Below are 72,089 nucleotides of genomic sequence, written 5' to 3' on the forward strand. Positions count from 1 at the left end.
CAAATTATCCTTATACCCGAAGTCAAATATTCCAACTAATTGGGGACTTAAACTGTAACAAGATTTTAATACTTTGTTTAATAATTACACCAGGATGTCGACTGAGTGTAACCCAAGGTTTTAATATTTTGTTATCAATTATACCAAGTGTCCTTGTACATAATTTCACCCCTGTTTTAATTATTCAAGTGGCTATTAATCCATTCCCGTGTCCGGTTAAATGAATGATTATTCGTACATATAAATACCCCGCCCATCGTGTCCGATCGAGTGTATATGGTAATTTATAGGGACGCCCAATTATAAATCTTTATATTAACATTAACAAAACTATCATTTAGTTAAACAAATATAAAGCCCATTAATAGCCCATAGTCTAATTTCCACAAGTGTCGTTCCTTTGTCCAAACCCCAATTATGGTACAAAGCCCAATTACCCAATTTTAGTAATTAGCCCAACATCATGATTACTTCATTTTAAATAAGCATAATAATAACTTAGCTACGAGACATTAAATTAAAAAGGTTGAACATAACTTACAATGATTAAAAATAGCGTAGCGTTACACGGACAGAATTTCGACTTACACCCTTACAACATTTGCTAACATACCCTTATTATTAGGATTTAAAATTAAAATTAAAATTAAAATATAAATTATATATATATTTTTACGTATATATTGAGAGAGAGATAGATATTGGATGATTTTTGCGATCAGAATTCGTTTGCTTTTATAGGGAGTTTCAGAAATTGGGGCTCCGCGACTCGCGGCCCTTTTTGCCTTCAAACTCCGCGATTCGCGGAGTTTGAAAATACAGCTCACTCCAAATTGGATCTTAGTCTGCCGACGGTTTTAAATATTAATATAATATATATATAATTTTTAAGAATTATTTATATATTATATTATATTCATGTGCATAGTTGACTTGTAATTTTTAGTCCGTTGCGTCGAGCGTTGAGAGTTGACTCTGGTCCCGGTTCCGGATTTTCGAACGTCCTTACGTACAATTTAATATCTTGTACTTTGCGTTTTGAATCTTGTACTCTTGTAATTTCGAGACGTTTCTTATCAATAATTGGAACCTCTTTGATTGTCTTTTGTACTTTTGAGCTTTTTGGTCGTTTGCGTCTTCAATTCGTCGAATCTGTCTTTTGTCTTCACCTTTTATTATTTAAACGAATATCACTTGTAAATAGAACAATTGCAACTAAAAGCTTGTCTTTCTTGAGGAATAATGCTATGAAATATATGTTCGTTTTTAGCATTATCACTCAGCATGACTTACTGTAATATAATCACGTTGGCCAAGCGCCATTATATTATACTAACCCATGCTTCAATTCCCAACACTTCTCCACAATTCATAATTTATACTTAGATTTTACAGAAGTTTCCAATATAACGAAATACAGAAAACACGAAGAGGTAGATAATTTCGGAAAAGAATATTTATGAAAATATCCTCAGAAATATCGAAGATATTTATGATGATATTTTGGAATTTCAAAGTTCGGAAGTTGATGAAGAAAAATTTTTGCAAGATTTTAACATGAGTTCGAAACAAGATATTCTCTAAAGATTTCATCGGATTCAGAATTATTTGGGTTCTTTGAATACAGAATTTGATCCTTGTATTTGTCCATAATCTCCTTCATGGTTTGCTCAATCCGTTTTTCTATACCAAATTTTCTATCGAGCGTTCCTAACAATCCATTCTTTATTATCAACTCCTGGCCATTAAGACCATCTACAACATGCTGCTTCGTCAGCATTTTCAAAGTTAACGGATCTGGGTCATCGATTATCAAACCGAGGTGGTTTCAGGAGAATGGTGTTTTTAGATGATTAAACGCTGATGGTAATATGGTGGAATATAAAAGGTTCCCCGGTAGCAATAAAAAGCACGCATATATATCAAAGTTATAATAAGGTTGTTTCGGATGAAAAGTCGGAATTGACATGCTGGAGCTGTGTGACGACCCGGAAATTTCCGACTAAATTTAAACTTTATCTTTATATTATTCTGACACGATAAGCAATGTTTGTTAAGTTAAATCTCAAGGATTTTAAACTATGTTTATACATTCATTTAAACCTCGACCAAATTCCAATGATTCACGAACCATTAAATGAAAATATATGAATATGTATGTATATGTGTATATGTTATAAATTGAAAATGTCAACAAAGTATTTAAACGTATAATGCTTTATATGAACGTATTTGTTTCAATATGATTATCGACGAAATTAAAAAAAATATATTAAATGATTGAATTATCAGAAACATTGAATTATGATTACAAGTCTCTGTTAAGAGGTCCACTATGATTTGAGAAAATCTATTCCTCTTAACGATATTCGGAATAATTTGTAAAGCTATTTATAAATAAAAATAAAAAGTGTCATTTACGAAAGTTAGACAAAAGCTAGTGGAGAATTGGTTTCCATAATGTTCTATTAATCTATTTTCAAACGTACAAAAACGTTTTCAGTTTAAAAAGAACTTTATTATTAAAACGTATACAACTTTTATAAATATCTAGAATCACTTTTGACAACTCATTACTTAACCAGTATAATAAATATAACGATATTTATATTTTATTTCATTAAATATATATAACGATTTAAATTAATATTATATATATTTATACGCTTATTATACATACATAGTTTTTATACTTTTACTATACTTTAACTTTACCTTTACTTTACTTTTACTTTACTTTAACTTTAATAATTCACTTTAATAATTCACTTTAATAATTCATACTTTAATAATTCACTTTAATAATTCATACTTTAATAATTCACTTTAATAATTCATACTTTAATAATTCACTTTAATAATTCATACTTTAATAATTCACTTTAATAATTTAAAAATCTATTATAAATAGAATTCAATAGGTTTCATTATTTCATAGAAACTTGAAAATATATTTCTCTAAACTCTCTAAATCGATTATATATATATATATATATATATATATATATATATATATTTGCTCTGTATTATTTCAAGATATTATTAGTATACATAAAATATTACGACGGAGCGATGTCCGAGTGATTTCAAAATAGTTTTTTTGAATGAGTCGAAGCTAAGGAAATTATGGGTTATAGCTATGGAGGTGATGGGTATGGTTCATGGGTATGCTCGTGAGGTCAATCTAGTGTTTATCATCTCCGTTGCGTCTACGTACTTTCCTGCAATATTGAATCTCAATATTGATACATGAGCACTCATAACTTAACTTTTATATATCAATAGTGTATCCCTGACTAGTGCTCGAGTATATAGGATTATGCATGCTTGTACATTCGATATTATCCTTAGATAGGTTTGTTGAATCCTGAATTAGATACATATGCTACTGAGATAGGGTATATGATATGCATGTCATTGGAAAGCTAGCGAAAAATTAAGAACTTTTTATTTAGATATTGAATGGTTTCGATGAACGGATTAGAAGTTATAGTCAACTGAATTTTAGTATTATTGTTAAAATGATTATTATTACTATCGTCGTTATTATTTTAATAGAAATATCATTGTTATTATAAAATATTATTATTACTATTATGTTAGTATTATCATTTTATCATAATTCCATTTTTAGTAAATATAAATATTGTTATTTTTTTATAGAATAATAATAATTATTATTACAAAATAATACAACTTTTACTTATTATTATTATGATTAATATTATTTTATCAAATAAATAGGGGATACAAAGATATTATTCACCACGCGTAATATAATTACATTAATAATACTTACCACTATAGTTTTACGATATTAAGTGAACTTTATAAATTTTACTACTTAAGATATATAAAAGTATATTTTATCATATATAAACGTTAATATAAATTTTTATTAATAAATGACTTTTATTATTATAAAATCTAATAAATATATTTAAATATATAAAACGACTATAGTTAAGTTATATAATAAACACGTATAAATTTTAGAAGTCATTTTGGGTCAAGTTGACTTTTGTTGACTTTTGCATATTAGTCTCGAGCATTAGGATTGTGGTACACTATGACTTGACCAAAAATTGTTAGACAAATATTGACCAACATATAAATATATATAATTAATATAGGTTCGTGAATCCGAGGCCAACCTTGCACTTGTTAAATGACGTTATATGTATTTTTACTACGAAATACAGTATGGTGAGTTTCATTACTCCCCTTTTATATATATTTTTGGGCTGAGAATACATGCGCTGTTTTATAAATGTTTTACGAAATAGGCACAATTACTAAAACTAATTCTATGTGGGTTTAAACTAGAAATATACCCTTAGCTTGGTAACATTAAACTACTTGTCTATGTAAAGTAGGCGCGAATCCTAAAGACAGATCTATTGGGCCTGACAAACCCCATCCTGACTATGGGATGCTTTAGTACTTCGAGGCTATTTTAAACACACCTGATCTGGTGTACTTCAGAGGGTAAAACATGAACGTTAAGGCTTGTTACTGGGTGCCTACAACTTATAGAATACTTTTGTACACTTGCGAGTGTACATATATTTATAAACGAAAATCTTGTGGTCTATTAATATATTGAAATGATTGTTATGATAAACCTATGAACTCACCAACCTTTTGGTTGACACTTTAAAGCATGTTTATTCTCAGGTATTAAAGAAATCTTCCGCTGTGCATTAGCTCATTTTAAGGATATTAATTGGAGTCATTCATGGCATATTTTGAAAGACGTTGCATTCGAGTCATTGAGTTCATCAAGATTATTATTATGTCAATTATAGTTGAATGTATTATGAAATGGTGTGCATGCTGTCAACTTTCGTTGTAAAGAAAGTTTGTCTTTTAAAAACGAATGCAATGTTTGTAAAATGTATCATATAGAGGTCAAATACCTCGCGATGTAATCAACTATTGTGAATCGTTTATAATGTATATGAACGGGTCCTTTCAGTTGGTATCAGAGCGATGGTCTTAGCGAACCAGGTCTTGCATTAGTGTGTCTAACTGATAGTTGTTAAGATGCATTAGTGAGTCTGGACTTCGACCGTGTCTGCATGTCAAAAGTTTTGTTTATCATTTTTAGTCGGAAATCATCTACTTACCATCCTTAGGAAATTACCTGCTTATCATTCTTAGTCTAGACACGTCTTGCTGCATTGATTGCATGAATAGTGTATAGAAAAAAATTCATATCTTAGCGTATATGCTAAATCATATCTTATCGTATCTATTACCGTAAAATTTGCCTGACATATTCCGTAAATTCCTCCGTAATCTATGAAATCTTTTGATCTATATATATAGATATTCTATGTAGTTAGAATACCACCCGATAGCCGGAAAATCATTTCGTATCAAAAAATCATTTATCAAATCGTACGAAATGGAATTCGTCATCAGTTCAAGTTCCTCAGATTCCGAAATGGAATCCCACTCAAGCTCCGAAAGCAGTGTGACTGGAATGGATCAACCAATCAGCCATCATCTATTTTGGATGAATTGGGGATGGGTTCGTAGCCTCCTTAATCATTGGAGACAAGAAGAAGGCAATCCTTTCCATCCACCACATTGCCCTCTTGGCAATGAATCTGAAGCACTTACCGGCGAACCTGTTCGAAACACCATTTTCTCTCTTATTTCCAGAGTATCTCGTCATGATTATATACTACACCAAATTCTAGATCTTATTTATCCGCTCGTCCGAACCGACAATCACCCCGGTGTAATAGAAGAAGTCAACGAGCTTCGCGCTCGGGTAGTGGCTTTGGAGAATATGGTGCAAAGGTTACAAACACCAGCAGCAGCACCAGTAGTATAAACAGTACAACCATCAGCAAAACCAACAGTGCCATCACCACCACCAACAACAACATCCACATCCCACACCGCAACATCACAATATGTATCTCAAACATCAACGTCATACGCCCTGTAAATATCCAGGAATATCAACAACAACAACAAACGATGAAGTATTAATTCATAAACTTCATTGAAGAGATATCTCTGCGGAAGTTATGTAATCTCCAAAATCTTAGAGATTATTTAATTCTGACCGTAAATCGGATGAGTGAACGGAGATGGTAGAGTAGAAACTTTGATCAAAAATGGTGTACGATTTACAAGCTAGAATTGTTTTACCAACAGCATCAACAGGACCGTAGCACCATCAACACAGTCAGTGCCGTCAGTATCGTCAGAATCAACAGCACCTGTAACATCACAAACTCTGTCAGTTCAAGAATCATTGTGGACATCATTAAGAATCAACAACAAATATATTGTATCAACGAGTTATGAAGTATTAACTCATTTCCAATCGAAAGATTTATATGTATATTTTATATGTATAAATTTTTAAACCATAATAAATCTTCCCGTACTAAGCTATTATGTGTGAATCTTAACTACTCAGTTAATTCATATTACAAATATGCAATGATGTACGTCTTTCGTCTGCAACTTAACCATCGTTAATTACAATCTCTGTCTCAATTCAATAAAAAACCAATTCATAATAAATCAAGTGTATTATTCCAATATATGTTTGATTTTACACTTTCATCATCGATGTACTCGAAACTTTTCAAATAACATCATTCGTACCTTGCGAAGTTCACAAGAATTTCACGAAAACCAACAAATAACAAAGTAATGATTCATAATTTCAATATTATTGAAGAAATGCTTATGCAATTTATAAAGTTTTAGGGATTACTCAATTCTAGTTCCAACCATTAAACAAATGGGTTTAATTTAATATTAACTCATTAAATCTATATTACATCTAAAGAAAATATACACATATATTTTCATAAAGACTGTATAAACTTCTTTTGTACAAAATATTAATTGTGAAAATTTTTTTAACGGGTAGGTAATACCCGAGAGATATATAAATTCACAATTAATATATTACATTTTTCGAAACTGATTCAGCAATCATCAACTATACTCCCTACTTTCACAACAATATCCATTCTTTCATATAAATCAAAACAATCATACTCATTCAAATTCAATTACATATTCTGATTTTGAAATCGCATAATTCAATTCAAAATATAACCAGTATCATCACTCTTAGATTCCTATATCTTTCAAAGCTATACTTTGACTTCAAAACTGTGTTAGAACATCATATGTATTAACGATTACAATATGTGCTCAAACCTTTCGAAATTCCTGAAGACACTTCAACTAAGGAACAATCGAGATGATGATCCAACCACATGTTACCCATAGTTATACACCTGAAAAACTCTCAAAACCCAAGTCATAGTTCGACACGTATCCGTGTTAGACCCTTTGGCATTTACTAGCTAAAATAACTTTTCAATTCCGTTTCAAAATAGACAGTTTTGTCACAGCTCCAGCAAGTCAACTTCGACTTCTCAATCAAAACAGTCTTATTATAACCTCGATAGATACGTTACCCTTTTGCCAATGTTACCGAGGAATCGTTTATATTTACCACATTAGCAATAAACTTACCAACAACTTCACTGATCTTTGACTTTAAAAAAAAAATCATTATAATTATCGAAACCCTATCATATACTTATTCGTACCTTATAACAAGAATTGCCATACCAATTATTGAGAATCAACAATCAGTATTTTGAAACCTCGCAGCATGTCTACATCAACAATTACATATACGCACAATGTCTACCTCCAAGACTTACATTCTTTGAATGAGAAATTTCTGAAAAACACCCTAAACTGCGAACCAGTTCTCGAAATTTTGAAAAATGCTGATGAAGCAGCAAAAACTGTAAACGACCTTAACAGTAAAAAGTTGGATGATAAAGGATAGTATATTGGCAAAGCTCAGAAAAAGAGAAGCTTTGGAACTGGAAAACGGATTGAGAAAAGTATGAAGGAGGCTGTGGACAAATCACAAAGGCTGAACCTGCCTTCAAAGAATCCAGATGATTCAGTGCCTGCTAAAGTCATTAACGAATACCTTACTCTTTATTCTAAACCTTTACAGACAAATCTTCATCATCATCCATCAATATTAGAAATTCTAAGATATTATCATATCTTTCATTATAAATATCCGCGATATTTCTGAAGATATTTTCACAACTAATCTTATCTGAAGTCATTTATCTCTTTGAGCTATCAGTGTTACATCATATAAGAAACTATTAATTTCTATATTCTATAAACTTCCGAGTTTAAATTATGAATGTTTTGAAGTAGTGTTGGGAACTGAAGCATGAGTTAGTATAATATAATGACACTTGATCAACGAGATTATATTACAGTAAGTCATGTTGAGTTTCTAATGGGACATGACGATTCACAGACCAGGCCGTCATCATGTTCCTTGTTACACGACTCTTGTATTCTATTTAATCTCTAAAAATATCAAGAATATATTTTCTTGATTATTCGGTCTTTTCAGGGTATTCTGATAAATTAACAAATCAAGATCGTGCCATTACCATTTCTTTCTTAGAACATTAACTATGTTCATTCTGAAATTCATATCTGCGAATACTGGACCATTACAAACGTTGCTTAATCACAAGAAGATGAAACGAAAGGACAAAACTCCAAAATAGAAATTGGAGTATAAATCGCAGCAAATAGAAGGGAGCATTAACTATGGATGTCAATGATTATAGAAGACAAAAGCAGGGGCTTTGAAATATAAGGGAAGATATAAAACCCAACAACCACCCAAAAATTATAAACCGTATATATCGATGCATATAGCAATATAAAGACACGGAAGAACTAAAAACACTATAAAACCGAGAGTATAGTAGAAGTAAATAGATTCTTCCGGAGGCAGATGAAAAAGAAGAATGACAGATAAGAAAGTGAGGAGTATATCGAGAATCAGTACTGGATGAAGTATATTGACAAATACTTTAAAATATGAGTTGAGGGAGAAAGAATAGAAGGTGTGAGTTGTAAGGAAACGAAGGAGGTGGATTTATAGTGAAATACCCGACAGAGAAATCAAGATGGATTATCGTATTAATTCGAAGAGAATCATAATCTCCTTAATCACCGAAGCATCAAATCCAACATAGATTACAAATATTTTCTTTAAATTCGGAGATCAATTGTGATGACGTCAAAAGATATGACGAATCACTATAATCTTATTTCCTTCATTTACGATAACTTCCCTCATACACTTCGAGTAATCGAATTATTTTATCCATACTTCTTAGACATGATAAAACTTCATAATCGTTACGTCATAATAACATTCTCATTGTTAGCCATAACGACCTCAATCAAATTTCGAGGACGAAATTTCTTTAACGGGTAGGTACTGTGACGACCCGGAAATTTCTGACTAAATTTAAACTTTATCTTTATATTATTCTGACACGATAAGCAATGTTTGTTAAGTTAAATCTCAAGGATTTTAAACTATGTTTATACATTCATTTAAACCTCGACCAAATTCCAATGATTCACGAACCATTAAATGAACATATATGAATATGTATGTATATGTGTATATGTTATAAATTGAAAATGTCAACAAAGTATTTAATCGTATAATGCTTTATATGCACGTATTTGTTTCAATATGATTATCGACGAAATTAAAAAAAATATATTAAATGATTGAATTATCAGAAACATTGAATTATGATTACAAGTCTCTGTTGAGAGGTCCACTATGATTTGAGAAAATCTATTCCTCTTAACGATATTCGGAATAATTTGTAAAGCTATTTATAAATAAAAATAAAAAGTGTCATTTACGAAAGTTAGACAAAAGCTAGTGGAGAATTGATTTACATAATATTCTATTAATCTATTTTCAAACGTACAAAAACGTTTTCAGTTTAAAAAGAACTTTATTATTAAAACGTATACAACTTTTATAAATATCTAGAATCACTTTTGACAACTCATTAATTAACCAGTATAATAAATATAACGATATTTATATTTTATTTCATTAAATATATATAACGATTTAAATTAATATTATATATATTTATACGCGTATTATACATACATAGTTTTTATACTTTTACTATACTTTAACTTTACCTTTACTTTACTTTTACTTTACTTTAACTTTAATAATTCACTTTAATAATTCATACTTTAATAATTCACTTTAATAATTCATACTTTAATAATTCACTTTAATAATTCATACTTTAATAATTCACTTTAATAATTCATACTTTAATAATTCACTTTAATAATTCATACTTTAATAATTCACTTTAATAATTCATACTTTAATAATTCACTTTAATAATTCAAAAATCTATTATAAATAGAATTCAATAGGTTTCATTATTTCATAGAAACTTGAAAATATATATATATATATATATATATATATATATATATATATATATATATATATATATATATATATATATATATTTGCTCTGTATTATTTCAAGATATTATTAGTATACATAAAATATTACGACGGAGCGATGTCCGAGTGATTTCAAAATAGTTTTTTTGAATGAGTCGAAGCTAAGAAAATTATGGGTTATAGCTATGGAGGTGATGGGTATGGTTCATGGGTATGCTCGTGAGGTCAATCTAGTGTTTATCATCTCCGTTGCGTCTACGTACTTTCCTGCAATATTGAATCTCAATATTGATACGTGAGCACTCATAACTTAACTTTTATTTATCAATAGTGTATCCCTGACTATTGCTCAAGTATATAGGATTATGCATGCTTGTACATTCGATATTGTCCTTAGATAGGTTTGTTGAATCCTGAATTAGATACATATGCTACTGAGATAGGGTATATGATATGCATGTCATTGGAAAGCTAGCGAAAAATTAAGAACTTTTTATTTAGATATTGAATGGTTTCGATGAACAGATTCGAAGTTATAGTCAACTGAATTTTAGTATTATTGTTAAAATGATTATTATTACTATCGTCGTTATTATTTTTATAGAAATATCATTGTTATTATAAAATATCATTATTACTATTATGTTAGTATTATCATTTTATCATAATACCATTCATAGTAAATATAAATATTGTTATTTTTTATAGAATAATAATAATTATTATTACAAAATAATACAACTTTTACTTATTATTATTATGATCAATATTATTTTATCAAATAAATAGGGGATACAAAGATATTATTCACCACGCGTAATATAATTACATTAATAATACTTACCACTATAGTTTTACGATATTAAGTGAACTTTATAAATTTTACTACTTAAGATATATAAAAGTATATTTTATCATATATAAACGTTAATATAAATTTTTATTAATAAATGACTTTTATTATTATAAAATCTAATAAATATATTTAAATATATAAAACGACTATAGTTAAGTTATATAATAAACACGTATAAATTTTAGAAGTCATTTTGGGTCAAGTTGACTTTTGTTGACTTTTGCATATTAGTCTCGAGCATTAGGATTGTGGTACACTATGACTTGACCAAAAATTGTTAGACAAATATTGACCAACATATAAATATATATAATTAATATAGGTTCGTGAATCCGAGGCCAACCTTGCACTTGTTAAATGACGTTATATGTATTTTTACTACGAAATACAGTATGCTGAGTTTCATTACTCCCCTTTTATATATATTTTTGGGCTGAGAATACATGCGCTGTTTTATAAATGTTTTACGAAATAGGCACAAGTACTAAAACTAATTCTATGTGGGTTTAAACTAGAAATATACCCTTAGCTTGGTAACATTAAACTACTTGTCTATGTACAGTAGGCGTGAATCCTAAAGATAGATCTATTGGGCCTGACAAACCCCATCCTGACTATGGGATGCTTTAGTACTTCGAGGCTATTTTAAACACACCTGATCTGGTGTACTTCAGAGGGTAAAACATGAACGTTAAGGCTTGTTACCGGGTACTTACAACTTATAGAATACTTTTGTACACTTGCGAGTGTACATATATTTATAAACGAAAATCTTGTGGTCTATTAATATATTGAAATGATTGTTATGATAAACCTATGAACTCACCAACCTTTTGGTTGACACTTTAAAGCATGTTTATTCTCAGGTATTAAAGAAATCTTCCGCTGTGCATTAGCTCATTTTAAGGATATTACTTGGAGTCATTCATGGCATATTTTGAAAGACGTTGCATTCGAGTCATTGAGTTCATCAAGATTATTATTATGTCAATTATAGTTGAATGTATTATGAAATGGTGTGCATGCTGTCAACTTTCGTTGTAAAGAAAGTTTGTCTTTTAAAAACGAATGCAATGTTTGTAAAATGTATCATATAGAGGTCAAATACCTCGCGATGTAATCAACTATTGTGAATCGTTTATAATGTATATGAACGGGTCCTTTCAAGCTGTGGCAAAATTTGCTACTTTGAAAGGGATTACCAAATTATTTTGGGTAATAATAAGACTAAAGGAATTAGCACAACTACGTGTCAAACGTTTACTCAGTTTTCGACAATTTTTCAGATGCATAACTATATGCATCAATCTTTTCTTCCGTAGATGAAGTGCGGCTGGTTCATCCTCTCGATCGAGGTGTTTTCAAGAATCATGAAAGATTTGAACATGGATTGGAATCGTCAAGATTCAAATGAGGTTTAAGATGAAATCAAGTGGCAAACTTGAAAATTGTTTAGTTTCATATGTTATAATCAATATTTTAAATTCATTTTTAATTGTCCAATGTTGATAGTCCAATAATTGGTTTATATATATATAATCTTAGAATTATCCCACGACGTATTGTATACGTATTGTCTTTGCATCAACCCAGAGACGTATTGTAGACGTATTGTCTTAGAATTAACTAAGACGTATTGTGTACGTATTGTCTTAGGATTTATCAAAACGTATTGTACTTATTGTGTTAGGATGTACCAAATATTTGAATTAATAAATATGTATCATGACCCATTGTACAACTTATTGTCTCAGAATTAATCCGACGTATTGTGTACATGTGTCCTGATTTATCCGACGATATGTGAAGTGCGTAAAATAAATAACATAAATAAAATTACGATAAATAAATTGCGAGAATGTAAATTGCGATAATTAAATTGCGATAAATAAAATGTAATCAGTTAGCTAGGAACAGTTAGCGTGGATTCTTAACAAAATTTCAATTAGTTAATTTGTTTGTTTCTAACAAATTTTATTTTGTCCAATATTTTCTTCATTATGCCACTTGTTGGATTCTGATAGGTCAAAATCCAAAAATAAGAAATTGAATGAAAATGATTATTCTGTGGTGAACGGATTCGTATATCTGTAGATGTAAGTAAGATAGTAAATGACCGTTGAATCAGATTTGAAGAATGTACAGTGTAACTTATTAATGTGAAATCAAAATATTCCTCGGGTATTACCTACCCGTTAAAATATTTTCACCATTAACAGTTTGTACGAAAGAATTTTTAATTACAATCTTTATAAAAATATACTTACATATATATTTTCTTCAGATGTAATCATGGATTTAATGAGTTAATAAGATATTAAACTCATTTGATTTATCGTTAGTACTAGATTACATAATCTCTAAAACTTTAGAAATTACATAATCGCCATGTCGAGCGAAGATAATCGATGTAGAACGATATTTAGAACAAAGATAAAGTAGATAGAACGATACGTAGAACGATGATTATGCTCGAGGTACAGAATGAGATGTTGAGGCTTGTGATGTTGAAACTTGGGTTGTTGGTGGTACTGTTGGTGTCGGTGATGTTGCTGAAGCTGGTAGGTTCTGCACCATATTTTCCAAAGCTACAACTCGAGCGCGAAATTCGTTGACTTCTTCTATTATTCCGGGATGATTGGGGGTTTGAACAAGAGGATGGATAAGGTTTAGAATTTGAGATATTATATAATCGTTGCGAGATATTCTAGAAATGAGAGTGAAGATGGTGTTTCGAACTGGTTCGTCGATAAGTGCTACAGGTTTTTTTTTTTTTTTTTTTTTTTTTTTTTTTGCCAAGAGGTGAATTCGGTTGATAGAAGGAAAGGATCGTCTTCTTCTCGTCTCCATTGATTAAGTCAACTACGAACACATCAGATGAATTGGGGATGGATGACTGGGTGATTCATTCTGGTGACGCTGCTTTCGGAGCTTAGGTGAAACTCCATATTGGAATCCGAGGGACTTGAACTAGTGGTAAGTTCCATTTCGTACGATTAGATAAAGGGTTTTCGATATGAAATGATTTTCGGATATCGGATGATATTCTAATTACAGAGAATACCTATACATAGTACAGGAGATCCCGTAGATTACGGAGGGAATTAAGGAAACGTGTCAGACAAGACTTAATGTGATGGGATGTGAATTTGTCTGTACACCGTCTATGCAATAATTGCAATAAGACGCGTCGAGACTGAAAATGACAAGTAGATATTTTTCGACAAATGGTGGTAAGCAAACACTTTTAACATGCAGACCAGGTTCAAGTCTAGACTCATTAACATAACCTAAAAACTACTAGGTCAAAGTCCAGACTCATTAATGCATCCTAACATCTACTAGTTCGATACACTAATTCAAGACCTGGTTCGCTACGACCACCGCTCTGATACCACCTGTGACAACCCGTCCTTATCCATCTGGACAAAGTCATCAACATTTGGTCCCATTGCGATGATCGACTCCAAATAATGTCCTTAAAATGAGCAAATGCACAGCGGAAGACTTAATTCGTACCTGAGAATAAACATGCTTAAAGTGTCAACCAAAAGGTTGGTGAGTTCATAGGTTTATCATAACAATCATTTCAATATCTTAATAGACCACAAGATTTCATAATCATAAACATAATACACTCGCAAGTGTATGTAAAGCATTCTACGTGGTTGAGCACTTGGTAACCATACTTAACATTTAATCAACGTCGCATATTCCCTTTATTATGAAATCTCCCTACACTGTACCAAGTGTAGTAACCAAACGAAGTACTGTGCAACCGTTGAATGCTGGTCGTCCAGTCCGGTTAGGGTTGTCAGGCCCGATAGATCTATCTTTAGGATTCGCGCCTACCGTACATAGACAAGTAGTTTAATGTTACCAAGCTAAGGGTATATTTCTGGTTTAAACCCACATAGAATTAGTTTTAGTACTTGTGCCTATTTCGTAAAACATTTATAAAACAGCGCTTGCATTCTCAGCCCAAAAATATATATATAAAGGGAGTAATGAAACTCACCTAATGTATTTTGTAGTAAAAATACATATGACGACATTGAACAAGTATAGGGTTGGCTTCGAATTAATGAACCTATATCATTTATATATATATTAACACATAATATGGTAATCGGACAAATTTATATATTATTAGAGATTTAATTGTTATTTTAATTAAGTTTTTCATTAATAATCTTATCAATTATAAAAGTATTAATATAATTATGTTATGTGTAGTAAATATAGTTTTATATAACTAATAGTTATTTGATAAAATAATATTAATAATGATAATAAATAAAAGTTTTTTTATTTTACAATAATAATAATAATAATGGTTATTATGATAATGATATTGATAATGTAAAAATAATAATATTAATGTAAAAAAATAATAATAAGGATAGTAATAATAATAACTTTGATAAAAATGATAATTTCTCTAATAATGATAATATTAATAGTAAAAATGATACTTTTAATACATAGTTTTTAATAAAAATGATACTAATAATAATATTAATGTTATTATTAATAATAATTTTAAAAATACTAATAATAATAATAATAATAATAACAATAAAAATAATAATAATAAATAGATAAATAACTACCTTAAGGAAGTAGCCCTAAAAATAATGCCCAAGTCCGGGTTTAAACCCGCGACATCCCGCTAACCCGATACATCCTTAACCACTCCTTTGACCTTGTTTTTTTTATGATTAAAACTAGGATTTTAATTTAATTAACCCGATCCTGTATGTTTCCCTTCTTTTTCTTTTTCTTCTTCTTCTAAACTGGATCGACTAGGGACATTTAACAACCATCATCATCTAAACTATATCATCATCATCTCATTGCTTCGTGATCATAATCATACATCATATCATAATCATGATCATTCATATTATTATTTCCATGATATATTTTCATCATCATCAATTTATTTCATCACCAATCGTCACGACTTGATCATAACATCACCGTAATCATCAACGTTCGTTATTTTATGTATAAATTTCGTTTTCATATTGTTACTGTCAACAACATAAACGAATCTCAACATGATCAACTCTTCATCTAATTGAAATTGGGCTTCGGCCCACATGAAAATTGAAACCTATCGGCTAAGATAAAATGAAAAAGCTTTCGGCCCAAATCACATGGGTCTCGGCCCAACAACAAACCCAACTAGAAATCCAATATAAAAAAATATACAGCCTACTAGAAGGATACAATTCAGCTCGATCTAACTTTGTTTAGGATAGGAAAGAAAACGTCAGTGGTTGAAACCGTGGGGTCTTCCTCATCAACTTGCATCCACTATCTTATTTAATCTAATTGTCCACTATCATTACAAAATCATCGTTATATTTATCGATTAAAAATAGAAAAATGAAGTAGCAGTGACGTTGTTTACTTGGGTATGATTGAACTGACAAAAAAAATAAGCTGCAACGGTACAGCAGTCTGGGTTACACGATGTTTAATGAAGGTGGTGAATAATGCATGGTTTGAAGGTGGGTTGTTAATGGAGGATGTGGCGGTTGAAGGTGATTGAAGAAGAAGGAGGAGAGCAATAATGGTGGTTTTCAGTGGTGGTGGTTTAGGGATGAAGGTGGTGACGGTTGTGATTGAACTCGATTGAAACAGAAGGAAAGTACACGCTGCAATTGTTGTAGTGACCCGAACTTTTCCATGTTTATATATATTAATTTGGATTGATATTTACATGATTAAATGTTTCCAACATGTTAAGCAATCAAACTTGTTAAGACTTGATTAATTGAAATATGTTTCATATAGACAATTGACCACCCAAGTTGACCGGTGATTCACGAACGTTAAAACTTGTAAAAACTATATGATGACATATATATGGATATATATATAGTTAACATGATACTATGATAAGTAAACATATCATTAAGTATATTAACAATGAACTACATATGTAAAAATAAGACTACTAACTTAATGATTTTTAAACGAGACATATATGTAACGATTATCGTTGTAAAGACATTTAATGTATATATATCATATTAAGAGATATTCATACATGATAATATCATGATAATATAATAATTTAAAATCTCATTTGATATTATAAACATTGGGTTAACAACATTTAACAAGATCGTTAACCTAAAGGTTTCAAAACAACACTTACATGTAACGACTAACGATGACTTAACGACTCAGTTAAAATGTATATACATGTAGTGTTTTAATATGTATTTATACACTTTTGAAAGACTTCAATACACTTATCAAAATACTTCTACTTAACAAAAATGCTTACAATTACATCCTCGTTCAGTTTCATCAACAATTCTACTCGTATGCACCCGTATTCGTACTCGTACAATACACAACTTTTAGATGTATGTACTATTGGTATATACACTCCAATGATCAGATCTTAGCAGCTCATGTGAGTCACCTAACACATGTGGGAACCATCATTTGGCAACTAGCATGAAATATCTCATAAAATTACAAAAATATGAATAATCATTCATGACTTATTTACATGAAAACAAAATTACATATCCTTTATATCTAATCCATACACCAACGACCAAAAACACCTACAAACACTTTCATTCTTCAATTTTCTTCATCTAATTGATCTCTCTCAAGTTCTATCTTCAAGTTCTAAGTGTTCTTCATAAATTCCAAAAGTTCTAGTTTCATAAAATCAAGAATACTTTCAAGTTTGCTAGCTCACTTCCAATCTTGTAAGGTGATCATCCAACCTCAAGAAATCTTTGTTTCTTACAGTAGGTTATCATTCTAATACAAGGTAATAATCATATTCAAACTTTGGTTCAATTTCTATAACTATAACAATCTTATTTCAAGTGATGATCTTACTTGAACTTGTTTTCGTGTCATGATTCTGCTTCAAGAACTTCGAGCCATCCAAGGATCCGTTGAAGCTAGATCCACTTTTCTCTTTTCCAGTAGGTTTATCCAAGGAACTTAAGGTAGTAATGATGTTCATAACATCATTCGATTCATACATATAAAGCTATCTTATTCGAAGGTTTAAACTTGTAATCACTAGAACATAGTTTAGTTAATTCTAAACTTGTTCACAAACAAAAGTTAATCCTTCTAACTTGACTTTTAAAATCAACTAAACACATGTTCTATATCTATATGATATGCTAACTTAATGATTTAAAACCTGGAAACACGAAAAACACCGTAAAACCGGATTTACGCCGTCGTAGTAATACCGCGGGCTGTTTTGGGTTAGTTAATTAAAAACTATGAAAAACTTTGATTTAAAAGTTGTTATTCTGAGAAAATGATTTTTATTATGAACATGAAACTATATCCAAAAATTATGGTTAAACTCAAAGTGGAAGTATGTTTTCTAAAATGGTCATCTAGACGTCGTTCTTTCGACTGAAATGACTACCTTTACAAAAACGACTTGTAACTTATTTTTCCGACTATAAACCTATACTTTTCTGTTTAGATTCATAAAATAGAGTTCAATATGAAACCATAGCAATTTGATTCACTCAAAACGGATTTAAAATGAAGAAGTTATGGGTAAAACAAGATTGGATAATTTTTCTCATTTTAGCTACGTGAAAATTGGTAACAAATCTATTCCAACCATAACTTAATCAACTTGTATTGTATATTATGTAATCTTGAGATACCATAGACACGTATACAATGTTTCGACCTATCATGTCGACACATCTATATATATTTCGGAACAACCATAGACACTCTATATGTGAATGTTGGAGTTAGCTATACAGGGTTGAGGTTGATTCCAAAAAATATATAGTTTGAGTTGTGATCAATACTGAGATACGTATACACTGGGTCGTGGATTGATTCAAGATAATATTTATCGATTTATTTCTGTACATCTAACTGTGGACAACTAGTTGTAGGTTACTAACGAGGACAGCTGACTTAATAAACTTAAAACATCAAAATATATTAAAAGTGTTGTAAATATATTTTGAACATACTTTGATATATATATGTATATATTGTTATAGGTTCGTGAATCAACCAGTGGCCAAGTCTTACTTCCCGACGAAGTAAAAATCTGTGAAAGTGAGTTATAGTCCCACTTTTAAAATCTAATATTTTTGGGATGAGAATACATGCAGGTTTTATAAATGATTTACAAAATAGACACAAGTACGTGAAACTACATTCTATGGTTGAATTATCGAAATCGAATATGCCCCTTTTTATTAAGTCTGGTAATCTAAGAATTAGGGAACAGACACCCTAATTGACGCGAATCCTAAAGATAGATCTATTGGGCCTAACAAACCCCATCCAAAGTACCGGATGCTTTAGTACTTCGAAATTTATATCATATCTGAAGGGTGTCCCGGAATGATGGGGATATTCTTATATATATGCATCTTGTTAATGTCGGTTACCAGGTGTTCACCATATGAATGATTTTTATCTCTATGTATGGGATGTGTATTGAAATATGAAATCTTGTGGTCTATTATTATGATTTGATATATATAGGTTAAACCTATAACTCACCAACATTTTTGTTGACGTTTTAAGCATGTTTATTCTCAGGTGATTATTAAGAGCTTCCGCTGTCGCATACTTAAATAAGGACGAGATTTGGAGTCCATGTTTGTATGATATTGTGTAAAAACTGCATTCAAGAAACTTATTTTGTTGTAACATATTTGTATTGTAAACCATTATGTAATGGTCGTGTGTAAACAGGATATTTTAGATTATCATTATTTGATAATCTACGTAAAGCTTTTTAAACCTTTATTGATGAAATAAAGGTTATGGTTTGTTTTAAAATGAATGCAGTCTTTGAAAAACGTCTCATATAGAGGTCAAAACCTCGCAACGAAATCAATTAATATGGAACGTTTTTAATCAATAAGAACGGGACATTTCAGTTGGTATCCGAGCGTTGGTCTTAGAGAACCAGAAAATTTGCATTAGTGTGTCTTATCGAGTTTGTTAGGATGCATTAGTGAGTCTGGACTTCGACCGTGTTTTCTTTAAAAATGATTGCTTAACATTTTTGTTGGAAACTATATATTTTTAACATATGAATATTATGTGATATATTAATCTCTTATCGTGTTTGATATTATGTGATAGATGTCTACCTCTAGAACAAGTCCCATTGACTCACCTAATAATAATGAAGAGTCAAATGTAAATTGGAATGATTCGTGGACTGATTCACAAGTTCCCGAAGAGGAACCGGAAGAAGAGTCGGAACCGGAAGAAGAATCGGAACCGGAAGAAGAATCGGAACCGGAAGAAGAAATAGAACCGGTGGGGGAAATAATAAAACGGTTAAGTAAAAGAAAATCCTCAACCAACCGACCAAGGTTAATTATGGTCAATGGTGTTTCCGCTAAGGAAGCAAAATATTGGGAGGATTACCAATTCTCCGATGAATCGGATTCCGACGAGAATTCCGATGATGTTATAGAAATTACCCCAACTGAATTTAAAAAGGCAAAAGAAAATAATAAGGGAAAGGGCATAAAAATAGAGAAATCTAATTCCAACCCCGATGAACTTTATATGTATCGTCAACCCCCGAAGTCCTTAAGTTGTAACAATGACCCGGGAACCTCTAAACCACCAGGTTTTTCTAAACCAATGTGGAAAATAACGGTTCGTATTAGGGGAACATCATATATCCCTAGAAACTTGGGAAAACGAACCAAAACCAAAGAAGAAGAAACAAGCGAGTCGGAATAAGATAGTTGTATTCGTGTGGTGTAATATATGTAATATAGTGTGCTTATGCTTTATGATATATGTAAAAATTGCTTGTATTAATAAGTATTTTTTTATGAATCTAACTCTTGTCTATTTTACAGTATAAAAACACAAAATGGATAGACAACCCAATATTTTAAGAGACCTACCCGGAGACATGATTGATGAAATCTTGTCTAGAGTTGGTCAGAATTCTTCGGCACAACTATTTAAGGCGAGATCAGTTTGTAAGACATTCGAAGAACGTTCCAAGAATACCTTGGTTTATAAAAGGCTTTCGTTCGAAAGATGGGGGATATCACATTGGGAAATCCATAAGTTACGATGTGTTTACTTTGACGCATATATTGCGGGGAACCCAAATGCTATTTTACGCAATGGGTTAAGAAATTATTTTGACTCAATATATCCGAATATTGGACTTCGTGATTTAGAAAAAACGGCTAACATGCAACATAAAGAAGCATGTTATGCTTACGGATTAGTAATGTTCGCTTCTCACCAAAGTGAGAACAAGAACATCGGGCTACAACTATTAAACAAAACGTTTCCACAAGTGACGGAGTCGGTAATTGGGGTAAGAAATGAGGTTTTTAGATTGTTACGGGACTGTTGGACATTACGTAACCCTCATCCCTTTGACGATGTTACAACACGCTGTCTTATCAACGGCCATAACGGTTATGTTCCACAAGACCAAGGATGGGAAGTAATCCTAGTAAAACCAGAATGCATGACTTGTTTCTGGACGTATGAATTACGTGTCTTTATTGCCTTTGCCGAACGACTTGTGTACTAGCTAGAATTATCTTCACAACCATCTTGTATCAAATTTATTGTGTGCTATATTTCATGCTATATGTAAAATAAGCGGTATTGTAAGTTTGTAAAATATTGTGTAAAAGTTTGAACGCGAAATATTATTATAATCAGTTTTTCATATAGAATTGTAGTAGTTGAATTGTATAATAGCTACTAAGTATGAACTTAACGGGTAGGTACTACCCGAATTTAAACTTATAAAATGCTAATATGAAGAAAAAGCTTTTATAAATGAGTTCATATTATGCTACGAAATACTATTAACTACTCTTAATATTCTGTATGATTAACTTGTTCCATTTGACTATTTTGAAGGAAATGGCACCGACTACTCGACACACCGTGAATATGAATGAAGAGGAATTCCGTACTTTTCTAGCTTCAAACATAGCCGCAGTACAGGCTGCGCTACATACCAACAATAACCTTGGATCTAGCAGTACAGGAAATCGTGTAGGATGCACCTACAAAGAATTCACTGCCTGCAAACCTTTGGAATTTGATGGAACCGAAGGACCGATCGGATTGAAACGGTGGACCGAGAAGGTCGAATCGGTGTTTGCCATAAGTAAGTGTACTGAAGAGGACAAAGTGAAGTACGCTACGCATACCTTCACAGGTTCTGCGTTAACATGGTGGAATACCTATCTAGAGCAAGTGGGACAAGACGATGCGTACGCACTACCGTGGTCAGCATTCAAGCACTTGATGAACGAGAAGTACCGTCCCAGAACCGAGGTCAATAAGCTCAAGACAGAACTTAGAGGGTTACGAACCCAAGGATTTGATATTACCACGTACGAAAGACGATTCACAGAATTGTGCCTATTGTGTCCGGGAGCGTTCGAAGATGAGGAAGAGAAGATCGACGCGTTTGTGAAAGGATTACCGGAAAGAATCCAAGAAGATATAAGTTCACACGAGCCCGCCTCCATACAACAGGCATGTAGAATGGCTCACAAACTAGTGAACCAGATTGAAGAAAGAATTAAAGAACAGACTGCTGAAGAGGCCAATGTGAAGCAAGTCAAAAGAAAGTGGGAGGAAAACGGTGATAAGAATCACCAATACAACAACAACAGCAATTACAACAATAATCGCAACAATTATCCCAACAATCGCAGCATCAATCGCAACTACAACAAACGGCCCAACAACAACAACAACAACAGCAACTACAACAATCATCCCAACAACAATAATAACCGCAACAACAACAACAACAATCAGAAGCAGCTATGCCAAAGGTGTGAAAAGTATCACTCGGGGTTCTGCACCAAATTTTGCAATAAGTGTAAAAGAAATGGTCATAGCGCGGCGAAGTGTGAGGTCTACGGACCAGGGGTTAATAGAACGAATGGAACAAATGGTGTCGGAACGAGTAATGGTGGAGCAAGTAGTGTCGGAGCAAGTTATGCCAATGTAGTTTGTTATAAATGTGGAAAACCGGGCCACATTATTAGAAACTGCCCGAACCAGGAGAACACGAATGGACAAGGCCGCGGAAGAGTTTTCAATATTAATGCGGCAAAGGCACAGGAAGACCCGGAGCTTGTTACGGGTACGTTTCTTATTGACAATAAATCTGCTTACGTTTTATTTGATTCGGGTGCGGATAGAAGCTATATGAGTAGAGATTTTTGTGCTAAATTAAGTTGTCCATTGACGCCTTTGGATAGTAAATTTTTACTCGAATTAGCAAATGGTAAATTAATTTCAGCAGATAATATATGTCGGAATCGAGAAATTAAACTGGTTAGCGAAACATTTAAGATTGACTTGATACCAGTAGAGTTAGGGAGTTTTGATGTGATAATCGGTATGGACTGGTTGAAAGAAGTGAAAGCAGAGATCGTTTGTTACAAAAATGCAATTCGCATTATACGAGAAAAAGGAAAACCCTTAATGGTGTACGGAGAAAAGGGCAACACGAAGCTACATCTTATTAGTAATTTGAAGGCACAAAAACTAATAAGAAAAGGTTGCTATGCTGTTCTAGCACACGTCGAGAAAGTACAAACTGAAGAAAAGAGCATCAATGATGTTCCCGTCGCAAAAGAATTTCCCGATGTATTTCCGAAAGAATTACCGGGATTACCCCCACATCGATCCGTTGAATTTCAAATAGATCTTGTACCAGGAGCTGCACCAATAGCTCGTGCTCCTTACAGACTCGCACCCAGCGAGATGAAAGAACTGCAAAGCCAATTACAAGAACTTTTAGAGCGTGGTTTCATTCGACCAAGCACATCACCGTGGGGAGCTCCTGTTTTGTTTGTCAAGAAGAAAGATGGTACATTCAGGTTGTGTATCGACTACCGAGAGTTGAACAAACTTACCATCAAGAACCACTACCCACTACCGAGAATCGACGACTTATTTGATCAACTACAAGGCTCGTCTGTTTATTCAAAGATTGACTTACGTTCCGGGTATCATCAAATGCGGGTGAAAGAAGATGATATTCCAAAGACTGCTTTCAGAACACGTTACGGTCATTACGAGTTTATGGTCATGCCATTTGGTTTAACTAATGCACCAGCTGTGTTCATGGACCTTATGAACCGAGTGTGTGGACCATACCTTGACAAGTTTGTCATTGTTTTCATTGATGACATACTTATTTACTCAAAGAATGACCAAGAACACGGTGAACATTTGAGAAAGGTGTTAGAAGTATTGAGGAAGGAAGAATTGTACGCTAAATTTTCAAAGTGTGCGTTTTGGTTGGAAGAAGTTCAATTCCTCGGTCACATAGTGAACAAAGAAGGTATTAAGGTGGATCCGGCAAAGATAGAAACTGTTGAAAAGTGGGAAACACCGAAAACTCCGAAACACATACGCCAATTTTTAGGACTAGCTGGTTACTACAGAAGGTTCATCCAAGACTTTTCCAGAATAGCAAAACCCTTGACTGCATTAACGCATAAAGGGAAGAAATTTGAATGGAATGATGAACAAGAGAAAGCGTTTCAGTTATTGAAGAAAAAGCTAACTACGGCACCTATATTGTCATTGCCTGAAGGGAATGATGATTTTGTGATTTATTGTGACGCATCAAAGCAAGGTCTCGGTTGTGTATTAATGCAACGAACGAAGGTGATTGCTTATGCGTCTAGACAATTGAAGATTCACGAACAAAACTATACGACGCATGATTTGGAATTAGGTGCGGTTGTTTTTTCATTAAAGACTTGGAGGCACTACTTATATGGGGTCAAAAGTATTATATATACCGACCACAAAAGTCTTCAACACATATTTAATCAGAAACAACTGAATATGAGGCAGCGTAGGTGGATTGAATTATTGAATGATTACGACTTTGAGATTCGTTACCACCCGGGGAAGGCAAATGTGGTAGCCGATGCCTTGAGCAGGAAGGACAGAGAACCCATTCGAGTAAAATCTATGAATATAATGATTCATAATAACCTTACAACTCAAATAAAGGAGGCGCAACAAGGAGTTTTAAAAGAGGGAAATTTAAAGGATGAAATACCCAAGGGATCGGAGAAGCATCTTAATATTCGGGAAGACGGAACTCGGTATAGGGCTGAAAGGATTTGGGTACCAAAATTTGGAGATATGAGAGAAATGGTACTTAGAGAAGCTCATAAAACCAGATACTCAATACATCCTGGAACGGGGAAGATGTACAAGGATCTCAAGAAACATTTTTGGTGGCCGGGTATGAAAGCCGATGTTGCTAAATACATAGGAGAATGTTTGACTTGTTCTAAGGTCAAAGCAGAGCATCAGAAACCATCAGGTCTACTTCAACAACCCGAAATCCCGGAATGGAAATGGGAAAACATTACCATGGATTTCATCACTAAATTGCCAAGGACTGCAAGTGGTTTTGATACTATTTGGGTAATAGTTGATCGTCTCACCAAATCAGCACACTTCCTGCCAATAAGAGAAGATGAAAAGATGGAGAAGTTAGCACGATTGTATTTGAAGGAAGTCGTCTCCAGACATGGAATACCAATCTCTATTATCTCTGATAGGGATGGCAGATTTATTTTAAGATTCTGGCAGACATTACAGCAAGCATTAGAAACTCGTCTAGACATGAGTACTGCCTATCATCCACAAACTGATGGGCAGAGCAAAAGGATGATACAAACGCTTGAAGACATGCTACGAGCATGTGTTATTGATTTCGGAAACAGTTGGGATCGACATCTACCGTTAGCAGAATTTTCCTACAATAACAGCTACCATTCAAGCATTGAGATGGCGCCGTTTGAAGCACTTTATGGTAGAAAGTGCAGGTCTCCGATTTGTTGGAGTGAAGTGGGGGATAGACAGATTACGGGTCCGGAGATTATACAAGAAACTACCGAGAAGATCATCCAAATTCAACAACGGTTGAAAACCGCCCAAAGTCGACAAAAGAGCTACGCTGACATTAAAAGAAAAGATATAGAATTTGAAATTGGAGAGATGGTCATGCTTAAAGTTGCACCTTGGAAAGGCGTTGTTCGATTTGGTAAACGAGGGAAATTAAATCCAAGGTACATTGGACCATTCAAGATTATTGATCGTGTCGGACCAGTAGCTTACCGACTTGAGTTACCTCAACAACTCGCGGCTGTACATAACACTTTCCACGTCTCGAATTTGAAGAAATGTTTTGCTAAAGAAGATCTCACTATTCCGTTAGATGAAATCCAAATCAACGAAAAACTTCAATTCATCGAAGAACCCGTCGAAATAATGGATCGTGAGGTTAAAAGACTTAAGCAAAACAAGATACCAATTGTTAAGGTTCGATGGAATGCTCGTAGAGGACCCGAGTTCACCTGGGAGCGTGAAGATCAGATGAAGAAGAAATAGCCGCATCTATTTCCAGAAGATTCGTCAACACCTTCAACAGCTTAAAATTTCGGGATGAAATTTATTTAACGGGTAGGTACTGTAGTGACCCGAACTTTTCCATGTTTATATATATTAATTTGGATTGATATTTACATGATTAAATGTTTCCAACATGTTAAGCAATCAAACTTGTTAAGACTTGATTAATTGAAATATGTTTCATATAGACAATTGACCACCCAAGTTGACCGGTGATTCACGAACGTTAAAACTTGTAAAAACTATATGATGACATATATATGGATATATATATAGTTAACATGATACTATGATAAGTAAACATATCATTAAGTATATTAACAATGAACTACATATGTAAAAATAAGACTACTAACTTAATGATTTTTAAACGAGACATATATGTAACGATTATCGTTGTAAAGACATTTAATGTATATATATCATATTAAGAGATATTCATACATGATAATATCATGATAATATAATAATTTAAAATCTCATTTGATATTATAAACATTGGATTAACAACATTTAACAAGATCGTTAACCTAAAGGTTTCAAAACAACACTTACATGTAACGACTAACGATGACTTAACGACTCAGTTAAAATGTATATACATGTAGTGTTTTAATATGTATTTATACACTTTTGAAAGACTTCAATACACTTATAAAAATACTTCTACTTAACAAAAATGCTTACAATTACATCCTCGTTCAGTTTCATCAACAATTCTACTCGTATGCACCCGTATTCGTACTCGTACAATACACAACTTTTAGATGTATGTACTATTGGTATATACACTCCAATGATCAGCTCTTAGCAGCCCATGTGAGTCACCTAACACATGTGGGAACCATCATTTGGCAACTAGCATGAAATATCTCATAAAATTACAAAAATATGAATAATCATTCATGACTTATTTACATGAAAACAAAATTACATATCCTTTATATCTAATCCATACACCAACGACCAAAAACACCTACAAACACTTTCATTCTTCAATTTTATTCATCTAATTGATCTCTCTCAAGTTCTATCTTCAAGTTCTAAGTGTTCTTCATAAATTCCAAAAGTTCTAGTTTCATAAAATCAAGAATACTTTCAAGTTTGCTAGCTCACTTCCAATCTTGTAAGGTGATCATCCAACCTCAAGAAATATTTGTTTCTTACAGTAGGTTATCATTCTAATACAAGGTAATAATCATATTCAAACTTTGGTTCAATTTCTATAACTATAACAATCTTATTTCAAGTGATGATCTTACTTGAACTTGTTTTCGTGTCATGATTCTGCTTCAAGAACTTCGAGCCATCCAAGGATCCGTTGAAGCTAGATCCACTTTTCTCTTTTCCAGTAGGTTTATCCAAGGAACTTAAGGTAGTAATGATGTTCATAACATCATTCGATTCATACATATAAAGCTATCTTATTCGAAGGTTTAAACTTGTAATCACTAGAACATAGTTTAGTTAATTCTAAACTTGTTCACAAACAAAAGTTAATCCTTCTAACTTGACTTTTAAAATCAACTAAACACATGTTCTATATCTATATGATATGCTAACTTAATGATTTAAAACCTGGAAACACGAAAAACACCGTAAAACCGGATTTACGCCGTCGTAGTAACACCGCGGGCTGTTTTGGGTTAGTTAATTAAAAACTATGATAAACTTTGATTTAAAAGTTGTTATTCTGAGAAAATGATTTTTATTATGAACATGAAACTATATCCAAAAATTATGGTTAAACTCAAAGTGGAAGTATGTTTTCTAAAATGGTCATCTAGACGTCGTTCTTTCGACTGAAATGACTACCTTTACAAAAACGACTTGTAACTTATTTTTCCGACTATAAACCTATACTTTTCTGTTTAGATTCATAAAATAGAGTTCAATATGAAACCATAGCAATTTGATTCACTCAAAACGGATTTAAAATGAAGAAGTTATGGGTAAAACAAGATTGGATAATTTTTCTCATTTTAGCTACGTGAAAATTGGTAACAAATCTATTCCAACCATAACTTAATCAACTTGTATTGTATATTATGTAATCTTGAGATACCATAGACACGTATACAATGTTTCGACCTATCATGTCGACACATCTATATATATTTCGGAACAACCATAGACACTCTATATGTGAATGTTGGAGTTAGCTATACAGGGTTGAGGTTGATTCCAAAATATATATAGTTTGAGTTGTGATCAATACTGAGATACGTATACACTGGGTCGTGGATTGATTCAAGATAATATTTATCGATTTATTTCTGTACATCTAACTGTGGACAACTAGTTGTAGGTTACTAACGAGGACAGCTGACTTAATAAACTTAAAACATCAAAATATATTAAAAGTGTTGTAAATATATTTTGAACATACTTTGATATATATATGTATATATTGTTATAGGTTCGTGAATCAACCAGTGGCCAAGTCTTACTTCCCGACGAAGTAAAAATCTGTGAAAGTGAGTCACTTTTAAAATCTAATATTTTTGGGATGAGAATACATGCAGGTTTTATAAATGATTTACAAAATAGACACAAGTACGTGAAACTACATTCTATGGTTGAATTATCGAAATCGAATATGCCCCTTTTTATTAAGTCTGGTAATCTAAGAATTAGGGAACAGACACCCTAATTGACGCGAATCCTAAAGATAGATCTATTGGGCCTAACAAACCCCATCCAAAGTACCGGATGCTTTAGTACTTCGAAATTTATATCATATCCGAAGGGTGTCCCGGAATGATGGGGATATTCTTATATATATGCATCTTGTTAATGTTGGTTACCAGGTGTTCACCATATGAATGATTTTTATCTCTATGTATGGGATGTGTATTGAAATATGAAATCTTGTGGTCTATTATTATGATTTGATATATATAGGTTAAACCTATAACTCACCAACATTTTTGTTGACGTTTTAAGCATGTTTATTCTCAGGTGATTATTAAGAGCTTCCGCTGTCGCATACTTAAATAAGGACGAGATTTGGAGTCCATGTTTGTATGATATTGTGTAAAAACTGCATTCAAGAAACTTATTTTGTTGTAACATATTTGTATTGTAAACCATTATGTAATGGTCGTGTGTAAACAGGATATTTTAGATTATCATTATTTGATAATCTACGTAAAGCTTTTTAAACCTTTATTGATGAAATAAAGGTTATGGTTTGTTTTAAAATGAATGCAGTCTTTGAAAAACGTCTCATATAGAGGTCAAAACCTCGCAACGAAATCAATTAATATGGAACGTTTTTAATCAATAAGAACGGGACATTTCAATTGTAGGGTGGTTATGGTGTTTTTCTCGGTTAGAACTAGGAGAGAGAGAAAAAGGGAGAGAGAGGTGGTAGGGTGGCGATGGTGGCCGACGGTGGTTATGGCTTCGGTGGTGTTTCATAGAAAGTGATGAAGTGATAGTGGTTCGATGGTAGTTGTCTTGGTGATTATGGTGGTTACGAACCGTAAAAGAAAAGTGATCGGTTTAGTGGTAGTGTATGTCGTCTTCGAACACATTAAGCAACAAAGGTTTCGAGTTGGTGATCAAGTTATGGAAATAACTGTTCCCATTCGGTTGAGTTATGTGAAGATGGCTATACCCGATTAAGTATGGAGATGGTGATGGTTATCGGCCATAATAGCAGAGAAGAAGTGGATAATTGCAGTAGTAGTAGTTAACTAATGGTGTTTGTGGTGATGATAATTAGATGATTAAGTGTTTCACATGATGATGATGAATTAAAAAGGAATGTGTAAAGATAATATAAGTGGTGAGGGTGTCGGTACATTAAATAGAAAAGGAGAGTCAATTTTACACAAGTGGGTTTTATTTTTATCCAACATGTACTGCATATGATGTATACATATATAGAAAATAGATAGATGATTTTTCATATTAATCACAAGGGAAACAGTAACGCACAGTAAACTTATAAATGATTAAATCACGGGATTCAATAATGTGTTTTCTGCTGACACTCTTAATTCAGAGTATTATATTGCGTCCATTGCTAAACAGTTTATGTATAAAAGCGTTCCGAAAAATCTCAAATTTTTAGATTAAATATATTTATTTATTTCACTCATTAACTGTTTAAAACCTGATAAAAAAGGTTCGTCTATAATTTATTTTTTTAATTCCAAGTAATATATACGGAGTACTAAAACTCAACACTTCAAAGTAAAAATATTTTTAATGATCCCAAATTTTATATATCTTAATTATGGGTCATCGTTTATCTTTTTAAAATCACATAAGTTGGAATTAAGTTTATCTAAATAATAATCGAATGATCAACGAGGGTTACAATCATTTAATAATTTCATTTAATATACATTATATATATAGACCCATTTTATTAAAAATTTTATTATTTCATATAATATTTTACATCTTTAATTCTAATAATTAAATCGTATTTTATTTCAAATTATCATACACACACACACACACACACACACACACACACATATATATATATATATATATATATATATATATATATATATATATATATATATATATATATATATATATATATACATATATTTATTTACAAGTAATTGTTCGTGAATTGTTGGGAATGGTCGAAAGTCAAATGTATATATAAAACATTTAAAAAATTTTGAGACTCAGCATAACAGACTTTGCTTATTGTGTCATAAACATTAAATCGTATCGAGAGTTTGGTTTAAAATTAGTCAAAATTTTCCGGGTCGTGATAATAACGAATACAAAGATGATGATTACAATATGCTCGAAGGTATGGTGATGATAATGAAACGAAGAAGAAATGATGATGACATGATTTTACGTACAAGGATGATGATGATACTGATTTAAGGATGATCATGACGATATGTATGTTATGATGATGAGAACGAGATGAATGATGGGGATGAATTGATTTTTGATATATGGTGATTAGTCCTGGGTTGTGGGTAAAGAAGATAGAATAAAAAGAAAACAGAAACGAATTATATAGATTTAAGATAGAGATTATAACAGAAAAACATGGATGGTAGAATGGTTTAGGAGTCTTGTTGGCGAGCGAGAGGTCGCGGGTTCGAGTCCCGGCTTGGACAGTTTCTTATTCTTTTTGAGTCTTGAAGGTAGCTATTAGTATTAATATTATTATTATTATTATTATTATTATTATTATTATTATTATTATTATTATTATTATTATTATTATTACTTATTGATATTATTATTGTTATATTAATTATTACTAGTATCTTAATTGTTAATAATATAAAAATTAACACTAGAACAAGTATTATTATTATTATTATTATTATTGTTATTATTATTATTATTATTATTATTATTATTATTATTATTATTATAATTATTATTAAAAGTATCATTATTTTTAAATTTATCAATTTGTTAAAATTAGTATTTTTATTGATATTAACATTTTTATTAGAAATTATCATTTTTATTATTAAAAATTATCATTATTATTATTAGTAGAATTAACATCATTTTTATCATTATTAGTATTATTAATGTATCAAATAAAGATTTTCTATATAAAAATATATTTATGATATAAAACATAACTACATTAATATCAATATTTCATATTATATTAAATAATATTTTAATGAGTAATTACTATATTAAAATTTAATATGATAAATATTAGTTATATAAATTAAATATAAACCTATCTATATAAATATAACAAGTATATTATTAATAATAATAATAATAATAAATAACTTTATTCGATTACAATGTGTTAATATATATAATTGATATAGGTTCGTGAATCCGAGGCCAACCCTGCACTTGTTCTAATAACGTTATATGTATTTTTACTACAAAATACAGTATGGTGAGTTTCATTTGCTCCCCTTTTACTCTTTACATTTTTGGGGCTGAGAATACATGCGCAACTTTTATAACTGTTTTACGAAATAGACACAAGTACCTTAACTGCATTCTATGATAGAATTACCTGGTATTGGGGTTGATTATTATGACACGCATTAGTCCCCGATTTCCGTTAGAGCATATGAGCTCCCGATCCGGGTGGATGGTTTATTATTTATGACATTTTGGCACCGGTTGTCCTATATTTTATATACATGTGTTCAGCCGTGGGGTGTAAAGACCGGCACAGAGGTTCTATATTTTGAAGGCACATGTATTCAGCCGTGGGGTGAAAGACCGGCACAGAGGTTCTATATTTTGAAGGCACATTTATTCAGCCGTGGGGTGAAAGACCGGCACAGATGGTTACTATTATATTTTGAATCCTCACCAGGTGTTCTTCATATGAAAGATATTTTTCGTGCAGTTGAAATGGGACTTCTGCACATTTTATAATAAATGAAATCTTGTGGTCTATTAAAATGATGAAAATGAAATAATTACTATAAACTAATGAACTCACCAACCTTTTGGTTGGCACTTTAAAGCATGTTTATTCTCAGGTTTGAAAGAAATCTTCCGCTATGCATTAGCTCATTTTAAGGATAATGCTTGGAGTCATTCATGACATATTTTAAAAGACGTTGCATTCGAGTCGTTGAAGTTCATTAGAGATTATTATTAAGTAAATGGCAGATTAGGTCATTTATAGTTTGGATATTATGAAATGGTATGCATACCTGTCAACTTTCAATGAAATGAAAGATTGCCTTTTAAAAACGAATGCAATGTTTGTAAAAATGTATCATATAGAGGTCAATACCTCGCGATGTAATCAAATGTAATGTTCTCGTCCATTTGGATTTGGTCGGGGCATCACAGGTGGTATCAGAGCGGTGGTCTTAGCGAACCAGGTCGACATTAGTGTGTCTAACTAGGAGTTGTTAGGATGCATTAGTGAAGTCTGGACTTCGATCTAGTAGTTGTTAGGTTATATTAATGAGTCTGGACTTCAACCTGGTCCGCATGTCAAAAGTTTTGCTTATCATTCTTGTCAAAAATTATCTGATTACCATCTTTAGTCTAGACACATCTTACTGCATTGATTGCATGAATAGTGTATAGACAAATTCATATCTTAGCGTATCTGCTAATCCATATCTTAACGTATCTGTTACTGTAGCCTTTATCTGACACGTTTCCTAAATTCCTTCCGTAATTTACGGGATCTTCTGTACTATGTATAGGTATTCTATGTAATTAGAATATCATCCGATATCCGAAAATCATTTTATATCGAAAAATCCTATATTCAATCGTACGCAATGGAACTCACCACTAGTTCAAGTCCCTCGGATTTCGATATGGAGTCCCACTCCAGCTCCGAAAGTAGCGTCACCAGAATGGATCAACCAATCAGCCATCCCCAATTCATCTGATGGGTTCGTAGTCTACTCAATCATTGGAGACAAGAAGAAGGCGATCATTTCCACCAACCAAATTCACCTTTTGGGGAAGAACCTGAAGCACTCACCGGCAAACCAATCCGAAACACCATTTTCACCCTCATTTCCCGAATACCTCGCCATGATCATATACTATCTCAAATTCTAAACCTTATTCATCCGCTCGTTCCGACTGACAATCATCCTGGAGTAATAAGTCAACGAGCTTCGCACCCTAGTTGTAGCCTTGAGAAATATGGTGCAAAACTTACCAGCTTCAGCAATATCAACAGTACCACCAGCACCAACAGCAACATCCGCAATCCCACACCTCAACATTACAATCTGTTCCATGAACATCAACATTATACGCACCATGGATATCAAGGAGTACCAACAGGAATTAACAATGAAGTATTGAACCATAACTTCATTAATATTCTGCGAAGAATATGTGCATCTAAAAAACTACTAGTTAGACACACTAATGCAAGACCTGGTTCGCTAAGACCACCGCTCTGATACCACATGTCATACCCCGTCCTAATCCATCTGGACGAAGTCACCAACATCTGGTCCCATTGCGATGATCGACTCCAAATAATGTCTTTAAAATGAGCAAATGCACACCGGAAGGTTTCTTTCATACCTGAGAATAAACATGCTTTCAAGTGTCAACCAAAAGGTTGGTGAGTTCATAAGTTTATCATAAAACAATAAAATTCATCATTTTGATAGACCACAAGATTTAAATCCTGCATGGTACAAATGGGCCCGAATCCTATACCCACCTTTAATGTACATGCGATATCTTTTAAATAGAGTACACCTTTCTCGTGTACAAAATCATTTTTCATGAATCTTACTAACCGTATACATATCTTGTGCACAGAAATAACATACACATAACCTGTGTATAAAATCATTCTCTCGATACATAACATTCACTTTTCATTACTTTCAATACTTGGCTTGGTAACCGACCTTAACATATAATGCGCATAAATAATATCCCCAAAAAAATAGAACATCTCGTCTGTATAATATATTAACCTCGAAGTACTAAACACCACGCCCACTAGCTCTTTCGTCTAGTGAACATTCTGGGTGGGGGTGTTAAACCCGGTAGCTACCTTTAGGATTCGCGTCAATTAGGCGTGCACTAATTCTCAAAATTAGTGATGTTCCCTAATTCTTAGGTTACCAAGTAATAATAATCAGGGAAAAAATATTCATATCAATTGTGGCAATTATCACGTCTACATAATTCAATGGTGGCAATTATCACGTCCACATAATTCATTCGAGGAATGTTTTGCTTGTGTCTGTCTCGTCAAACATTTATAAAAACATTTCATGTATTTGCAGTTCAAAATGTATTTCAAAAGCATTTAATAAAGCATTGTAAAAGTAGCGCATGTATTCTCAGTCCCAAAAATGTAAAGAGTAAAAGGGAATCAAATGAACTCACTATATTGTATTTTATAGTAAAAATACATATGACGATATTGAACAATATAGGGTTGGCCTCGGATTCACAAATCTATATCAGTTATATATATATATATATATATATATATATATATATATATATATATATATATATATATATATATATATATATATATATATATATATATATATATATATATATATATATATATATATATATATATATATATATATATATATACATATATATATATATATATATACATATATATATATATATATATATATATATATATATATATATATATATATATATTAAAACATATAATTAATATGTAATAATAACCCAACCAGTCTATATATATATTAATTATATAATCTATTACATATTTTAAAATAGTAATTTATTTGTTAATTCAATTGTTATATATATATATATATATATATATATATATATATATATATTAATTATATAATCTATTACATATTTTAAAATAGTAATTTATTTGTTAATTCAATTGTTATATATATATATATATATATATATATATATATATATATATATATATATATATATATATATATATATATATATATATATATATATATATATCTGTTAGGTTAATATAGTAAATTAAATATATTTAAATTATATGTTTTAGACAAATTATTAGTATTTATTATAGACCTTATTAATGTAGTTATATTATATGTATTAGATATATTTCTATATAATTAATATCTATTTAGTAAATTAATAATAATAATATTAATAGATAAGGAGTTGTATTATTTTGTAATAATAATTATAATATTTCTAATAATATCAATAATATTAATAATAATGATAAGGTTTATACCCTCATGTATTATTATTGTATCTCGTCATCGTTATCAATTTATCATCATCATTAACCCATCCATCCTTCATCATCATCATCATATCCGTTACCATCATCTCATGATCATTATTTATATATCATAATCCTAACCATTTCCAACCTCATTTGTATATTATCATGTTATCATAGTCATAATCTAATCTCGCTTAATACCATCAATTTGTTGTCATCATGGTCATGTATCTATCAACTTCATCTAATTCATAATTATGATATTAATAATCAAATCATAATAATAATCATATTCTTAATAATTATAATATACAAAATTTTATACCGCTGGCCTGTTATGGCTGGGAAGAGAGTTGAGCCCATTTGCTACAGTACGGTCCAGCAGAAAACAGACATATAGCGGCCCAACTTTGCAAGTCCACTAAAAATATTGATTTGTTGGGCTTTATAAAATCAAAAGCCCAAATAAAATAGCTAGCTTATATCATTCGGTTCCATGGTATCTGTCGACTGTCGGTTCATTCTCACCATAACGAACACCCAAATCCTCTTTTCTCCAAGATCAACTTCCATGAATTCATGTCACAAGATCACTAAATTCGTTTCCTAGACATACGCATTAGAGTCCGGTGAAGGAAATCAAAACCAAGAACAGCAACTACTCCAGATTTGTTAAGAATATAGGCGATGATGAAGATGAAATTGAAAATCAGAAATCGAGGATCAAAGCGTATCAGGTAAGAATTACTTCATGAAAGTTACAGTAATTTATCTCCTAAATACTAGACAATCATTAGTCATACCAGAAACATACAAAAATTTGTGAATCAAGATGTTGACCTCGATGAACCCTAGTTTGACTTTGAAATTTGTAATCGTTCATTGATTATTAACTTGAATTGAAGCATCACGAAACATCAAGGAATAATCAGAACCCTGAATATGTAATTAATTCGATATTAAGCAGCTCGATTAGCTCCGGAGGTTAAAATGGTTTGTGGTGGTTTTTTTTAGCGACAACAGAAGCAGATAATATAAAGTTACAGTAGCAATTTTGTTCCTGGGTTTCTCGATGAACTCAGAAGTAAAAGCAGTGTTAGAACAGTAGCAGAGGAGATGATCAATAATAACAATGGTTTGATTTGTTTGAAGGTAATGGTATTTGGTTTGAGGATTTTATCGTGTAATTTGTTGTAGGGCTTCGATTTATAGCAGGAACATAAATATAACTTGTGATTTTATGATGGTTTCTTGAATAGTGGTTCAGCAAAAATAAATAACTTAATTGTAGCAAGAGTGAACTTGTTGGTCGATAATTGTAGTAGTAATTTACAGTGGTTTATGTGGTTTGCAGGGTGTTGATTGAAACAGAATATATAAAGTGGAGCAGCAATAGCAGTTATCTTGCAGTCGTGGTTCACGATGAGGAATTTTAGAGAGAGAGATGATGGTTGGTACTCGGACAGAAAAAAAGAACAACAGCAGTTGTTTCATCATGGTAGCGATTGTGGTAGCTTTTAGTTGGTGATAGATGGTGTGGGTGGCGGTGATTATCAAATGAGTGTGGTAAGGATGTATGTGTATATCCTTTTACATCTATATCTCTATATATATATATGTAAGAGAGTGATGATAGAACAGTTTTTTTTTTTTTAAGAGTGTGATGGTTAGTTTTTACAACAACCATAAAAATAAAAGTAATATATAGAATATGAGGAGAAAGTTGGCTCTTTATCTTTATTGTAGTATCTCGTGAATTATTGTCTACTACCTAATATTCTTTTTCAAATATGGGCGTCACCACAATAATTGTTAGATTTAAAGGAATGATATGTAAAGCACTACTAGTTATAAGTTAACAACTGTCCCATTCGGCATTATTGAATTGATAGAATATTTAAACATTGGCAGTGATGATGATGTAGAACAGAAAACAAGAAAAAAAATAGAAGTAAGAGAGAAACCCAAGTGGGTTTGGTTTCTTGTATTTATTCGAACATCAAAAGTAGAAAAAAAAATAATCAAGTATGATTAAGTATGTGCGGTGGCCATAGTATTTAAATTGAGAAAGTAATAGTGATGTATGAGTTTAAAATTTCAAGTAGGAAAGAAAGTGGAGAATGTTATGAATGAAATTTTGTGGTGTACAGTGTTAAGGTATTGTCCTTTACGTTGCTTGTTTAACATGCATATATATGTATCATTATGAAAATATAAATCTAATGAGCTTATCACTCTTATACTATTGACAAAATTATGTGCTGTCATGCAAATTCTATTTTTCCTTTAAGATTTAGGTATATATAATAATAACTCAACAAATTGAAAATATATCATTAGAACACAAATGCTACATGTCTCTTTCATGCCTTATCACATTTCAAAGCTACATATATTTTTCTATTAGTTATTATCTCAGTGAATACTAACATATAAGCTACGGATTATATTAAGTTATTAATTAATATTCATTTAATATTCATTTTAATATACTTTATTTATATATAGTTATGTTTTGAATAATAATTATTATAATATCATACTTTTATTTTATTTTACATAATTTGTTTTTAATAACAACAACATATAATATTTTAAATTATATTTCCAATATATATATATATATATATATATATATATATATATATATATATATATATACACACACACACATATATTAATTTACAAATAGTGGTTCGTGAATCGTCGGGAATGGTCGAATGTCAAATGAATATATGAAACAGTTCAAAATTTTCGAGACTCAACATTATAGACTTTGCTTATAGTGTCGGAAACATATAAAGATTAAGTTTAAATTTGGTCGGAAATTCCCGAGTCGTCACATCATCCACAAACTGATGGGCAGAGTGAAAGGATGATTCAGACACTCGAAGACATGCTACGAGCATGTGTTATTGATTTTAGAAGCAGTTGGGATCGACATCTAACATTAGCTGAGTTTTCCTACAACAACAGCTATCATTCTAGTATTGAGGCGGCACCATTCGAGGCAGTTTATGGGAGGAAGTGCAGGTCTCCGATTTGTTGGAGTGATGTGGAGAAAAACAGATTACAGGTCCGAAAATTATCCAGGAAACTACCGACAAGGTCATTCAGATTCAGCAACGATTGAAAACAGCCCGGAGTCGGAAAAAGAGCTACGCGGATGTTAGAAGGAAACCTTTAGAGTTTGAGGAGGGTGATATGGTTATGCTTAAGGTATCACCTTGGAAAGGTGTTATTCATTTTGGGAAGCGAGGGAAATTGAGCCCAAGATACATTGGGCCATTCAAGATCGAAAAACGCAATGGGCCGGTGGCCTATCGACTTGAACTACCTCCACAATTAGAAAAGATTCACAACACCTTTCATGTTTCGAACCTGAAGAAATGCCTAGCTACCGAAGATCTCATTATCCCTTTAGACGAAATTAAGATTGACGAGAAACTAAATTTCGTCGAAGAACCCGTCGAAATTATGGATCGTGAGGTCAAACGACTCAAACAAAGTAAGATACCAATCGTTAAGGTTCGGTGGAATGCTCGTAGAGGACCTGAATTCACTTGTGAACCAGAAGACCAAATGAAGCTGAGGTACCCACATTTTTTTTCTGAGATCGCACGTTAACTAGGTACTATTCTAAATTTCGGGACGAAATTTAATTTAACGGGTGTGTAATGTAACGATCCGGATTTTCCCGCTAATATATTGAAGATTAATATTTATATAATTAAATGTTTCCAACATGTTAAGCAATCAAACTTATCAAGATATATATATTTGGAATGGATTTTATGCAAATGTTTGACCACCCAGTCTGTCTGACGATTCACGAACATCATAGTTTGAAATAATTATATAATGATGTATATATGGATATATATATATATACTTATGATTTGTTAAAATGATATTTAAGTATCTCATTATATATAATAACAATTGGTTATATACATAAAATGAGATTACTAACTTAAAGACTTCAAGACTATATACATATATATAACGATTAACGTTGTAATAACTTCTAAATTAAAATGTATGTATATGTATTGTATTAATATGTATTAATACACTTTTGAAAGACTTAATAATATATATCAATATATTTATACTCAATAAAGATAGCTATACTCATTTTCTCATTCAATTTTATCAAGAATCCTATTCGTATTCATACGGTATTTATACCTGTATAATACCCAGCTTTTATACGTATTTACTATGGGAATATACATACCAAATCATTGATCTTAGCAGCTCTCAATCAGTTGTGAGACATGTATAAACATGATGTAGACTTGTGGGAACCATGGCTTGGAAACTAGTATGACTAAATGCATAAAATTACAAACCAGGGAGCCATGTTGTTGTCCCTATTTTGATGCCAACAGGTAGGATAAATAACCATCCATTTCATTCCAATTAACTACATCATTTTACTCTCTAAACACATACTCAAACACTCTCTCAAACCTCCATTCAATTCAGCAAGCATTGGTCTCATAATCCAAGTTATAATCATCATAACAAAGCTTGATCAAGAACACTACAAGAATTCCAAGCCATCAAGGGTATCTTTGAACTCAAGATATTCTCCTTATTTCTCTAGCAACTTTACTCATTTGATTTGAGGTAGTAACCTTATTCATAATCTTATTTGATTCGTATTCATATAGCTATCTTATTTTGAGTTATAACTAATAACAACAAGAACATAGTTTAGATTATTTCTAAACTTGTTTGCAAATAAACTTAATCCTTCTAACTTGACTTTTAAAACACTTCAACACATGTATTATGACAGTATGTCAAGCTAACATAAGGATATAAAACTTGTAAACACGAAGAACACCTTAAAATTGAATATACGCCGTCTTAGTCGAACGGGGGCTGTTTTGGGTTTAATTTTAAAAATGTATCTTAAACTTTGAATTAAAAGATTTCCTTTGGTGAAAAATCTTATTTTATATGGATATGAAATATATCCAAAATCCATGGTTAAACTCAAAGTGGAAGTATGTTTTTCAAAAGGGTCATCAAGATGTCGTTCTTACGACGGATATGACTATCTTCTCTTATTTTACACCTTAGCTGTATTTTTGACTATAAACCTATACTTTTTCTATTAAGATTAATAATGTTGAGTTCGATACGAAACCATGGCAACTTGAATCACTCAAAACGGATTTGTAACGAAGAAATTATGGATAAAACAAAATTGGATACTTTTCTTAATTTTTAGCTACGGACATGATTTATAAAAATGGATGCTAACCTTATCATAGCTAACTTACCTTGTATCCTACATGTATTTATACATGTCTTGTTCCCGAACTTATGGAAATACAATTTATAATAGTCGTGATTAAGTTCTACAACAATATATTATAGTCTTAATAAAGATCGTAAGGCACCATATATATATATGACTTGATCACCGTGGACTCGTATACAAAGTTTTGACATATCATTTTGACTTCTTCTATATATATTATTGGAACTAACTATTAGACACCATTGGCAGTAATCTCGAGTTAGCTGTGGGTCAAAGTGGATTCTAAAATATTATATACTTTGAGTTGTGATCGAGCCTGAGACATGTATACAATGGGTCGCGGATTGCTTCAGACAATATACATATTATGTGTCTTATTATATTAAGACAATATATTATAGTGTTAGTGAATTCTAACACAATATACGCATTTATATTTATATATATATTTATACTGTTGGACTATTGGACTACGAACGTTGGACTACTAATAATGGACAATTAAAATTATCACAAGTATCATAAGTATGGAATATTATATATATATATATATATATATATATATATATATATATATATATATATATATATATATATATATATATATATATATATATATATATATATATATATATATATATATATATATATATATATCTTAACACAAGAATATTATTATTAGGTTCGTGAATTTGTCAAAAGGCCAAGTCTTATCACCATCTATTCGGAAATCATCACAAGTGAGTTATAGTCCCATTTTTACTATTTAAATTATTTTGGGATGAGAATACATGTAAAATTTATAAATGTTTTACAAAATAAGCTCAAGTTCATGGAACTACATTCTACGATTGATTTGTTATACCGGATATCTGTACTTATTATTATTATGCTTGGTAACCTAAAAATTAGTGAAAAACACTAATTGACGCGAATCCTAAAGGTAGATCTACGGGCACCAACCACCCCCATTTTCGAATAGTGGAAATGTTTTAGTACTTCGAAGGGTTCTTGTCATACTTTGAATAGTGGAATGTATGATGCCAGATATCTTAAGCGCTCTATGTTAAGGTCGGTTACCAGGCGACTCATCGTATGAATGATTTTTGCAGTTGTAATGATCATGCGCATTTAATTAAATGAAATCTTGTGGCTTATTAAATGTTATGATTATTATATAGAAATTAAACCTATGACTCACCAACATTTTTGTTGACGTTTTAAGCATGTTTATTCTCAAGTGAATATTAAAAACGCTTCCGCTGTCGTATGCCAACCCAAGGTCAAGATTTGGAGTCGGCATAAATGTTTATATTGTTTAAACTTGCATTCGGAGTATTTGTTGTAATATATTTGATCATATTGTAATGGGTTGTGTAAAAACTTATTTATTTGAGGAGATTGTCTTTGATAGACAATCTAAATTATGTCATTAAGACCTTTATTCAATAATAAAGGTTATGGTTGTTTTTAAAAAAGAATCCAAGATTTGAAAAACGTCTCATATAGAGGTCAAAACCTCGCAACGAAACCAATTAATATGAAACGTTTATAATTAATATGAACGGGACATTTCATTTTCTGAATAGCAAAAATTTATATAAATATATATTTTCGATTAGAAAATATATAAAATTATATTTTTCATAAAAAATATTTTGGTTATTATATATATGTTAATATGTTTCGGTTAATATGAAAAAAGATATATATATATATATATATATATATATATATATATATATATATATATATATATATATATATATATATATATATATATATATATATATATATATATATATATATATATATATAAACCAATTTTTATATATTAAATAAATATGATCGATTACAATTATATAAAATAAAATAAATACTTGATTATAATGAATAAATAAATATGTCATTCTATTTATAAAAAAAAAAGTTATATAATCCGGTTATATAGAAAAAATAATCCAACTGTATATATATATGTATACCTTCGATTTCAATAATAATAATAATAATAAATAAATAAATTAAACCGATTAATAATTATATAATATTTATACCGAATCAACTATATTAATAAACTTGTTTTTATAAATTTTAAATTAATATATAATACAAATTATTAAAATGGTAATTATTTATAACTTATAAATAGTTATAAATACATATATTAATCGATGTTACATTAACAATAATTTTAGATCTTAGATTTATGTTTAGTAAAAATTATAACATAATAATATTAATTTGTTTATGTTTCAAAAAAAATAAAAAAATTCGGTAAAAAAATAAATGCCGAATGAAAAAAATAATAATAATAATAAAAGAAAAGAAAATACCTCAAAAAGATTTTTTAAAATCCAGAGAGCTTTCTCATTGTTTTTTTTTTTTTTTTTTTGATGAAAAATTTGAAGTTCTGAGGTTGTATTTATAGTTGAAAAGAGGAGGTGGGTTTAATAAAAATAATATATAGATAAAGATTGCCAAAAAACAAACTATAAAAATGTAAAAAGATTTTTCTTTCGGAACAAGAAATTGAATCTAGTCCCAATTGTGGTTTTATTAAAATACTTGGAGAATAACATTTGTATGTTTTAAAAACAAAATTTTAACCCCTTCCCTTTAAAAATACTCGGCCAAAGATTTTAAAAAAATGATTTTTCAAAATTAAATGTACAATCTTATCTCTAATAAATCTTGATCATTTTTTGAACATTCAAGAAAAATAACAAAAATAATTATAATCTTCTTATTATATTAAAAATGCCGATTTTTATTAAATTAATAATTAATTTCAATTTTATCAATTAAATAATTAATTTTTAATAATTTTATTACTTAATTAATAATTAAGTTACATAGAGTTTTACTTTTTATAAAAATGACACATTACAATTTTAATACTTGAAATATTAACTAAAGTATATTATAATAAATATAAACTTTAACTAATATTTAATGTTGTCTAAAAATTAATATTTAGTCAACGTTTGAATCGTATAGTAATGTACAGCTATATAACTTATTAATTACTATTATTAATAAGCATGCAAAAACCCTTAGGGGTAAAATAGTCATTTCAGGAATGAAAATTTGAGGGTGGTTATAGTACCTCTCCGTTAAAGAAAACTTTGTCCCGAAGTTTTAAGCAGACTTATCGGTTGTAACAGCATTTGAGAAGAGATGGGGATAAATCCATTTCATTTGGTCTTCACATTCCCAGGTAAACTTGGGGCCACGGTGCGAATTCCAACAGATCTTTACTATAGGAATGTTGCTCTGTTACAAGCGTTTAATTTCACGGTCCATAACCTCTACAGGTTCTTCAATGAAATGCATTTTATCATCAATGCGAAGGTCATCCAAAGAAATAACAAGAGTGTCATCAGCAAGACACTTTTTTCAAATTCGAGACATGGCATACATCATGTACACTACTAAGTTCAGCAGGTAGTGTTAGTCTATAAGCCACAGGACCAACTGTTTCAGTAATCTTGAAAGGTCCAACAAAACGTGGGCTCATTTTGATTTTTTTTTTTTTTTACCAAATCTAACATTCCAAGGGGATACTTTTAACATAACATTATCACCCACTTAGAATTCTAAAGGTTTTCAACAATTATCTGCATAGTTTTTCTATCGACTACGGGCTATTTCCAATCGTTTCTTAATCTAAACTATCTTCTAGGTAGTTTCATGAATGATCTCAGGACCAATCAACTATCTGTCCTCTAACTCATCCCAGCACAGTGAGGATCTACATTTTCGTCCGTATAAGGCCTCAAAAGGTGCAACCTTAATACTTGTATGGTAACTGTTGTTGTAGAAAAATTCGGCCACGGGAAAATGCCTATCTCAACCCTTGCCAAAGTCAATAACCCATGCACGAAGCATATCTTCCAACATTTGAATAGTTTGTTCACTTTGCCCATCATTTTTCGGATGATAAGCAGTACTCATGTCGAGTTGAGTTCCAAGAGCAGATTGTAAAAATTTTCAAAATCTAGAAGTAAATCGACTGTCGCGATCAGAGATGATAGAGATAGGAACCCCATGACGAGAGACAATCTCTTTAATATAAAGTTGTGATAATTTCTCCATCTTTTAGTTTCCTTGATCGGTAAGAAATGAGCAGATTTATTATGATGATCAACTATGACCCAAATAGTATCATTGCCACTATAAGTCTTTGGCAATTTGGTAATGAAATCCACAGCGATACATTCCCACTTCCACTACGAAATATCCGGTTGTTGAAGTAGACCAGACGGCTTTTGGTGTTCGGCTTTAACTTTCGAACAAGTTAGACACTTGCTCACATACTCAGCAATGTTCAATTTCAGATTAGGCCACCAATAAAATTCTTTCACATCGTGATACATTTTACTAGAGCTTGGGTGGATAGAATATCTAGTCTTATGTGCTTCATACAAGACTAGCTCTCGTAGATTTTCGAAAAATGGAAGCCAAATTCGGTTATTGAAATACCGCGTTCCATTTCCCTTGATTTCTAGTTGACTTTCAAGAATTTTAAGTACCTTGAGTTTAACATTCTCTTCCTTCAATGCCTCAAGTTGTGGTTCACGGATTTGGGATGTAAGATTTGTCTGAATGACCATGTTTAAAGCTCGGACTCGGATAGGTTTGATATGTTCTTTTCTGCTGAGGGCATCGACAACAACATTTGCCTTACCGGGATGATATTTAAGCTCGCAGTCGTAGTCATTTAATAACTCGACCCATCTCCTTTGTCTCATGTTCAGCTGTTTTTGATCAAAGATGTGCTGAAGACTTTTGTGATCGATAAACACCGTAAACTTGATTCCATGAAGATAATGTCACCAAATTTTTACTACAAATACCACAGCTCCTAACTCCGGGTCATGTGTGGTATCTCTCATGTTTCTTCAGTTGTCTAGAGGCGTAGGCGATTGAAAGGACCCGTTCATATACATTATAAATGATTCACAATAGTTGATTACATCGCGAGGTATTTGACCCCTAAATGATACATTTTACAATCATTGCATTCGTTTTTAAAAAAAATAAACTTTCATTTCAACGAAATTTGACAGACATGCATACTATCTCATAATATATATCCAAACTATGAATGACTTATAATCAATCTTGATGAACTCAACGACTCGAATGCAACGTCTTTTGAAATATGCCATGAATGATTCCAAGTAATATCTTTAAAATGGGCAAATGCACAACGAAAGATTTTATTCATACCTGAGAATAAACATGCTTTCAAGTGTCAACCAAAAGGTTGGTGAGTTCATAGGTTTATCATAAGCAATAAAATTCATCATTTTGATAGACCACAAGATTTAAATACAGTACACATATCTCGTGTACAAAACCATTTTTCATAATGCTTAGCAGAGTAGGTTCGTATCCTTTTCTCCCTCGTAGGTTGCCTCGCGATTTTTAAATAATCGTGCACATATCTCGTGCATAAAACTAATACACATAACCTGTGTATAAAAAATCATTCTCTCGATACATAACATTCATTTCGATTTCATTGCTCAACATGGTAACCGACCTTAACATATAATGCGCATCAATAATATCCCCAAAATAGAACCTCTCGTCAGTATAATATATAAACTTCGAAGTACTAAACACCACTCCCACTAGCTCTTCCGACTAGTGAACATTCTGGGTGGGGGTGTTAAACCTGGTAGCTAACTTTAGGATTCGCGTAAATTAGGGCCATACCCGATTCAAATTCTTAGGTTACCAAGCAATAATAATCAGGGGAAAAATATTCTCATCAATTGGTGGCAATTATCATGTCCACATAATTCAATAATAATTCGCAGAACTTCCGTCTGCATATTTATTCATTTGAGGAATGTTTTGCTTGTGTCTATATCGTCAAACATTTATAAAAGCAATTCATGTATTCTCGGTTCAAAATATATTTCAAAAGCATTTAGTAGAGCAGTTATAAAAATAGCGCATTTATTCTCAGTCCCAAAAATGTAAAGAGTAAAAGGGAATCAAATTAACTCACAATACGATATTTTGTAGTAAAAATATTCATACGACGATACTGAACAATGCAGGGTTAGCCTCGGATTCACGAACCTTTATCATTCATATATATATATATATATATATATATATATATATATATATATATATATATATATATATATATATATATATATATATATATATATATATATATATATATATATATATATATATATATTAAAACATATACTTGTAATCGAACAAATATATATGTATTTATTATTAGTGATATAATTTTTATATTAATAACCTATATATGTCATTTTATATATCTTTTTAAATAAATAACCATGTTAATATAGTTAAGTTTTGTATTAGATATATATATATATATATATTTTATAAATATCTTTTGTTTGTTGAATTAATGATAATATTAATAATAATAATACTAATAATAATAATGATAACAATAATTATAATACTTATAAATGTAAATATGATAATAATAATAATAGTTATAATATTAATAATAACAATAATAATAATAATAATCACAATAACAATTATAATAATAATAATAATAATAATAATAATAATAATAATAATAATAATAATAATAATAATAATAATAATAATAATAATAATAATAATAATAATAATAATAGAAAAGAGGACTACCTTTAAAGCTTTTTCTACAAAAAAAATTTGACTCAGGCCGGGCTCGAACCCGTGACCTCTCGCTCACTCGATAACACACCAAACCATCGAACCAAATTAGTTTTTCTGAAATTTTATTCCTCGGATATGTATATATATCTAGTTTTCTGTTTCTATCTCTTCCTCCTCCTTTCAATTGAAAATCGATCAGAGATCAATCAATAAACACCATCATCTATCTATCATAATCTCATCAGCACATACATCGATCATTATCTCCATTAACATTAGCGTTTATCATTTTCACCATCGCCATCATGCTTCACTTTACTATCATCATCATACATTATCTTTATCATCTTCGTGACCATCATCGTACAACATTATCAAGGCTTACCATCATCATCTTTTAGTATTACCAACGAAGCATTATCGTATTCACTGTTCTTCGTCCACGTCTTTTATGAATCGAATCAGAGGAGAACCCAAATTGATGGCAATATTGCAGTCGTGGGTTTTGTACATCGAAGCAGCCCAGTTTGGTATAAAGGAGCCCATCTTAGTAGCCCACATAATTGGTTAATTTGATCCACCAACTAGTCCATTATCATGAGTCAAAAAGCATTTTTAGTTTATTATTAAAACGTAATCGAAAGCAATCAAGTTGCAGCCATCATAATCGATCACTATAGCCACAGTATCGATTAAATAATAAAAAAAATTGTTGAAGCCGGTCTGTTCGAGCAGAAGAAAGAGAGAAAAAGAAAAAAAATAAAAGTAAGTTGTGATGCATATATGTGTATGGGTTGAATATATATGTAATTGTATGTGTATGGGGTTTAGTTCGAATAAATAGAAAGAAGCAGTAGCATCTACAGTAAACTGCAACAAGGGTGGGGGGTTCTTTAGTGAAGGTTTATGATGGTGTCGTTTGATAGTTCTTGATGAGTTGATGGTGATTCAACCAAAAGAGAGGGAGAGGAGAGAGATGATGCCGATGGTGAGGGTAGTTTGTGATGGTGGTGGCTTTTGGTGATTATGTTGGTGGAAGTCCTTCGGTTTTGAACGCAGAAGCATGGTACCTGCAGTAGCTATAACAGGAACAAAAAGAAAACAAATGGGTTTCGATTTGGTTGCAACAGTGATGGGTAAAATTGGTGACGGTTTTTGTGGTGGTTGTTTTGTGTGTTTTCATGGTGGTTGATGGTTGCTCGCTCCAACACAGAAAATAAAATAATTCGAGTAGTAGCAGTGGTAGTTCAATGTTGAGGTTGGAGATAGTGTTTGGGTTCTTTGCTATAATCGAAAACAGTAGTAGCTGCTCAAGTTGATTGTGGGTGTGTTATCAAGTTATAATTTATGTATGTATATGTTTATATATGTATCTATATAGATGGTGATGGGACGGTTTAGGGTGGTGATGATTAAGATGACGAATGACGGTGAGAGATAGAGAGATGAAGTATGGCAATGGTGGTTTTGATGATGGTGAATGTTGGTGATGATCACATGGTGGTGGTCGTGGAGCTTGGGTTTTGTGGTCTTATGTTTAGAAAGAAAAGAGTGAAAGAAGGTGATGATTTTAAGTGGGGTGAATGAGTGATACATGTATCATGTATATATAAATATATCCGTAAAATTCAATTGGTGGGGTGAAGAGAATATGATATTCAAATAGTAATCACAATTATATCAATTAGGTACAGTTAATAGATTGAATTCGATAACAGAATATAATATAATTATAATTATAATATAATTTAAATATAAAACGTGTGAATTGTTAGCCGTCGTTTACTATTCCATTTATGGACTGAAATTCTTGCTCTGTTGATCATTAGTGGCGGATAAAAAGTCTTCAGAAAAATCCCATATTTTTACAGTAATTATATTTATTTATTTCAGTCATTATGGTATAAAATTCGATCATTAATTTATTAAATAAAAATTACATTAATTATTCACTCCCAACCCCAAGTAAAATATAAGAAATTTTAAAATTCAACAAATAGTTTCTAAATACATTTTTAATAAGCCTATAATTTGTAAAACTCATTTTCAGCTAACCGTTTATTTTAAAATCACATAAGTTCATTTATAACTTATTTATTATCAATCGAATGATAATTGGGTGTTACTATCATTTTCCAAATTAATTCGAAACTATATATATATATATATATATATATATATATATATATATATATATATATATATATATATATATATATATATATATATATATATATATATATATATATATATTCAATACACTTTATTTATATATATAGATACTTTTTAAATAATAATCATTAAAATATCATATTTTTATTTTACTTTACATAAATAAATTTTAGTAACAACAACATACAATATTTAAAATTATGTTTCCAATTATATATATATATATATATATATATATATATATATATATATATATATATATATATATATATACACACATATCAAGTTATAATTAATTGTTCGTGAATTGTCGAAACTGGTCGAAGGTCAAATGATTTCATGAAACAGTTCAAAAATTTTGAGACTCGGTTTAATAGACTTTGCTTATCGTGTCGAAACTATATAAAGATTAAGTTTAAATTTGGTCGGAAATTTCCGGGTCGTCACAGCGATAACCTTTTTGCGTTGCATCAATACACAACCGAAACCTTGATTCGAAGCATCACAATAAATTACAAAATTATTGGTTCCATCAGGTAATGATATGATTGGGTTTGTGGTCAATTTCTCCTTTAGAATATTAAATGCAAATTCCTGTCTTCAGACCACTCGAACTTTTTCCTTTTATGAGTTAGCGTGGTGAGAGGCTTAGCAAGAATTTTTCGGTAATAACCATCAAGTCCCAAAAATTGGCGAATATGTTTCGCACTCTTAGGCACTTCCCAGTTCTAAATTGCCGTGATTTTTGCGGGATCAACATGTATTCCTTCACTATCAACTACATGTCCCAAAAATTGCACAGCGCGTAACCAAAATTCGCATTTGGAAAACTTAGCATACAGCTGTTCCTTCTTTAATAGTTCCAGAATCAATTGTAGATGTTGCTCATGTTCTTTCTCGCTCCTGGAGTAGATTAAAATATTATCAATGAAAAAAATCATGAATTCGTCAAGGTAAGGTTTGCATACACTGTTCATAAGATCTATGAATAGAGCAGGAGCATTCGTTAAACCAAACGGCATTACTAGAAATTCGTAATGTCCATAACGAGTTCAAAAAGCAGTCTTAACTTTTAGTTGATGGTATCCCGACCTTAAATCAATTTTTAAATAGATGCTTGACCCTTGCAATTGGACAAACAGGTCGTCAATATGTGGAAGGGGATAAGTGACTATTCATATCATAAACACAATTTTATAACGAGAACGACTCTAAATGAGACGTTTAAAAAAATTATTAAGTTGCAGCAGAAAATTCAATAATTCATTGTTTACATTATAATGAAATAAATATAGATGTAATTTTTATTAAATGAAATAAAAATGATGAATGCAGACTCCAAGCAAGCAGCAAGCAAGCATCATGTAAGCAAACAACTTAATCACCTGAGACAAAACTTGCTTAAAAAGTCAACACAAAGGTTGAGTGAATTCATAGGTTTAATAACAATAATAAAGTTGTTTAGACCACAAGATTTAGTTAACAAGGTTGATATAAACATATTAAATAGTTATGCCATGAGCGTATAATTTCGAAGCATTGACACTTAGAATTTGTGTTGGTAATCATTATCATGTAACCAATTGACCAGAGATCAATGGATAGAGATGTTACTCTCAGTAGGCCTATTCACAATAATTAAGCTTGCAGCAAAAACCAGTAATTGACGATATTATGGTGGGGATTTACCATGTGTAAAAACATGAAATAAGAATTCTCATGTGGGTTGTATATAGTTTGAGTACTTGTGTCCAAAGTGTAAAATAGTTGAAAACGTAGCATGTCTCTCACCCCAAGTTATAAAAATCAATAAAGAAAAAGGGGTTATGAAATTCATGATTGAAGACGTTTCGGGTTTAACTTATAATAATATAAAAACAATGATTAAATAACCTAACTAATTAACACAAACGCCCGGGCAACAATAACCCGATCATTATAGCAACTAGCAAGTATTCAGTCAAGGTTCGTTCCACATGGAGCAATTTACATGAATCTTAAAATACTAGTAATTATCCTAAGTTGATTGGGGGTTTTGATAAAGTGTTGAATAAGCTAATATTAACCTAAGAGAGATTAACAAATAAGATGAAAACGTGTCCACTTGATCATTCTAACTTTTACCATGGTTTACCCAATTCATTCATTACACAATAATGTTCAAACATATAGTTTCATTTCCATTCGTCAACTTCCATAAAACCTCAACCAAATGAAATTCATTAACTCACGTATACTCATTTCAAAAGATCAAACTATGTTTTGAGTGAGATCATTGAGACTCGATTTTGGATTAAAATCACTTAAAATCCTTTAAATATCAAAATCACTTAAGATAATCAAACACCACTATGTTGACTAAAGACCAATTGAAAACTAACCCAACCAAGAACACAATCACTTAAAATCCTCAATTTGGTTGTCTAGATCACACAAGGTGTTGAAGCACAAATTGTTTCACTAATCAAATCACTTAGAAAAGTTACACAATCTATGTAATCAAAGTAAAGTCTAAAACAAATGCATATCAATGGATCATCAATCAAGCACAATAATCATCAACTCATTCAAACACCCAAATCATAGATTAGGGCAAAATCCAAGCATCAAGTTTAAAAATCAAGTGAATACAAGTAATCTAAGCTATAATCATAAGATAAACAAGAACAAAATCAATTAAAACTAAAGCATTCATCATTACGACTAAAATGGAGAAGAACTGGTGCTAAAAAGGAAAGAGATTACAAAAATGGAGATGGATGATGAAGATCTAGCTTCTAGCTTCACTAATCTTTGACTTGGGACATAAAATTAGGCTTTGATCTTGATGGAATCATGAAATGGACCCTTTTAGGGTTCCATTTTAGACCACAATCACAACTCTCTAACTCAAAAATCCCAAATATGCTTTTATAGGTCGGCTAAATGTTTTAGCTGAATCAGCGTCAGGAGCGCCACAATAGTGGTAGGAGCACCGATTTTGGGTGCACCGCAATAGACAGGAGTTCCTCTTTTGACCTGAAAGCGCAGCTTTTGAGGCTGAGAGCGCCGCTTTTGGTCGCTGACTTTTTAATACATGTTTTAGCACATAGGAGTGTCGCTCTTTACCTTCAGAGCGCCGCTTTTGACCCTGGAACTTCATTTTCACTCCAAAACTTCACTTGGTTCATTTCTTAGGCTCAAGACTTGAATATTTTGCAATAATTTGGACTTTGGAGTATTTTTTCCTTGAACCATCTTCTAACTAACAAACTATCACTTAAGATCGATAAATCCTTCAAAAAGAACAAATGGAAAAAAGATATCGTGAGGATAAATATGTGTAATTCGAGCGATAACAAATCTCCCACACTTAAACCTTGCTTGTCCTCAAGCAAGCCTAAACCAAACTACATCTTCAAAATGTTGACTTACTTTGACTAATGCAATTTGTAATTTCAAGCGTGGTCATATTCAACTTTCAATCATAAAGCACACCATCACAAACTTCTACCTAACTCGACCTAAATGATTCTTCACACAAATTCATCAATCATCAACTTTCAATCTAAATCTTTGACTTCCAAGACTTTGACCAACTTTGACCTTCAAGGAATTGTCTTCAAGTCATTTCAACAATCTTCAAATTCAATTTTTCCCAAACCACAATCTTCTTCACCTCTTCAACAAACTACACTCAAAATCATCAATCAAATTCAAGCCTAAGCTACCCTTTTAACATCTCCACAATCAAATACTCATCAAAAATACAAACATGCATCCTAGAAAAGCTTAAGATCAACAATATCCATAAAAGCATCACAATTAGATCAAATCAAGCTTAAGGTCAAGTTCTATATTGCAAACCTTCCTAGCAGTATTTCCAAACCTCAATAATCTTCATTTCCACCATCAACCTCTAGTCATAATCATCAAATAAAGAAATTACCCACAAGCTTCTCTTTGGTTAAATGGAGCACTAATTTGCATGAGTTACCCAAGAAAAACGTTTAAGCCTTAGGAAAGACAAGGCTTTTTAAAGAAAACCATTTTCATTTAAGAAAGGGAAAACGAGTCAAGTTTCAAAAAGAGACAAGTTTTTCGAAAATGTTGGTTTAAAGCTATGTGCATTCCAAAGCCATCCCGGTTTTGGGATAACCGCACGGGTAGCTACTTCCCCGGTATATCACCGAAATGAACTACCTTCTTGTGTTGAAGGCGATGAGAAAGCAACTACCTTGGGCTCATAAGGTGATGTGCATACAAGCCATCCCGGCTATGGGACGACCGCACGGGTAGCTACTTCTGCGGTATATCACCGAAATGAACTACCTTCTTGTATTGAAGGCGATGAGGAAGCAAATACCTTGGGTGTAAGATTGGCGTTAGGTCTATTTCATGATATTTGGAAGGCTTTACTTCTAAGCTTAGGTCTTCTTGGGATAAAACTTAACTTGGGAGACTTTACTCCCAATCTTGGAGCAAAACAAAACTTGGAAGACTTTACTTCCAAGTTTGGAAGACTTGACTTCCAAAACAACAAATGGGAGGACTTGACTCTCCCAGGAGTGTCAAAGCTCAAGGCTTTTATTCACTCGACTACTTCCCACATAACAAACTTTTATGCTTATTTTGAGAAAAGGTAGGAAGTAGAAACTACCTTTTCATAATTGATCGAACAAGGGTGCCATAGCTTTTGGCTATGGTGTGTGTTGTCTAGCAACACTAGCACGAAGCCATTGCTCTTCATCAAGAAGATAGCACACGGCGAAGCTTGGTGGCTCCTCTTCCCACGATACTTTAAATCTTAAAATGATGCAACTATGAAATGGTGTAGATTAGGAAGTCTCCTACACCAAGTAATGCGACATTCGAGAGACTTGACTCCCTTTAATGGATGGACATGAGTCATCCGAAAGTGTTAAAGCATGATGCTTTAAACACTTGAGTTTTGAAACACACATGGAAGACTTTACTTCCATGCAACAACCTTAATTTCTTTAAAAAATTTAACTTTAAGAATATGGATCATTTGTGAGTGGGAGACTTTACTACCACTTGAACTCTTACAAAAAAATAAAGGAAGACTTTACTTCCACAAAAAGGGTGGAGTTGATTCACCATAAAAGGTAAGTTATGGCTTTATTTTACCAAAATTTTTCACTTAATTCAACAAGTCACTTTGGAAAATTTTAAAATTTTGTGATAATCTTATAAAAAATAAGTCCACGAGAATTTATCTCTCCCCCCACACTTGAGATCATGTAATGCCCTCATTACATGAATCGAAATATCTTATAAATTCGAGAGGACAAAATAAAAAGTGAAAGAGAAATAGAGATACCCGAGAACAAAGGCCATTTCTACTAGTGATTATCAAATTGCATGAAGTTATCTTATCAAAACTGCATCACCAAACTTCCCTTTTGCTTTGATTTTGATTAACGAGTCTTTGTCTTGACTCGTCCCCGTCTTCTTAACATTCCTTATCGGGGTGGTCCTCCCCCACACTTTATCGGACGGCATGTGAAATCAATGGAAAAAGTTCCACGAATCAAGAGAGTGAGCCAATCATTAACCTCTCGAGTGGTGTATATGAAATCTAAGAGAATCTACTTCATTAGCATGAAGAAGATTGGACTAACTCAAGAGTCAACAATTGACTCCCTTCTAAACATGGTTTTAAACATGAGGTTCGCTTTCTTAATCGGCTCACACAAACACGAATCATCAACCTCGAATTGCAAAACCTCCTTAAAATCATTACTACCATACCCGAGAGGATTGTTATACACTTTGAAAGTTTCGGGTATGATATTCTCAATCTCATCTCCTTCATCATCATCATCTTTACTATCATCATCACTATCATACTTTCCATCACCAAGTGGATTATCATTGATTGTAAAAACGTTGAGTGTTAGCAAAGTTTCACTCACTTCATCATCTTCTTCATCACTCTTACTAACTTCTTCATCATACTCCTCACCTTCATCTTCACCTTCATCATTATCCTTATCACCTTCTTCATTCTTCTCTTCATCGTTGGTTATCGAAGATTCGGGTACTTGTGCAATCTCCACTACTTCGGTCTTGGTACAAAAGCTTACATCATCTTCATCATAAAAGACCCAATTTCTTGACCGAGAAGTAGAGACTATGGGAAAAGTGGGTGGTGAAATGGTAGAGGATACAAAATCTTCAACTAAAGGGAGCATGGAACTCATGGTTTTCTCTAAGCTTTGAAAAGAAGCTTGTTAAATTTCTAACATATCCCTCAAATCTTTTCTCTCTGGAATTAAAGCCTCCATACAGTTAAGGTAGGTTCTCACAACGGTTGAGAATAACTCTAATAAATTCAGATCGATCTCTTCTTGTTGTTGATTTTGAAATTGATATTGAGATAAATCTCATGTTGAGTTATCCTCCTCATAACAATAGTCCATTGGTTGATCGAAGAGTCAAAATTAGAAATGGGACCATTATCACAAGGTTGATCCATTGGGGTAAAATCATTCATGCAACCATTATCATAATCCCCGTTTGGATAATACCCATCATAAGCATCACAATAACCTCCCGGCTCAACATTAGCTTGCGAAGAATCTATATAACTATTTTCATTCATACCCATGTAACCATCATTCATATACCTATAATCATCATTCATACCTATATAATCACCATTGTTGCCCAAATAACCATTTTCACCGTTAATGCCCAAATAACCATTATTCAAACCTATGTGACTTGAGTCTCCCATCAATTGTTGATCATAATTCGCGATTCTTGACATCAAGTAGTCACACAAAGCATCATATTCCACCATCTAGCTTAATCACACCACAAACAAACAAACATTTCTCCGAACACAAGCAAATATAAACAAAAAGTAACTTTTGCAAGAATGAAATTCTTACAAAAGGATCGAACAACTACTAGCAAATATTTCAAAATCCAATTAAAAACCGCTCCCCGGCAGCGGCGCCAAAAAGTTGTTGTGAGACGTTTCGTGTTCAACTTATAATAATATAAAAACAATGATCAAATAACCTAACTAATTAACACACACGCCCGGGCAATAATAACCCGATCATTATAGCAACTAGCAAGTATTCAGTCAAGGTTCGTTCTACGAGGAGCAATTTACATGAATCTTAAAACACTAGTAATTATTCTAAGTTGATTGGGGGTTTTGATAAAGTGTTGATTAAGCTAATATTAATCTAAGAGAGATTAACAAATAAGATGAAAACATTCACTTGATTATTCCAATTTTTGCCATGGTTTACCCAATTCATTTATTACATAATAATGTTCAAACATATAGTTTCATTTCCATTCGTCAACTTCCATAAAACCTCAACCAAATAAAATTCGTTAACTTACGTAGACTCATTTCAAAAGATCAAACTATATTTTGAGTGAGATCATTGAGACTCGATTTTGGATTAAAATCACTTAAATCCTTTAATTATCAAAATCTTAAGATAATCAAACACCACTATGTTGACTAAAGAATAATTTAAAACCAACCCAACCAAGAATACAATCACTTGAAATCCTCAATTTGGTTGTCTTGATCATACAAGGTCTTGAAGCACAAATTGTTTCACTAATCAAATCACTTAGAAAAGCTACACAGTCTATGTAATCAAAGTAAGCACAATATTCATCAACTCATTCAAACACCCAAATCATAGATTAGGGCAAAATCCAAGCATCAAGTTTACAAATCAAGTGAACACAAGTAATCTAAGCTATAATCATAAGATAAACAAGAACAAAATCAATTAAAACTAAAGCATTCATCATTACAACTAAAATGGAGAAGAACTAGTGTTAAAAAGGAAAGAGATTACAAAAATGAATATGGATGACGAAGATCTAGCTTCTTGCTTCACTAATCTTTGACTTGGACTTGAAATTAGGCTTTGATCTTGATGGAATCATGAAATGGACCCTTTTAGGGTTCCATTTTGGACTCCAATCGCAGCTCTCTCACTCAAAAACCCCAAATATGATTTTATAGGTCGGCTGAATTTTTGGGCTGAATCAGCGTCAGGAGCGCCACAATAGGGGTAGGAGCGCCGCTTTTGGGTGCGCCGCTTTTGACCTGAAAGCACCGCTTTTGAGGCTGAGAGCACCGCTTTTGGTCACTGACTTTTTAATACACGTTTTAGCACATCAGAACACCGCTCTTTAGCTTCGGAGCACCGATTTTGACCTTGAAACTTCAATTTCACTCCAAAACTTCACTTGGTTCATTTCTTAGGCTCAAGTCTTGAATATTTTGCATAAATTTGGACTTTTGGACTATTTTTGCCTTGAAGCATCTTCTAACCAACAAACTATTACTTAAGATCGATAAATCCTTCAAAACGAACAAATGGAGAAAGATATCGTGTGGATAAATATGTGTAATTCGAGTGATATCAATTCACCTTAAATAGTACAACGAAGAGTTATTACACAAAGGTAATAAGAGCAAAGTTGCTGACCGGGATCTCAACCTAGAGATATAAGTTTAGTCATTAGTTTGTCTAACTGATAATTAAGTTCATAAGTTTGTTTATAAGTTGTTTTATTAATGTTTGCGTGTCCACTATAATCATGATTAGATGTTATACAAACAAACCTCGGTGCTCTCAAATAAGTCAAGGGATGGCCAGATGTAACTGGGGGCCAGGATTCTTTCAGTTCGACTATAAGTTGCAACATTTCGTAATCCACAGCCATATCCCAAATGGCAACCTAGCTAGACACCATCCAAACGTGACCGTATGTTGCGATGAAATTTGAATAAGTTATATCCTATATCGTTGTGATTATAGTTTTCACTTGTTATATTGTACCATAGTATATTATTTAATATATAGATATGATACATATCTATAGTTAATATTAAAATGCTAAAATGATGATGTCATTATTAAGATAATTCCTTTGTTAAAAAAAATCAAAAAGAAAAAGAAAAAAATCTAAGCATGGTGGGTGATGTCATTAATATAAATAATTTTGAATTAAAATTAAATCTTATTAATTAATTATTTTTATTAAATCTTATTAATAATTATTTTAATATTAAATTTAAATAATTTTGAATTATTGAAATTAATTACTCTGAATTGAGTACGCGAATGTATAAAAGCTATGCAGAAGGAAACCAATTCTAAATTTATATTTGATTTATACTTTTAAAATAAAATGACAACCAATATCATCTCTTATGCATTTTGGGTGTTTGATGAAGTGTTCAGCTAACGAGTTTCTTAGTCGGACTCTGTGATTCCATGGGTCATTAAGCTAAATAACTTTAGCATTTACGTTCACTTAATACCTAAAATATATCATTAAACTATTTCGTTTAAACAAATCCGTGGTTCCACGGGTCATTTCACAAGTATAATATAAGTTATGTTATTTATATATTATGTATTAATTATTCGTATAATTAAAAGTATTTATATACTTAGTTATTGTTGTATTAATATAATAAATATATTAATAGTTTTAATTTTTATAAGTATTCAAATAGTATTGAAAAATTATCCTTATCTTTTAGTATAATAATATTATTATATTAATATGAGTAAATTAATTATATTTATACATAATTATATATATATATGTGAAATATATAATAAATATTTAGTAAATCTATTAAATAAAAGATGATATCTTATATATAATACATTCGTATTATTTTGAATTATATTAAATCCATAAGCTTATCTTAATAATAATTTAAATATTATTAATAAATTTATATACAATTTGCATATAATAATAATAATTATAACTATACATAAATATTAATTACGTGTTCAAACTATAAAATAAAGTATTAATATTTATATTATGTTAATAACCAAAATATATATATATATATATATATATATATATATATATATATATATATATATATATATATAAATTTATGTTCTGAAAATAAAAGATATATATAAATATATGTATTTTTTCCGAATAGGAAAAATTTATATAAATATGTATTTTCGAATTAAAAGTATATACAATTATATTTTTATAAAAACAATAATACATATATATATTTATATTCGGTATATTTTTTAATAACTAAATACAACTTATTTACATAGTTAAAGTCAAACGATTATAAAGTAACTATATTCTCTCTCTCAAAAAACCCTAATACAAAAACTTAGCCGCCACTGCTATTCTTCTCCTCCGGCCGTCGGTTTTGCCGGCGGTCCGGAGTACCTCTCTGCTTCTCCATTCATTCGTTGTTTATTTTCTTTTTCTCTCTTTGTTCGTTTGCTAACTTTTTTGGTTGTTCTCGATTCAAATAAGTAGGATTGTGTAGTTCGGGTCTGTTGATTATGATAATCAACTGGTAGTTACAGGTGGTCTTAATTCGTGGTGATTGTAGTTTTAGGCCGTTCCCTCGTGATTTCGATCGGATGTTTTTGGGTAGATTTAGGTGATACTGAAATCATTGAGAAACCCCATCAGGTATATAAGCAACAAAAAAGATATCTAAAGTACTTATCTAGTACGTCCTCTCAGGTAAGTTTATCTGGTAACCGTCGATCGAGTAGTACCATCATATTTCATGGATGGTTTGTGTAGTGTTCATTTTGGTTTTGAGTTGAATTCGGTTGTTTTCGGGTTGATTCGGGTAATTTTTGGGTTGTTTCGGGTCATTTCGGGGTATTTTTGGGTTGTCTCGTGGTGTTTTCGGATTGTTTCGAGGTATTTTCGGTTGTTTTGCGGTGTTTTCGGGTTGTTACATGGTGTTTTCGGGTTGTTTCGTGGTGTTTTCGGGTTGTTACATGCTGTTTTCGGGTTGTTTCGTGGTATTTTTGGGTTGTTTTGGGTATTTTTGGGATTTTGACGGTTACCGGTATAGATCTGAGTTCTTTCAAGTTGTTGCAGTTAACTAGAGATTTGAGTAATATAATTTTACATGTTATGAAAGCCATTGGCAATTTACTATGATCTCGAGCATATGTTTTTGGAAGCCACCTTTAACTCTGTTGGTTCTATACTGGCATCTTATGTTTAAAATTAAATTTTTTGCAAGCTGTTCATTTCCTTTGTTGGTTATCTAAATTAGCAGATCATGTGAACTGTTTTGTGGATTCTTTTTGGTTGATAATATCAACGTGGTTTCGGGTGATTTTTAATAGTAGCCTCGGGTGGTTTCAGTTGTGATATTAGATGGTGATTGCAAGTGTTTGTTGGTGTTTTCGTGTATTTTAGGTCATAGTATCGGGATCAAGCTGTGAGATTGTTATGGTATAATCAAGGTTCATGATCGATGGTTTTTGAGGTTTATGTTCGTGAATTTAAATTGGTGGGTTCGGGACTTCGGGTTATTTCGACGTTTGATTTCGAGATGATTTCATGATTGTGAGTTCTTGTTGATTCGGTTTTTATGATGGGATACGCAAGTCGTGGTCTCGTGGATTTTGGTTGTGATTTTACATTCATAGTTTGTTCTCTGCTAATATTTTGGCATTTCACTTACCACCACTTGGTTAGACTATGTGATCGACGGGATTTATCGCAATTATCGTGGGGTTGGTCGTGGCTAGTTTTTCACCTGTTTTCACGTTTTCTAACTAGTGTTGCCCTTAAGTGGCTTTGTGTGATGTTGATTTGGATGGCGATTAGAAACTAGATTGTGAGATTGTGGCCTTATTTATTGTATGTATTCAAGGTCGGTAGAGTCGTGAAATTGTCGTGTTTATTGAAGCTATTATTTAGAATTTGTTGTAACTACTAGCTTCTTGCTAGTTTATTTTTATTTATAATGTGATGACCCGGGAATTTCTGACCAAATTTAAACTTAATCTTTATATATTTTCGACACGATGAGCAAAGTCTGTAATTGATGTCGTGCAAGGTGTATATAAAATAGCTTTTAAATTTTACAAGGAAATACTATTAAATACGTTACAATTTTACACAAGATATTTATTTATTTATAGAATGGATATACTTAGACCTTGCTACAACACTTATAGGTAGTGTACCTAATCGTACAGTAGTGTAGTTTTTAGTAAGTCCGGTTCGTTCCACAGGGAAAATCTTTAAACAAAGCTTAACGCTATATTAGTTTACTTTTATAAAAATACAAATATATATATATATATATATATATATATATATATATATATATATATATATATATATATATATATATATAAAAGTAATATTATTATTATAAAGGGGGGTTTTTACCGTTTAATGACCGGTTTGTCGATTTTAAAACTTTAGTCGCAGTTAAAACCAAATGTAAAATATTAAAAAGACTTTAATTTAAAGCGTAAAGTAAATAACGATAATGAAATTGTGAATAATAAAAGTGCAATAAAATAAACTTGCGATAATTAAAAAGTACGATATTTAAAAGTGCAATTAAATACAATGACAATAAATAAAAATGCGATAATTAGAAGTGCAATTAAATATAAAATAAAGAAAATTAAATATGAAATAAAAGAATTATACTTATTTAAACTTCCGTAATCATGATGTTTGACGTGTTGATTTTAGTTTTATGCCCATGGGTTAATTGTCCTTTGTCCTGGATTATTTAATATGTCCATACGGATTTGTCCATAATAGTCGATCAGTCATAAATATAAAGAGCGAAAGCCTTCGTCAAATTATTCTTATTCCCGAAGTCAAATATTCCAACTAATTGGGGATTCGAATTATAACAAGGTTTTAATACTTTATATAATGAATACACCAGGTTATCGACTGCGTGTAAACCAAGGTTTTACTACTTTGTTAACAATTACACCAATTACCCTTGAATGTAATTCACCCCTGTTTCAATGAGTCCATTGACTATTAATCCATCCCCGTGTCCGGTAAAATGAATAATTATTGGTATTTATAGATATCCCGCCCACCGTACCCAGTCAAGCGTATGTGGTTATATATAAATACGTCGAATTATAAGTTTGTATATTAAATTAACAAGGTATTGTTTAGTTAATATAAAACCCATTAATAGCCCATAGTCTAATTTCCACAAGTGTCGTTCTTTTATCCAAACCCCAATTATGGTACAAGGCCCAATTACCCAATTTTAGTAATTAGCCCAACATCATGATTACTTCGGATTAAATAAGCATAATAATAACTTAGCTACGAGACATTAATGTAAAAAGGTTGAACATAACTTACAATGATTAAAAATAGCGTAGCGTTACACGGACAGAATTTCGACTTACACCCTTACAACATTCGCTAACATACCCTTATTATTAGAATTATAATTAAAATTAAAATTAAAATATAAATATATTTACGTATACATATATAGAGAGAGATTGATATATTGTCAAAAGCAAAGACAATAGCAAGGAGTTCTTTTTCAGTAGTTGTGTAATTCGTTTGTGCTCCTTGTAACGTCTTACTAGCATAATATATAGGTTGAAATCGTTTTTCAATCCTTTGTCCTAAAACAGCTCCCATTGCAAAATCACTTGCATCGCACATTAGTTCAAATGGTAGATTCCAATTTGGTGTTATCATGATCGGCGCATTAGTGAGTTTCTCTTTAAGAATATTAAAAGATTTGATACATTCATCTGAAAAGATGAATGGAGCATCCTTTTCTAGGAGTTTATTCATAGGAGTGGCAATTTTAGAAAAATCTTTTATGAAACATCGGTAAAAACCGGCATGCCCTAGAAAACTCCTAACTCCTATAACATTAGTGGGATGTGGAAGTTTAGCAATTACATCTACTTTAGCTCTATCCACTTCAATTCCTTCTTTTGAAATTTTATGTCCAAGAACGATGCCTTCTTTAACCATGAAATGGCATTTCTCCCAATTAAGTACTAGATTTGATTGTTCGCATCTAATAAGCATTCGTTCAAGATTAGCTAGGCATGATTCAAATGTATCACCGAAGACTGAAAAGTCATCCATGAAAACTTCCATGCATTCTTCTATCATGTCGTGAAAAATCGCCATCATACACCTTTGAAAGGTTGCAGGGGCATTACAAAGTCTAAATGGCATGCGTTTGTAAGCAAAAGTACCATAAGGGCACGTGAATGTGGTTTTCTCTTGGTCCTCGGGTGCTATTGGAATTTGAAAATATCCGGAAAATCCATCTAGAAAACAATAATAACTATTTCCGGCTAATCTTTCCAACATTTGATCTATGAAAGGTAAGGGAAAGTGATCTTTTCTGGTGGCGTCATTTAATTTTCTATAATCAATACACACACGCCATCCTGTTACAGTCCTAGTAGGAATAAGCTTATTTTTCTCATTTGTAATGACAGTCATGCCACCCTTCTTAGGTACGCATTGAACTGGGCTTACCCATGGACTATCAGAAATTGGATAAATTAAACCTGCATCTAGCAGTTTAATAATTTCTTTTTTAACTACATCTTGCATATTAGGATTTAGTCTTCGTTGGCGTTGCACATACGTTTTATGACCTTCTTCCATAAGGATTTTATGTGTGCAATACGAAGGACTTATTCCTTTAATATCATGAATCTTCCATGCAATGGCTGGTTTATTAGCTTTCAGCACAGAAATGAGTTGTGATTTCTCATTTTCAGTAAGAGAAGACGATATTATTACAGGTAATCGAGATTCACCATGTAAATAAGCGAATTCCAAATGGTTTGGAAGTGGCTTTAACTCTAATTTCGGTGGTTCTTCTATTGATGATTTATATCGATATCTGTCTTCTTCTTTTAGCATTTGAATTTCTTCTGTTGTTGGTTCATATCCATTAGCTATAAGTGTAGCTAACATTTCAGCTTCATCAATTGGTTCAGTTCCTTCTCCTAAACAAGATTCTCCTGTTCCTTGTAATTCTGGAAATTCTTCTAATAATTCTGCATGTGCATCTATAGTTTGAATATAATAACATGTATCATCTGCAGATTGCGGTTGTTGCATTGCTCTATCAACTGAAAAGGTAACACTCTCATCCTCTATACTTAGGGTCAATTTCTTACCAAACACGTCTATCATTGCTTTAGCCGTATTTAAGAATGGTCTTCCTAATATGAGAGGAACATGAGAATCTTCTTCCATGTCCAGAACAACAAAATCTACTGGAAATACTAAAGTACCAACTTTAACTAGCATGTTCTCCATTATCCCTCTAGGATATTTTATTGATCGATCGGCTAGTTGTATGCGTATTCTTGTTGGTTTCAATTCTCCAAGGTCTAGTTTAGCGTATAGTGAATACGGCATTAGATTTATACTAGCACCTAAGTCTGCTAATGCTTCTATTGAACTAAGACTACCCAGAAAACATGGAATTGTGAAACTTCCTGGATCAGATAGTTTTTCTGGTATCTTATTCAACAGCACTGTTGAACAATTAGCGTTCATGGTAACAGCCGAGAGTTCTTCCATTTCCTTTCTATTTGAGATTAGATCTTTCAAGAATTTAGCATATCTAGGCATTCCTGAAATCACATCATTGAAAGGAAGATTTACATTTATCTGTTTAAACATATCCAAGAATTTGGATTGCTCGACTTCAAGTTTCTCTTTCTTCATTTTACTCGGGTAAGGAAGTGGTGGTTGGTATGGTTTAACATAAGGTTTATCCTTAACTGTGTTATCTTCATTAACCTTTTCAACTACCGGTTCTTTTTCCTTATCTTGATCAGGTTGTGGTTCTTGTGGAGTAGGAATAGCTTCATCAGAAGTTACAGGTATTTCAGGTGGTTTAAGTGTTGTACCACTTCTTGTGGTAATAGCTTTAGCTGTTTCATTCCGGGGGTTAGCATTTGTATCACTAGGTAAACTTCCCGGTTTTCTTTCACCTATTAACCTTGCTAGGTTACTTACTTCTTGTTCCAGGTTTTGAATAGAAGCTTGTTGATTTCTAAATGCTTGAGCATTTTGTTCATTGGTTTGTTTTTGAGATGTGAAAAACTGCGTTTGAGTTTCAACTAGCTTCGTCATCATATCTTCTAAATTCGGATTGTTATCATCGGTTTGTTGTGGTGGTTTGTTTTGAAAATTAGGTCTTTGCTGGTTGTAAGTATTATTGGATACTTGTTGATTGCTAGGACCTTGTTGGTTGTTGTATGGAATATTTCGGTTATAATTCTGGTTTTGATTGTAAATCGGTTTTGGCGGTTGATAATTATTCTGATAATTATTTCCAGGCCTTTGGTTTATGTATGAAATATTCTCTCTTTGTTCCATTGTTAATTCAATACTGAGACAATCGTTTGTCAAATGTGGTCCTCCACACTGCTCACAACTAATTCGTATTAAGTGAATATCCTTAGTCATCTTTTCCATTCGTCTCTCGACAGCATCTATCTTTGCAGAAATGGAATCTAAGTCATGGCTAGAATCGGCTCTAGCTGCTTTAGATGATCTAACGATATCTTTTTCTTGATGCCACTCATGTGAGTGGGAAGCAGTGTTATCAATAATTTTATAAGCATCAGTTTCGGTTTTCTTCATAATGGAACCACTAGCTGCTATATCGATGTCTTTTCTTGTAGTGATGTTGCATCCTTGGTAGAATATTTGTACTATTTGACAGGTGTCTAAACCATGTTGCGGACATCCTCTTAATAACTTTCCAAATCTTGTCCACGCCTCATTTAGAGTTTCATTCGGTTTCTGTGTGAACGTAACAATTTCTGCTTGAAGTCTTACGGCTTTAGATGCAGGAAAAAATTGTTTAAGAAATTTTTCAACTAAAACGTCCCATGTATCGATCGCCCCTTCAGGTAACGATTCCAACCAATCTTTGGCTTCTCCCTTTAAAGTCCGGGGAAATAACATGAGATATATCTGTTCATCCTCTACTTCTCGGATTTTAAATAGTGTGCAGATCCTATTAAAGGTACGAAGATGTTCATTTGGATCTTCCTTTGGCGCACCACTAAATTGGCATTGATTAGTCACCATGTGTAGAATTTGTCCTTTGATTTCATAATCTGGCGCATTAATGTCAGGATGAGTAATTGGGTGACCTTGGCCAGTGCGTTTAGCTCTCATTCGGTCTTCCATACTTAAAGGTTCCAGATTCTCCATAATTGAATTTGTTGAATCGGAATCACTAGAGGATTCTGATTTAATGGTTCGTTCCTCAACAATCTCTGTTTGAATGATTGGTGGTTCCAGAGGAAAATTTAATGGTTCAGGATCTATGAATCGTCCCTGAATATTCTCCGGATTCTCAATTGTGAGGTCGGGTTCAAAAAATGGATTATCGGAAATTTGAACTGGAGTACTTGGTCGACTGGATGACGATTCTAAAGAAAAATCAACGGCGGTAATATTTGCTAAATGTCTTGATCTAGTTACAGGTGGTGAACGTACAAAAGGTGATGAACGTCTTGCTCGGTGCATTCACTGAATATCCTATTAGTTTTTAAAAGGAAAGAAAAATTATAATAAGTTATCCAATTAATAGACTTTTCTGATTTTGCCCACGTTTCGAATAGCCAAAAGATGCAGCAGAGGGGCAGGATTCGTTTGGTCTCAATATAATTGAGGACTGTTTGGCTCCAATAACCCGGTCCACGTACAAATCCAACTATTACTACGAACCAGAAAATTTTGATGTCTATCAATTTAACCACTTAAAATAAATTTTCGTAATTTTAAGAAATTTAGATAAGAAGTAGAATAAAAATCTATGTCCTAAAACTAGAATAGCGAGAAATAAGAAAGAAAAAGAGCGTGTCGGAAAAAGATCGAAAAATAAAAATAAGAAAGAAAAAGAGTGACTTATAGAACTTAAAAACACTAGACTAACCCAACCTTATTACTATCACTAACTTAAAATTATAATCGCAAATTGAGATTACTAATTGGAATGATAATTGATACATAGGTAAAAGGTGTCTAAAAATTTTAAAGCTTACAAGAAAAACTATATCCCAAATGGCAATAACTTAAAAAGAAACTAAAACTTAAAAAGGCGTCGCAAAATTCTAAAGTACCTAAATCTTAGTCTAAAGAAAAGGCACTTAAGGGATTTTACGGCAAAGCCTACAAATCTAGAAGTAAAAAAATAACTATGGCAAAAACTAAGTTTAAAACTAAAAACTAGCGAAAAATACAAATATTACGCTAAAACAATTAAAAAGGGACAAAATATAAAAATATACTAAAAGTTGTAAAAAGTACAATTTTTATAAAAATATTATTTTTATATTATTTATTTTATAAAACTATTAATTTTTATATATAATAAAACTAATTAAAATTTAAAATACAATTTAATTTAAAAACTTAAACTAATTATAATAATAATTAAGTAATTAGGGTTTATTAATAATAATAATTAATAACTACCCGTAATAAATGCTAATTAGGGTTTTCGTCGGTGTCAGGGTGGCTCCGCGAGTTGCGGTGCCCGAAGCAGCAAACTCCGCGAGTCGCGGGGTTTCAATTTTCAGAGGACAGGTTGATTAAAATTTGACGCGTTTTTATTTTTTTATTTTTTATATTCTGTTTTATATTTTCTGTTTAAATAAAAATATTTAAATAATAAAAACATATATTTAAAAACTAAAATAAAAATAGAACTACTTTATAAAAAATATCTTAAAAATAGATTTATATATATATATTAATTTTTTTTTCGGTTTTTGATTTTTTTTTATGTTTTAAATAAAAACCAAATATTTAAATAAGACTTATATTTTTATAAAATAAAAATAAAGAAACTTTATAAAACTTAAATATTTAACAAAATCTTAAAAATATATAAATTTTTGTTTTTCTTTTTATATTTTCCAATATTTAAAACGTATTTTTACAAAAGTGAATTTTAATAAAAGTAAACTAAAAATAAAAATCTTTTTTTTTTTAATTATTAACGTTGCGCTTCCGGCTTTTAAGCTAGATTGTCCCCGGCAGCGGCGCCAAAAATAACTTGATGTCGTGCAAGGTGTATATAAAATAGCTTTTAAATTTTACAAGGAAATACTATTAAATACGTTACAATTTTACACAAGATATTTATTTATTTATAGAATGGATATACTTAGACCTTGCTACAACACTTATAGGCAGTGTACCTAATCGTACAGTAGTGTAGTTTTTAGTAAGTCCGGTTCGTTCCACATGAAAAATCTTTAAACAAAGCTTAACGCTATATTAGTTTACTTTTATAAAAATACAAATATATACATAAGTAATATTATTATTATAAAGGGGGTTTTTACCGTTTAATGACCGGTTTGTCGATTTTAAAACTTTAGTCGCAGTTAAAATCAAATGTAAAATATTAAAAAGACTTTAATTTAAAGCGTAAAGTAAATAACGATAATGAAATTGTGAATAATAAAAGTGCGATAAAATAAACTTGCGATAATTAAAAAGTACGATATTTAAAAGTGCAATTAAATACAATAACAATAAATAAAAATGCGATAATTAGAAGTGCAATTAAATATAAAATAAACGAAATTAAATATGAAATAAAAGAATTATGCTTATTTAAACTTCCGTAATCATGATGTTTGACGTGTTGATTTTAGTTTTATGCTCATGGGTTAATTGTTCTTTGTCCTGGATTATTTAATATGTCTATACGGATTTGTCCATAATAGTCCATCAGTCATAAATATAAAGAGCGAAAGCCTTCGTCAAATTATTCTTATTCCCGAAGTCAAATATTCCAACTAATTGGGGATTCGAATTATAACAAGGTTTTAATACTTTGTTTAATTAATACACCAGGTTATCGACTGCGTGTAAACCAAGGTTTTACTACTTTGTTAATAATTACACCAATTACCCTTGAATGTAATTCACCCCTGTTTCAATGAGTCCATTGACTATTAATCCATCCCCGTGTCCGGTAAAATGAATAATTATTGGTATTTATAGATATCCCGCCCACCGTACCCAGTCAAGCGTATGTGGTTATATATAAATACGTCGAATTATAAGTTTGTATATTAAATTAACAAGGTATTGTTTAGTTAATATAAAACCCATTAATAGCCCATAGTCTAATTTCCACAAGTGTCGTTCTTTTATCCAAACCCCAATTATGGTACAAGGCCCAATTACCCAATTTTAGTAATTAGCCCAACATCATGATTACTTCGGATTAAATAAGCATAATAATAACTTAGCTACGAGACATTAATGTAAAAAGGTTGAACATAACTTACAATGATTAAAAATAGCGTAGCGTTACACGGACAGAATTTCGACTTACACCCTTACAACATTCGCTAACATACCCTTATTATTAGAATTATAATTAAAATTAAAATTAAAATATAAATATATTTACGTATACATATATAGAGAGAGATTGATATATTGTGAATTAAAATGATCAGAATTCGTTTGGCTTTATAGGGAATTGAGTTCAGGGTACTCCGCGACTCGCGCCCTTTTTGATCTTCAAACTCCGCGAGTCGCGGAGTTTGTAATTACAGCTCACTCCATTTTGGCTCTTTGTTTACCGACGGTTTATTATATAAATATAATATATATAATTTTTATAATTAATTATATATTATATTATATTTATATACATAGTTAACTTGTAATTTTTTGTCTGTTGCGTCGAGCGTTGAGAGTTGACTCTGGTTCCGGTTCTGGATTTTCGAACGTCCTTGCGTATAATTTAATATCTTGTACTTTGCGTTTTGAATCTTGTACTCTTGTAATTTCGAGACGTTTCTTATCAATAATTAGAACCTCTTTGATTGTATTTTGTACTTTTGAGCTTTTTGGTCGTTTGCGTCTTCAATTCGTCGAATCTGTCTTTTGTCTTCACCTTTTAATATTTAAACGAATATCACTTGAAAATAGAACATTTGCAACTAAAAGCTTGTCTTTCTTGGGGAACAATGCTATGAAATATATGTTCGTTTTTAGCATTATCAGTAATGTTGAGTCTTAAAATTTTTAAAATGTTTAGATGGATTCATTTGACCTCTAACCATTCCCGACGATTCACGAACAATTGTTTGTAAATAAATATGTATATATATATTATGTAAATGTAAGTATATATAATAATCTGAAATTACAAAATATAAAAATTAAACATTTGATTCAAATAAGTAAAAATAAGATACAAAATAATTAAGTGTAAATTTAAAAATGAATATATATAAATATATATATGATTTATACTAATAATTATTTGTAAAATATATAAAATATATAAATATTAAATAAATGTTATCATATGATATAATATTATATAATTATAATATTAATGTATTAAATTACGAGTTAAAAATATAGCTGTTATATTAATATATAATACAAGTTGAAATATAGTTATTAACTAGTACTTCATTATGATGAAAAATTAATATTAATATTAACATTATTATTATTAATATTATATTATTATTATCAATATCAATATCGTTATAAATAATAGTAAAATTATAATCGTAGTTACCATAATTAATTTTAATATCATTATTAACATAGTTATTAGAAAATAACACAACTTATTTTTATTAACATTAATAATAAAGTTATTATTCTTAAGATTATTAATATTATTATTAATAATATAATCACTATTATTATTATTATTAGTATTATTATTATATTTAAATGTTTAGTAATACTAATTAGTTAAAATATATATATATATATATATATATATATATATATATATATATATATCATGATTGCAAATCTCATAAATTCAACATAA

This window comes from Rutidosis leptorrhynchoides, chromosome 1 (assembly GCF_046630445.1).
Source record: "Rutidosis leptorrhynchoides isolate AG116_Rl617_1_P2 chromosome 1, CSIRO_AGI_Rlap_v1, whole genome shotgun sequence".
Classification (NCBI taxonomy): domain Eukaryota; kingdom Viridiplantae; phylum Streptophyta; class Magnoliopsida; order Asterales; family Asteraceae; genus Rutidosis; species Rutidosis leptorrhynchoides.